Consider the following 72089-nt stretch of genomic DNA (forward strand, 5'->3'; position numbering starts at 1 on the left):
CCCTATTTTGGACCAATGGCCCATGTATCAAGTTGAGTCCATTAGGGACGCGTCCTAGGGTTGGAAGACGACTCTAGCACCCCTTTGGTCGTCCTCCCCTATATTTATTTACATCTAGAGCCGCCATGAACAACTGGGTTTTGATTAGATAAAGTTTAGCCTTCGCTACTTGCTTGTAAGCGCGCGTGCTGATCCAGCCGCCCGTCTTCTTGTTTTCGAAACCCCACTTCATTAGAGATTGAGTTTGAAACCTTCATTTACATCTAGTATTTTAGTACTTGTCCTACTTGTTCTTGCTGGTTCTTCGATTGCTTGCAGGACGAGTGCCCTATTGGCCGGGTGTTGCGCTCCACAAGATCGTGATAGCCATTGGAGGCGGTGTATCGGTGGCTAAGGCGCAGTCTTGAGGGCTGTATTCGGGCCGTGAACGTCATCTCCATTCTCTAATCGAGTTATCCAGCGTCTCCCATCGAGAGATCGGGCGAAAAGCCTAGTGTGTTCACATCAGTCTCGGTGCCAGATATGTGCGTGGATTGCGCCTAATACACCATAGTCTAAGAAACCATTTTGGAAGCACCTGTTGGATCTTTGGTGAAGAGGCTCAAGTGGAAGCTTGGTTTTATCTGTTTGGAGATAGTGCTAATCTTGATGCAAGATAGGTGCATGATTTGCAAGGAACATACCATATGCTTGATGACGTGTGTCATATGGAATCTCTGTTTGGTGTGCTTAGAGACATTATTAGTTTCGGTGCATGATATGTGCACGGTTTACGCCTAATGCACCGAAGTCTAAGAATCCATTTTGGAAGCACCTGTTGGTACTCCTAGGTGAAGAGGCTCAAGTGGAGGCTCGGTTCTGTCTGTTTAGAGATAGTGCTATTCTTGATGCAAGATAGGTGCACGATTTGCATGGAACATACCATATGCTCAGAAATCAATTTGGACGCACCAGATGGAACTCCTAAATGACATGTGTCATATGGAATCTCACTTCGGTCCGTTTAGAGACATTCTTAGTTTCGGTGCAAGATAGGTGCACAGTTTGCACCTAATGCACCATAGGATAAAAAACCATTTTGGACACACCCGATGGTACACCTAGGTCAAGAGGCTCAAGTGAAAGTTCGGTTTGATGCAAGATAGATGCACGGTTTGCATGGAACATACGGTATGCTCAGAAATCAAACAGGTCTCACCTGATATAACTCCTTGATGATGTGTGTCATATGGAATCTTGCTTCGGTTCATTTAGAGACAGTGTTAGTTTTGGTAGAAGATATGTGCACGGTTTACACCTAAAGCACCATAGGCTAAGAAACTATTTTAGACCCACCCGATGGTACTCGTAGTTGAAAAGGCTCAAGTGGAGGCTCGATTTGGTCTACTCGGATATAGTGCTAATCTTGATGCAAGATAGTTGCACAGTTTGCATGGAACGTACCATATGTTATGAAATTAATTTGGACGCACCCAATGGAACTCCTAGATGACGTGTGTCATATGGAATCTCGCTACGGTCTGTTTGGAGACAATGTTAGTTTTGGGGCAAGATAGGTGCATAGTTTGTGCCTAATGCACCATAGTCTAAGAAACTATTTTTGACGCACTTATTTGTACTCCGAGATAAAAGAGGCTCAAGTGGAAGCTCGGTTCGGTCTGTCTGGAGATAGTGCTAATCTTCATGCAAGATAGGTGCACAGTTTGCATGGAACATACCATATGCTTGGAAATCAATATGGATGCACCTGATAGAACTCCTTGATGACATGTGTCATATGGAATCTCGCTTTGGTCTGTTTAGAAACAGTGTTAGTTTCGGTGCAAGATATGTGCATGGTTTGTGCCTAATGCACCATAGTCTAAAAACCATTTTGAAAGCATCTGTTGGTACTTCGATGAAGAGACTCAAGTGGAAGCTCGGTTTGATCTGTTTGGAGATAGTGCTAATCTTGATGCAAGATAGGTGCATGATTTACAAGGAACATACCATATGCTTAGAAATCAATTTGGACGCACCCAATGGAACTCCTAGATGACGTGTGTCATGTGGAATCTTGCTTCGGTCCGTTTGTAGACATTGTAAGTTTTAGTGCAAGATAGGTGCATAGTTTGCACCTAATTCACCAAAGTCTAAGAAACCATTTTGGACACACTATTTGGTACTCCTAGGTAAAGAGGCTCAAGTGGAAGCTTGGTTCGGTCAGTTTGGAGATAGTGCTAATCCTTATCCAAGGTAGGTGCATGGTTTGCATGGAACATACCATATGCTTGGAAATGAATTTGGATGCACCCGATAGAAGTCCTTGATGACGTGTGTCATATGGAATCTCGCTTCTGTCATTTGGAGACATTATTAGTTTCGGTGCAAGATAGGTGCACAGTTTGCACCTAATGCACCATAGTCTAAGAAACCATTTTGGACGCACTTGTTGGTACTCCTAGGTGAAGGGGCTCAAGTGGATGCTCGGTTCGATCTGTTTGGAGATAGTGCTAATCTTCATGCAAGATAGGTGCATGATTTGCATGGAACATACCATATGCTTAGAAATCAATTTGGACGCACCAGATTGAACTCCTAGATGACATGTGTCATATGGAATCTCACTTTGGTCAGTTTAGAGACAGTGTTAGTTTTGGTGCAAGATAAGTGCACGGTTTGCACCTAATGCAGCATATAATAAGAAACCATTTTGGACGCACCCGATGGTACTCCTAGATGAAGAGTCTCAAGTGGAAGCTTGGTTCGGTCTGCTTGGAGATAGTGCTAATCTTGATGCAAAATAGGTGCACGGTTTGCCTGGAACATACCATGTGCTTGGAAATCAATTTGGATGTACACGACGGAACTCTATGATGACATGTGTCATATGGAATCTTGATTTGGTTTGTTTAGAAATAGTGTTCGTTTTGGTGCAACATATGTGCATAGTTTACGCCTAATGCACCATAGGCAAAGAAACCATTTTAGATGTACCCGATGGTACTCATAGCCGATTTAGTCTGTTCGGATATAGTGCTAATCTTGATAAAAGATAGTTGCACAGTTTGCATGGAACATACCATATGTTAAGAAATTAATTTGGACGCACCCAATGGAACTCCTAGATGACGTCTGGAAAAGAATGGGGAATCGATGAAAAACACACAGGACCCCTACCTGGCGCGCCAACTGTCGGTGTTTTCACCACGGGGGGTCACACCAACGAGTGAATTTGTATGCGTGCTCCCCTTTCCAGATGGTGATGCAAAAAGACACAAAGATTTATCCTGGTTCGGGCAAGAGAAGGCCCTACGTCCAGCGGGGGAGGGAGAGTTTGTATTATCTTGCACCTAAGTGCTTGTACAGAGGTGGATACAAGCGTAGTATGGGGTGTAGTGATGTGAGTTGTACTACTACGTATGGCTGGTGAGTTATGTTGTTGTGGTGTATTGCATGGGTTCTCTTATATCTCTTCCCGGGTCTCCCCTTTTATAGTTCCAAGGAGGAGCCCAGGGTACAAGTATAGGCGTCAGAGTAGGGGTCGATAGAGGTATGGCGCGCTGACCTACTCGAGGCCTCCGTACCGGCGTGGTCTCGAGCCGTCTCGTCCGGGTAGCCTGATGATGATTACGCGTGCCCCTTTATCCTGCTCTGCGCGCCGTCTTGGACTGGCTTATCTGCTGCACGCCTGTACGTCATGGCGGTGGTTACGTCGGGGCGGTCGTAGTGTTGTCATTCGACGCCCAACCCTTCCCCAGGAAGGAAACATGTCTGGTCGAGGGTCGGACGCCGTGTAGCACCTTGCTATCCAGAGCGTTGACCTTGGGCGTCTCGAGGGGGTCTTGATTAGACGTTCTGACCCTGCTTCCTGCGTTCTGACAAGCTCTGGATTGTTTGGTGGGGAAGGCTGCAAAAAGAGTGACGGGATGGGTGCCTGTTCCCCATCACGCTTCCCGTGACTGGCGTGTTAGGTGAGAACGCGACAGGCGCATTAAATGCCTTGGTTCCCGTGCGCGCGTCAGGCGGCGGGCGGCGTCCTTGCGCTCGACGCCTTCCGATTCGCTCGAGCCTGTTTCCGTATTCGATGGTAGTCGACGCTCGAGCCCTGATCGATTCGCTCGACGCCCTTTCCGTCTTCAAGGCTGCGGTCGTCGATGATTATACGCATGATTGGGTAGAGCGTCGAGTTGGGGGCCTCGACTTGCGCAAGGGCAATCTCATTATGTACATCAGTTGGGATACCCCTTACTGATACCCTCGACAGTAGCCCCTGAGTCTCCATTCGAGCGCTGGCGCTCGAGTGGAGGCTTTATTTTGCGGTTGAGTTTTCGTGGGGGCGCGCGAGCGACCTCGCGGGGGTAGCTCCCGAGCCCTCGGAGGAGTTTTTGACTCCTTCGAGGGTTATATCGCCTAATTCGCAGAAACGCTGTCGACACCAGTGGTGGAAGGCTCTGTTTGGCTTGTTTTGCGCAGGGGTTTCGACGTACTCTCGATAGAGCGAGCGTCATCTGTAACACCCCAGTGTTATGGTTGCATTAAGCATGTGCATAGCATAAGCATCATCATCTACTCAAAGCATATCATGATCATCATCTATCTTGAGCCATGTCATTTTATGCAGAAATGTGTTTTAAATTGCTTAAATAGGCTTCCTATGCTTATGTTTGAGTGAACCATGATTGTTTTTGTGCTTAATGCCTTGGAAATTAGTTTATCTTTGCTTAACTTGACTTTGGGAATAATGTTCATGTTGGTCACTTCTCCAAAATATGCTTTTAAGTTATACTTATGAAAGTAGGCCCTAGAGACCTCTTTTGCTTAGGCTTTTAAAAAGTGTTTCATAAAATGTTTGCATGTCAAAACTTTCTACAGCAAAGTTGTAGCAAATTTTATAAGGAACAAAAGTTGTTTTATGGCCATCTCATGAAAATGATCACAAATAGCTCAAATTTGACCCACAAGGCAGAATTGGGGCTGTTTCCAACACTTAGAAAATTTTCTAAGTCTGGAATCACTGCAGTTTGCTCGAGGGGGTATTGTTCATCTTCCAGTTTGAATTCTAGGCCGAATCAAGCTTTGATCTAGTTGGCAATGTTGGAGTACTCATGTAGCTCTCCAGCATGGAGCAATTAGCCAGCAAAATCATCGAGTGGATAGGGAGTTAATCGTCGGGCAAAATCGAGTTTCAGTCGGTTTGGGAACTGAATGGAGCCGCCGTCAGACAGGGGGAGCTCGCCGGTGTTGCCACGTGTCTGGACTCGTGGCATCCATACGTCGCCGTTGGCCCCGCTCGTCAGTCCTCCGCGCGTCCTTCAGCTCGCCACGGCGCCCCCGGTCGCGTGGACAGCGCCAGTCCACTCCCGGTTCGCTCTCTCTCGCGTGCGTCGTCGTCTCCGCGTCGCCGCCGTTGCTTCGGCGAGCTCGCGCGCGCGTGTCTCCTTGTCTCCGGTCAAGCAACTCCGTCCAGTGCTCCGCAAGCCTCTCCTCTCCACCGTCGTCAAGTTGGCTGCGACTGCCGAGCCTCGGTGAGCCCGCATTGCCTTCTCCGCCGCGAGCTTGCCTCGTCGGAGTTCCGCCATGGCCACCGGCGTCGTGGCCAGGGCTCTGTAGCCCACCATTCTTTCTCATTCTTGTCCCAAAAGCTTCGCTAGGTCATGCTGATGCTCGTCCGCATCCTCTTCCGCTCTGTCTCCGGCTAGAGACGCCGGCGGTCGGTCGCGCACCACCGCCGCGCCGCCATTCGCGAGGGCGAGGTGCCTAGAGTCCGGTAGAGTTAGGGTTTTGGGTACCGCTCGATGCGGAATGCTGTGGAGAGCACGATGGTGCCCTTGCCCAGCGCCGAGACCTCGCCGTCGACGAGATCTCCGGCGGTCAAGCCGCGCCTCTGCTTCCGAGTCGCTGGCAGGTGGGGTCCGTTGACTCGCGGGTCCCCTCTGTCAGTCTCTCTTTCTCCTTTGTTTAAACTAGGGTTTGAGCTGTTTTTGAAAAAATCATATCTCTAGTTCTGGTGATCCAAAAATGTTGAAATAAATTTTGTGGTATTCCTTGAGATGGCGAGTTTTTAATAAAAATATAAAATGAACTATGTTTTCTGGGAAATTATTTATTAAGGATTTAATCTTGTTATTCATGGATAAATGTATATCTCTTGTTATACTGCTTAGTTTACTCTGAAAATTTTATGGTAGTCTCTGTATGGTATGAGAGTGCTTTGGTAAATATTTCAGTATTTTTGGAGCACTGCAGCTTTGTTATGTAATTTATGATTGAAATTTGGCTTGTTTCCTTGATTAAATTGTATAAAATAACTGGTGCTTATGCTGGTGCTCTACTTTGGTAGTAAATAGGTTTATGGTATTCCTAAGACATAAATAATCTAAAATCTGTTGTTTGGCACCATATGAGTCATGTTTCTGAATTTATGAAATAATTAAATTGGCACATGTTAAATACATATCTTTAATTTAGTATGTGCAATTGCTCTGAAATTTTTGTGGTGATGCTTTGATGCTATACTTGTGTTCCTGTAATTTTTGTAGATTTTTCTGAGCACTTTGACTAGTATCTTGTAATTATGCTCTTATCTAGAATTAATTAATAAATGCCTTGTTAAGTAAATGTTTCAGGGTCTTCATCTGGTGTTCTGGTAACCTTGTAATATGTTTGTGCTCATAAGCCATATGGTTGGCATGGTTTATGTTTTGGTTATGTCATTAAATAATTACTTAAAGGGTTAAAGGCTGTCCTGGACAGCAAGGAAAGGATTTAACTTTGCTTAATGATAACTTGACTTTCTGTGAAACTTGTCTAAATCAAAGTTGTTCTAAACTTGTTGAACTAGCTGTGGTTTAAATTTGAGGTCATTTGGCCAAGTAGTTTAAAAGTTATAGCTGTTCCAAGTTGGGTTCCAGAAATAGGTGCTCTCTGTTTTTCTAGGACAGAACCTGGAACTTTGTTTAAATGACTGGTTTAATATATGAATCTTGCTGTGATGATTAAAGATGAGTAGTAGACAATTTCATAAGCTTTCCAGAATGTCTTCACTCATGATTGTTGGACCTGTCTATCATTAGTTATGATTTATTTACTGGGTATACTTGTTTTGTGTTGCTTGCTGTTTTAGTATCATGATAGGTTTTGAGCTGAGTGGACTTATTTATTTATGTGAGCTTGTATGACTTTGCTCCGTGAATGAGTGTCCAGTGAGTTACTTGTGTTATCAAGCATTCATCTTTAGCATGTGCATCTTCTTATTGTTCGAGCATGCAATAGGTGCATCGGACGCGACAGCCTCCTACGAGCTGCAAGTGAATCCCGAAGGCCAGGAGGGCAGCCAAGAGGTGGAGGTCCAGCAAGCCGGACTCGAGGAGCCCGAAGAAGAAGTTGAGTGCCCGAATCACGAGCCGGCGTCGTTCGTGAAAGGCAAGCCCCGGAGCATTCTAAGTCTCCCTTTATTTTCGAAAGTTCACTTAAATATCTATTGATGCATTACGTATAGGAGATGTGATGAAACTGTTGCTGCATTCTACTCTATCCTTGTCCAGATAACTCACCACACCCTGGTTGTAGAGTTAGGATCGAGTAGCAGCTTAGCCTTGCTTAATCGGTAGAAGTCGGGTGATTTCCTGTCACCTGCGCGATATAGGGTGATGTCGGATCACGAGGGTCTATATGTGCTATCGTGGATGGAACCTGATTAAAATGACTTAAGCCGGGCGGAGTTTTGCAAGTTTGTAGTAACTCCATCTGTGGCAGCTAAGGACCGATCGTTGTACGTCCTCTTGTCATGTTGAACGCATGCCTGACACTTTGTTGACCGGATAACTCGTTCCGACCGCGAAGCCGAGTAGTATGACTCAGGCCGGAAGACCGGCAAGTATAAAGTGCGCACTACCGGAGGAAGTGCGGTGTGCGGGGGACCATTGGCGTAAGCCCAAAGGCAGGTGAGTTAAAATTCCTGACCTCCCTGACAGAGTGGTAGCCCTGGGAGTGCGGCGCTGATCGGAGCCGCGATTCCTGAGTTGTACCAAAGGTGACCCGTTGGCTCTCCGGCAGGGGATGCTTGGGTGAGTGCTAGGAATAACCCTCCAGCTGGATAGGAATTCGATTTGAATTGCCGTCTCTCCCGGTTAGTGAGAACTTGACAGAGCAGCGGCAAACGTAGCATTCACTAATGAACTTGGTTCATGAAAATGATGATAGCAAGAACATATGATGAATTTGATATGGTTATTATTGTTTGTAATAATCAAGTGATGTGTGGTAGTATAGTTGCCAATCTAGTGGTAGGTTGATGATAATTACATATGATGCTCTCAAAGTAACTTAGTTGTGAGTTAAGCTTTTGGCAAAAAGGTGAGTCAACCAGCTCCACTTGATATGTAGCCTTGCATGATCCTTGGTGTCTTTTATGTTTTTCTAGACGGGTAAGTCTAGGTGAGTACACTCTCGTACTCAGGGTTTATTCCCACCTGTTGCAGATGACATCTTCTATGACGGTTTCTGCAAGACCTGTCTCCATCCCGCTGGGGATGAGGATTAACCGTTGGGCACGGTTCTCTAACAACTTCGTACCTGTTGCTTTTGGAAGGATGGTGTAGACCCTGGCAGTAACCCGAACTTATGAACTGAACTTTGGAATGTGTGTGTAATTATTTTGCTTCCGCTACTTCGAACAAGTGTTGTAATAACTTAATACTCCGATGTGGTGCCGCTTCGACGGCAATGTATGGCTATGTAACATTCGTTGTGTTTATGTTGAACTATTACGATCTTGGTTTGTTGCAAGTTGGTTTGAAGTCCTTCGTGATTTCAATTGACTACTGGGATTATATGGGCTCAAGTTTGGAAACTTGATTGCTGGTCGATCGTTTCTGCACTTGAACTCTTATAATTTGGTCGGTTCTGTGACATCATCCACCCTAGATTGAGCTCCTAACGGGTAGTCTGAGTGAGAACCTGTGCCCCTTTCGAGGGGGTCAGCTGTAGCCCGGAGGCGTTCTCATAAAGCAGGGTCGACGTGGTCGGGGATGCTAGTCTCATTCGATAGAGTCCAGTGGCTCAATGCCTCCCGTCGGGGGGATTCCTCTCGACTGTCTCGACCCTACCTCGGACATCCCCAGCGAGTTCTCGAGGCGGGCCTCGATTTTCGACCACTCGCTGGGCATCCCTGACTCTGGTGCTCGAGATCGACTGTCGAACCCTTTCGGCGGGTCAGCCTGCGACCTCTCGAGGCTTTCGCGGGTGCGTACCTTGGCTTACAAGGGAAGGAAGAGGCCGTGGCGGTTCGCCTTTTTCCCCGTTGGGCGTGTCTTTTTACGCGGGAGCTGTTGCGACACTCTATCGGTGCAGAATTCGGAGCGCCCGGCTGTTCGATGTTCCATGCGTTGGTGAAGATTGCCCCTTTTTCGTCCGTGAGCTTGTATGTCCCTGGCTTTAGGACTTCGGCTACCACGTATGGGCCCTCCCAGGGTGCAGTCAACTTGTGGCGTCCTTGGTTGCTTTGCCGTTGTTGTAGGACGAGATCACCCACGTTCAAGTCCCTTCTGCGCACGTGCTTGTCGTGGTAGCGTCGAAGCTTCTGCTGGTATCTGGCGGAGTTGAGGAGGGCCATGTCTCGAGCTTTCTCGAGTTGGTCAACCGCATTTTCTAGAGTCTCCTTATTTGATTGCTCGTTGTACGCTTTGAGTCGAGGGGATCCATACTCGAGGTCTGTCGAGAGCACGGCCTCAGAGCCGTAGACCATGAAGAATGGGGTGTATTTTGTAGCCCTGCTTGGCGTCGTTCTTAAGCTCCATAGACCGAGGAAAGCTCCTCGACCTATTTCTTGCCGAACTTCTTCAAGCGATTGTAGATCCTTGGTTTGAGCCCCTGCAAAATCATGTCGTTGGCACGCTCGACCTGGCCGTTAGTTCGAGGGTGGGCCACCGCGGACCAATTCACACGGATGTGATGCTGATCGCAGAAGTCCAAGAACTTTTTGCCGGTGAACTGAGTGCCGTTGTCGGTGATGATGACATTGGGGATCCCAAACTGGTGGATGATGTCAGTGAAGAAAAGGACGGCCTGCTCGGAGCGGATGTTGGTGATGGGTCGAGCCTCGATCCATTTGGAGAATTTGTCGATGGCCACCAGCAAGTGGGTGTATCCCCCTTTGGCCTTCTGTAGAGGTCCCACTAAGTCAAGGCCCCACACTGCAAATTGCCACGTGATGGCGATCATCTGGAGAGCATGAGCGGGCAGATGCGTCTGCTTGGCGTAGAATTGGCACCCGTGGCATGAGCGCACGAGCTCGATGGCGTCAGCTACGGCCGTTGGCCAGTAGAAGCCTTGTCGAAAAGCGTTCCCTACGAGGGTCCGCGGAGCGGTGTGGTGGCCACAAGCCCCCAAGTGTAGATCCTCGAGGAGTTTTCGGCCTTCTTCTATGGTGATGCAACGCTGCAGGACTCCCATTGGGCTTCGTCAATATAGCTCATTGCTCTCGCCATAGATTACATATGACTTAGCCCGTCGAGCGATACGGCGGGCCTCGGATCGATCCTCTGGTAGCTCATAGCGGATTAGGCAGTCGAGGAACGGCGTGCGCGAATCAAACGGTTGACTAGGTCGCTGTTCCACCTCCATTTCCTTAGCTGCCATTAGTAGCGCTTCGATGGTGTCAGTTTGTTGGGTGGGGGTGGTTTCGACACCAGCCCCCAAGCCCAAGTCGACGGATGGCTCATGCAGATCTCTTGCGAATGCGTTAGGTGGGACCGTGCCCCGGGTCGATGCGATTTTAGTGAGTTCGTCGGCTGCCTCGTTGTAGCGTCGGGCGACGTGGACGAGTTCGAGGCCGTGGAACTTGTCCTCGAGTCGATGGACCTCCTTGCAGTACGCCTCCATTTTCGGGTCGTGGCAGTTAGAGGCCTTCATTACTTGGTCGATGACGAGCTGGGAGTCGCCTCGAACGTCGAGGCATCGGACTCCTAGCTCGATGGCGATCTTCAGACAGTTGACAAGGGCCTCGTACTCCGCGACGTTGTTAGATGCGGCAAAATGAATCCTGATGACGTACCTCATATGGACGCCCAGAGGCGAGATGAATAGCAGGCCCGCCCCAGCTCCCGTTTTCATGAGAGACCCGTCGAAATACATCGTCCATAGCTCCGCCTAGACCTGAGCCGGGGGGAGTTGGGAGTCCGTCCACTCCGCTACGAAATCCACCAGGGCTTGTGACTTGATAGCTTTTCGGGGCGCAAAGGTGACGGTCTCGCTCATGAGCTCGACCGACCACTTGACGATTCGTCCCGTGGCCTCCCGGCTTTGAATGATCTCGCCCAAGGGGAAAGACGAGACCACCATGATAGGGTGGCCGAGGAAGTAGTGCTGCAGTTTGCGTCAGGCGGGGATTACGGCGTAGATTAGCTTCTGGAACTGTAGGTAACGCGCCTTGGTCTCTGAGAGTACTTCGCTGACGAAATAGACCGGCCTCTGGATTGGCAGCGCATGCCCCTCCTCCTGCCTCTCGACCACTACTCTTGCACTGACGACATGGGTCGTCGACGCGACGTATAGAAGTAGAGGTTATGCGGGTTGAGGCGGGACTAGCACTGCTGCAGAGGTCAGAGTTTTCTTCAAGTGATCGAGAGCTTCCTCGGCCGCTGGGGTCCAAGAGAAACGCTCGACTTTCTTCAGAAGTCGATACAGTGGCAATGCCTTTTCTCCCAACCTCGAGATAAAACGACTCAGCGTCGCTAGGTATCCCGTGACTCTCTGCACGCCCTTGACGTCTCTAATTGGCCCCATTCCTGTGATGGCTGAGACTTTCTCGGGGTTGGCCTCGATGCCGCGCTGGGAAACAATGTAACCCAAGAGCATGCCTCGAGGTACACCGAAAACGCACTTCTCGGGGTTGAGCTTGATCTGGTTGATGCGTAAGCAGCTGAAAGTGATCTCGAGGTCCTAGATCAGGTCCCCCCGCCGCTTTGACTTGACGACGATGTCGTCGACATAGGCTTCGACCGTCGACCCTATGTGCTCGCCAAACACGTGGAGCATGTAGCGCTGATATGTGGCTCCCGCGTTTTGAAGCCCGAACGGCATGGTTACATAGCAATACATCCCAAAAGGCGTGATGAAAGATGTCGCGAGCTGGTCGGACTCTTTCATTTTTATTTGATGGTAACCAGAATATGCATCAAGGAAAGAAAGGGTCTCACATCCCGCGGTAGAATCAACAATTTGATCAATACGAGGTAATGGAAAAGGAACTTTCGGACATGCTTTATTTAAACTTGTATAATCGACACACATCCTCATTTTCCCATTCTTTTTCTTAACTAGTACAGGATTTGCTAACCAGTCGGGATGGTGAACCTCCTTGATGAATCCGGCCGTCAAAAGCATTTGGATCTCCTCGCCAATGATCCTGCGCTTCTCCTCGTCGAAGCAGCGCAACCGTTGCTTCACTGGATTGGAACCGGCTCGAATTTACAAGGAGTGCTCGGCGACTTCCCTCGGTATGCCTGGCATGTCCGAGGGACTCCATGCAAACATGTCGGCGTTTGCATGGAGAAAGTCGAGGAGCACGGCTTCCTATTTGGGATCGAGGTCGGCTCCGATCGTCAGCGCCTTGCCGTCAGAGTTGTTGGGATCGAGCGGGATCTTCTTGGTTCCTTCCGCCCGCTCGAAGCTGCCCGCGTGGCGCTTGGGCTCTGGAGCTTCAGCAGTCAGGGCCTCGAGCTTCGAGACGAGCTTGGTGGAACTCTCGACAGCCTCCCCATACTCGACGCATTCGACGTCGCACTCGTACGCGTGCTCGAAGGAGGAGCCGACGGTGATGACGCCTTGGGACCGGGCATCTTCAGCTTCAAGTACGTGTAGTTCGGAATTGCCATGAATTTGGCGTAGCCTGGGCGTCCGATGATGGCGTGGTACGTGCCTCGGAACCCCACCACCTCAAAGGTGAGGGTCTCCTTTCTGAAGTTGGCCGCTGTGCCAAAGCAAACTGGTAGGTCGATTCGACCTACCGGCAACGCCTTCTTCCCAGGAACGACACCATGGAAGCCTCCTGTGCTTGGTTGGAGCTGCGATCTATTGATGCTGAGGAGGTCGAGGGTCTCGAAGTAAATGATGTTCAGGCTGCTGTCGCCATCCATCAGCACCTTCGAGAGTGTGGTGTTGACGATGATGGGGTCGACGACAAGCGGGTAGACGCCAGGGGCAACGACCTTGTCGGGGTGGTCCTCTCGATCGAAGGTGATGGGGGTGCTCGACCAGCTGAGGTACTGGGGCACCGCCATTCTTGCCGCGAAGACCTCACGGCGTTCCCTCTTATGCTGCCTTGCGGTCAACTGTGTTGAGGGCCCGCCATAGATCATGTAGCAATCGTGGACGGCGGGGAAACCGTCGTCATCTTTGTTGTCCTCCTTGTCGCCGCCTTTCTCCTTCTTTGGGTCATCGCGCACGTCCTTCTTGAACCCCATTCCGTCGAAATGCTTTTTCAGCATACGAGAGTCCTCGAGCTTGTGATTTGCCCCCCCTTGTTGTAAGGCCATGGCTCCTTCAGCATCTTGTCGAAGATGCCTGCATCCGGCGGGCCTCGAGGCCTTTTGCATTCCATGGCGGCGACGAGACCGTCGTCGAGGTCTTCCCGCTGGAACGGGCGTGGTTTCTTCTTCTTCTTATTCTTCTTGGGCCCTCGACTGGGGCCCTCGTCCTCGTCAGCGGGCGGCTTGCCTTTCCTTCCTTCACAGCTGAAGAAGGCGCCCACCGCTTCTTCTCCAGCAGCGTAGTTTGCCACTACGTCCATCAACTCGTCGACGGTCTCGACTGGTGGTACTAGAGACAAAGGCCAGGATGACGTCGTGGTCGGGGATGTGCGGTGCTCTCGAAGAGTTTCTCCTGACTTCTGCTCGGTGCGTTGCTTCGAGAAGCGTCGAGCGTACTCTCGAAGAGTTTCTCCTGACTTCTGCTTGCACTTGCTGAGATCCCACGAATTTCCAGGCCGTATGTAGGTCCCTTTGATGTTACCCTCGAATACTTTAACCAAATCGACCCAGTCGTGGATCTGGTTGGCCGGGAGCTCCTCGAGCCATCTGCGGGCGGTGTCAGAGAGGAAGAGCGGTAGCTGTCTGATGATGGCTCGATCGTCCCCTCGAGCGCCTCCTAGCTGACAGGCCAGCCTGAAGTCTGCCAGCCAGAGCTCTAGCTTAGTCTCGCCGTTGTACTTTGCAATGCTGGTCGGTGGTCGGAACGGGCTGGGAGTGGCGTGCGGCGGATTGCCCTGCTGAACACCCTCAGGCCGGGCGGCTCTGGGGCCATCCGATCTTCATCGCTGTCGTACCTCCCACCGAGATGGGCGCTGTAACCGCGCTCCTCTGCGTCCCCATACCGACGGCATCAATTTTCGTCGATGTCGCGTCGCGTGTCGTGTCGACGTTGGTTGTCGATGGGGAGGACGAGTGTGGTCTTTTTCCCTCGAGGGGGTGGCTGCTGATGGACCGACACCTCCTTTTCGTTTTGGGCTGGCTCGTCGCGCTTCTCGGTGGCTGCTCCTTGACGTCGAGAAGCCGAGCTTTCGGCCTGATGAATTGTTGCCACCTAGAGCAGAGTCTGCACCTCGTCTCGGATGCACCGTGCTTGGGAGTTCGACGGCTCTGGCATGTTTCGCAGCAATATTGTTGCCGCCACGACGTTCTGGCCTGGTCGAGGGAAGCAGCTGACGGGTTGCTCAGGCTCTTCGTCTCCGACGATCTGCCTATGGACTTCTCGAGCTCATCTGCGGACACTTCCACCGGGTGGGTAAGGCAGGTCCTGCTCGAGGATTTGCTCAAGCAGGACAAGGCGCTCGCGATCCACGTCAAGCTTTGCCTTGAGCTCTCGTAGCTGCGCAATTTGTGCGGCTCTGTCTTCTTGTGGAGGGGGGGTCGACCGGACCGTCATTCCCAGGTGTCCTGGGGTCTTCTCTTGCTGCAGGGGCTCGCCCACCTGCAACGGCGTCTTGTGTCTCGTCGGTGGTTTCCACCGCTCCGTCGATATGGAAGCACTCCCTAGTAGGGTCGTGGCTGTCGGATTCCGAGACGGAGTCCGGCTCGGCGGGATAGAAGCATCCGCGTCCTTCCTCCAGCAGCCGCTGTCCGAGGGAGGTAATCGTGTATCACCCGGGGCCTAGGCGGCGGAGGCCTCGCACATGGGAGAAATCCGGCATCTCAGACGTCGGTCGCTGTGCTCTAGGGGCGCACGGGAGGACCATTGGTCTTTTCACGTACGTCTGGGCATTTGGACATATTGTCCTAGCGAGCGACGCCGCGGCATTGTCCAAGGCGAACGGCAATGCTCTTCTTGGGGCGAACAACCCGTGTGGCAGTAACCTAGTGGTGGGGGAGAGCGCGCGGGGCGCGTCACCTCCCGTCGTCATGTGATCCTCGCGGTGCCGAGTCGTCGTTCCCGCGGCTTCGGCGTGCGGTGTCGTCGGCTCCTGTGTCACCTCCTGCCTGGCACGAACCGTCGGTCGTGATGAGGCAGAAAGGCGACGATGGTGCTGTCCACGCCTCTTGTTGGGCGGGGAAGCGTGATGGTGAGGGCGTCTCGGGGCCCCCGTCCGTGCTGGCGCAACGCGGGCTCCTCCCGGTCCTTTGACTGAGAGCAAGATCATGTCGTAGCCGGAGCCAGTAGACATGAACTCGAGACTCCTAAACCAAATCACCGTGGAGCGCGGAATCAGTGAAGAAAGAGTGGACATCTGGAAAAGAATGGGGAATCGATGAAAAACACGCAGGACCCCTACCTGGCGTGCCAACTGTCGGTGTTTTCCCCACGGGGGGTCACACCAACGAGTGAATTTGTATGCGTGCTCCCCTTTCCAGATGGTGATGCAAAATGACACAAAGATTTATCCTGGTTCGGGCAAGAGAAGGCCCTACGTCCAGCGGGGGAGGGAGAGTTTGTATTATCTTGCACCTAAGTGCTTGTACAGGGGTGGATACAAGCATAGTATGGGGTGTAGCGATGTGAGTAGCACTACTACGTATGGCTGGTGAGTTGTGTTGTTGTGGTGTATTGCATGGGTTCTCTTATATCTCTTCCCAGGTCTCCCCTTTTATAGTTCCAAGGAGGAGCCCAGGGTACAAGAATAGGCGTCAGAGTAGGGGTCGATAGAGGTATGGCGCGCGGACCTACTCGAGGCCTCCGTACCGGCGTGGTCTCGAGCCGTCTCGTCCGGGTAGCCTGATGATGATTACGCGTGCCCCTTTATCCTGCTCTACGCGCCGTCTTGGACTGGCTTATCTGCTGCACGCCTGTACGTCATTGCGGCGGTTACGTCGGGGCGGTCGTAGTGTTGTCATTCGACGCCCAACCCTTCCCCAGGAAGGAAACATGTTTGGTCGAGGGTCGGACGCCGTGTAGCGCCTTGCTATCCAGAGCATTGACCTTGGGCCTCTCAAGGGGGTCTTGATTAGACGTTCCGACCCTGCTTCCTGCGTTCTGACAAGCTCTGGATCGTTTGGTGGGGAAGGCTGCAAAGAGAGTGACGGGATGGGTGTCTGTTCCCCATCACGCTTCCCGTGACTGGCGTGTTAGGTGAGAACGCGACATGCGCATTAAATGCCCTGGTTCCCGTGCGTGCGTCAGGCGGCGGGCGGCGTCTTTGCGCTCGACGCCTTCCGATTCGCTCGAGCCTGTTTCCGTATTCGATGGTAGTCGGCGCTCGAGCCCTGATCGATTCACTCGACGCCCTTTCCGTCTTCGAGGCTGTGGTCGTCGATGATTATACGCGTGATTGGGTAGAGCGTCGAGTTGGGGGCCTCGACTTGCGTACGGGAAATCTCATTATGTACATCAGTTGGGATACACCTTACTGATACCCTCGACAATACCATATGCTCAAAAATCAATTTGGATGCACCAGATGGAACTCCTAGATGACATGTGTCATATGGAATCTCACTTCGGTCCGTTTAGAGATAGTGTTAGTTTCAGTGCAAGATAGGTGCACAATTTGCACCTAATGCACCATAGGATAAAAAACCATTTTGGACACACCCGATGGTACTCCTAGGTCAAGGGGCTCAAGTGAAAGCTCGATTTGGTCTATTTGGAGATAGTACTAATCTTGATGCAAGATAGATGCACAGTTTGCATGGAACATACGGTATGCTCAGAAATCAATTAGGACTCACCTGATATAGCTCCTTGATGATGTGTGTCATATGGATTCTTGCTTCGGTTCGTTTAGAGACAGTGTAGTTTTGGTAGAAGATATGTACACGGTTTACGCCTAATGCACCATAGGCTAAGAAACTATTTTAGACGCACTCGATGGTACTCGTCGTTGAAGAGGCTAAGTGGAGGCTCAATTTGGTCTGCTTGGATATAGTGCTAATCTTGATGTAAGATAGTTGCAAAGTTTGCATGGAACGTACCATATGTTATGAAATTAATTTGGACGCACACAATAGAACTCCTAGATGACGTGTGTCATATGGAATCTCGCTTCGGTCTGTTTGGAGACAATGTTAGTTTCGGGGCAAGATAGGTGCATAGTTTGTGCCTAATGCACCATAGTCTAAGAAACCATTTTTGATGCACCTGTTTGTACTCCTAGATGAAGAGGCTCAAGTGGTGCTCGGTTCGGTCTGTTTGGAGATAGTGCTAATCTTGATGCAAGATAGGTGCACGGTTTGCATGGAACATAACATATGCTTGGAAATCAATTTGGATGCAACCGATGGAACTCCTTGATGACATGTGTCATATGGAATCTCACTTTGGTGTGTCTAGAAACAGTGTTTGTTTCGGTGCAAGATATGTGCATGGTTTGCGCCTAATGCACCATTGTCCAAGAAACCATTTTGGAAGCACCTGTTGGATCTTTGGTGAAAAGGCTCAAGTGGAAGCTCGGTTTTATCTATTTGGAGATAGTGCTAATCTTGATACAAGATAGGTGCATGATTTGCAAAGAACATACCATATGCTTGATGACGTGTGTCATATGGAATCTCTCTTTGGTGTGATTAGAGACATTATTTGATTCAGTGCAAGATATTTGCACGGTTTGCGCCTAATGCACCAAAGTCTAAGAAACCATTTTGGAAGCACCTGTTGATACTCCTAGGTGAAGAGGCTCAAGTGGAGGCTCGGTTCGGTCTGTTTAGAGATAGTGCTATTCTTGATGCAAGATAGGTGCACGATTTGCATGGAACATACCATATGCTAAGAAATCAATTTGGACACACCAGATGGAACACCTAGATGACATGTGTCATATGGAATCTCACTTCGGTCCGTTTAGAGACAGTGTTAGTTTTGGTGCAAGATAGGTGCACGGTTTGCACCTAATGCACCATAGGATAAGAAACCATTTTGGACGCACCCGATGGTACTCCTAGGTCAAGAGGCTCAAGTGAAAGCTCAGTTTGGTCTGTTTGGAGATAGTGCTAATCTTGGTGCAAGATAGATACACGGTTTGCAGGGAACATACGATATGCTCAGAAATCAATTAGGACGCACCTAAGATAACTCCTTGATGATGTGTGTCATATGGAATCTTGCTTCGGTTCGTTTAGAGACAGTGTTAGTTTTGGCAGAAGATATATGTACGGTTTACGCCTAATGCACCATAGGCTAAGAAACCATTTTAGACGCACCCGATGGTACTCGTAGTTGAAGAGGCTGAATTGGATACCTGATTTGGTCTGTTTGGAAATAGTGCTAATCTTGATGCAAGATAGTTGCACAGTTTGCATGGAACATACCATATGTTAAGAAATCAATTTGGACGCACCTAATGGAACTCCTAGATGATGTGTGTCATATTGAATCTTGCTTCGGTCTGTTTGGAGACAATGTTAGTTTTGGTGCAAGATAGGTGCATAGTTTGTGCCTAATTCACCATAGTCTAAGAAACCATTTTTGACTCACCTGTTTGTACTCCTAGATGAAGAGGCTCAAGTGGAAGCTCTGTTTGATCTGTTTTTAGATAGTGCTAATCTTGATGCAAGATAGGTGCATGTTTTGTAAGGAACATACCATATGCTTTGAAATCAATTTTACACACCCAGTGAAACTCCTAGATGATGTGTGTCATATGAAATCTTGCTTCAATCCGTTTGTAGACATTGTAAGTTTTAGTGCAAGATAGGTGCACAGTTTGCACCTAATTCACCATAGTCTAAGAAACCATTTTGGACGCACTATTTGGTGCACCTGGGTGAAGAGGCTCAAGTGGAAGCTTGGTTCGGTCAGTTTGGAGATAGTGCTAATCCTTATGCAAGGTAGGTGCATGGTTTGCATGGAACATACCATATGCTTGGAACTAAATTTGGATGCACCGGATAGAAGTCCTTGATGACGTGTGTTATATGGAATCTTGCTTCGGTCCATTTGGAGACATTGTTAGTTTCGGTGCAAGATAGGTGCACAGTTTGCACCTAATGCACCGTAGTCTAAGAAACCATTTTGGACGCACTTGTTGGTACTCCAAGGTGAAGGGGCTCAAGTGGATGCTCGGTTCGGTCTGTTTGGAGATAGTGCTAATCTTGATGCAAGATAGGTGCACGGTTTGCATGGAACATACCATATGCTCAGAAATCAATTTGCACGCACCAGATGGAACTCCAAGATGACATGTGTCATATGGAATCTCGCTTCGGTCCGTTTAGAGACAGTGTTAGTTTTGGTGCAAGATAGGTGCACGGTTTGCACCTAATGCACCATAGGATAAGAAACCATTTTGGATGCACCCGATGGTACTCCTAGGTCAAGGGGCTCAAGTGAAAGCTCGGTTTGGTCTGTTTGGAGATAGTGCTAATCTTGATGCAAGATAGATACACGGTTTGCATGGAACATACGATATGCTCAGAAATCAATTAGTACACACCTAGTATAACTCCTTGATGATGTGTGTCATATGGAATCTTACTTCGGTTCGTTTAGAGACAGTGTTAGATTTGGTAGAAAATATGTGCATGGTTTACGCCTAATGCACCATAGGCTAAGAAATCATTTTAGACGCACCCGATGGTACTCGTAGTTGAAGAGGCTCAATTGGAGGCACAATTTGGTCTGTTTGGATATAGTGCTAAACTTGATGCAAGATAGTTGCACAGTTTGCATGAAACATACCATATGTTAAGAAATCAATTTGGACACACTCAATGGAACTCCTAGATGATGTGTGTCGTATGGAATCTCGCTTCGGTCTGTTTGGAGACAATGTTAGTTTTGGTGCAAGATAGGTGCATAGTTTGTGCCTAATGCACCATAGTCTAAGAAACCATTTTTGACGCACCTGTTTGTACTCCTAGATGAAGAGGCTCAAGTGGAAGCCCTTTTTGATCTGTTTGGAGATAGTGCTAATCTTGATGCAAGATAGATGTATGATTTGCAAGGAACATACCATATGCTTAGAAATCAATTTGGATGCACCCAATGGAACTCCTAGATAATGTGTGTCATATGGAATCTCGCTTCGGTTTGTATGGAGACAATGTTAGTTTCGGTGCAAGATAGGTGCATAGTTTGTGCCTAATGCACCATAGTCTAAGAAACCATTTTTGATGCACCTGTTTGTACTCCTAGATGAAGAGCCTCAAGTGGAAGCTCGGTTTGAAGTGTTTGGAGATAGTGCTAATCTTGATGCAAGATAGGTGCATGTTTTGCAAGGAACATACCATATGCTAATCAATTTTACGCACCCACTGGAACTCCTAGATGACGTGTGTGAGATGGAATCTTGCTTCGATCTGTTTGTAGATATTGTAAGTTTAAGTGCAAGATAGGTGCACAGTTTGCGCCTAATGCAGCATAGTCTAAGAAACCATTTTTGACGCACTATTTGGTACTCCTGGCTGAAGAGGATCAAGTGGAAGCTTGGTTTGGTCAGTTTGGAGATAGTGCTAATCCTTATGCAAGGTAGGTGCATGGTTTGCATGGAGCATACCATATACTCAGAAATGAATTTGGATGCACCCGATGGAACTCCTTGATGACGTGTGTCATATGGAATCTTGCTTCGGTCCATTTAGAGACATTGTTAGTTTTGGTGCAAGATAAGTGCACGGTTTGCACCTAATGCACCATAGGATAAGAAACCATTTTGGACGCACCCGATGGTACTCCTAGGTTAAGGGGCTCAAGTGAAAGCTTGGTTTTTTTTGTTTGGAGATAGTGCTAATCTTGATGCTAGATAGGTGCTCGGTTTGCATGGAACATACCAAATGCTTGGAAATCAATCTCGACATGCATGATGGAACTGCTAGATGACGTGTGTCATACGAAATCTTGCTTCGGTCTATTTGGAGACAGTGTTAGTTTCGGTGCAAGATAGGTGCAAAGTTTGCACAAAATGTAGCATAGGCTAAGAAACCATTTTGGATGCACCCAATGGTACTCCTAGGTAAAAGGCTCAAGTGAAAGCTCGATTTGGTCTATTTGGAGATAGTGCTAATCTTGATGCAAGATAGATGCACGGTTTGCATAGAACATACCATATGCTTAGAAATTAATTTGGACACACCCGATAGAACTCCTTGATGATGTGTGTCATATGGAATCTCGAGTTAGTGTGCTTAGAGACAGTATTAGTTTCGGTGCAAGATATGTGCACGGTTTGCGCCTAATGCACTAAAGTCTAAGAAAACATTTTGGAAGCACCTGTTGGTGCTCCTAGTGAAGAGGCTGTAGTGGAGGCTCGGTTCAGCCTGTTTAGAGATAGTGCTAATCTTGATGCAAGATAGGTGCACGATTTCCATGGAACATACCATAAGCATAGAAATCAATTTGGACGCACCAGATGGAACTCTTAGATGACATGTGTCATATGGAATCTCACTTTGGTCTGTTTAGAGACATTTTTAGTTTCGGTGCAAGATAGTTGCACGGTTTGCACCTAATGCACCATAGGATAAGAAACCTTTTTGGACGCACCCGATGGTACTTCTAGGTCAAGGGGCTCAAGTGAAAGCTCATTTTGGTCTGTTTGGAGATAGTGCTAATTTTGATGCAAGATAGATACACGGTTTGCAAGGAACATACGATATGCTCAAAAATCAATTAGGACGCACCTAATATAACTCCTTGATGATGTGTGTCATATGGAATCTTGCTTCGGTTCATTTAGAGACATTGTTAGTTTTGGTAGAAGATATGTGCACGGTTTACGCCAAATGCACCATAAGCTAAGAAACCATTTTAGACGCATCCGATGGTACTCGTAGTTGAAGAGGCTCAAGTGGAGGCTCGATTTAGTCTGTTTGGATATAGTGCTAATCTTGATGCAAGATAGTTGCACAGTTTGCATGGAATGTACCATATGTTAAGAAATCAATTTGGACGCACCCAATGGAACTCCTAGATGATGTGTGTCGTATGGAATCTCGCTTCGGTCTGTTTGGAGACAATGTTGGTTTTGGTGCAAGATAGGTGCATAGGTTGTGCCTAATGCACCATAGTCTAAGAAACCATTTTGACGCACCTGTTTGTACTCCTAGATGAAGAGGCTCAAGTGGAAGCTCTTTTTGATCTATTTGGAGATAGTGCTAATCTTGATGCAAGATAGGTGTATGATTTGCAAGGAACATACCATATGCTTAGAAATCAATTTGGATGCACCCAATGGAACTCCTAGATAACGTGTGTCATATGGAATCTCGCTTCGGTCTGTATGGAGACAATGTTAGTTTCGGTGCAAGATAGGTGCATAGTTTGTGCCTAATGCACCATAGTCTAAGAAACCATTTTTGACGCACCTATTTGTACTCCTAGATGAAGAGCCTCAAGTGGAAGCTCGGTTTGAAGTGTTTGGAGATAGTGCTAATCTTGATGCAAGATAGGTGCATGTTTTGCAAGGAGCATCCATATGCCTAGAAATCAATTTTACGCACCCACTGGAACTCCTAGATGACGTGTGTGAGATGGAATCTTGCTTCGATCCGTTTGTAGATATTGTAAGTTTTAGTGCAAGATAGGTGCACAGTTTGCGCCTAATGCAGCATAGTCTAAGAAACCATTTTTGACGCACTATTTGGTACTCCTGGCTGAAGAGGATCAAGTGGAAGCTTGGTTTGGTCAGTTTGGAGATAGTGCTAATCCTTATGCAAGGTAGGTGCATGGTTTGCATGGAACATACCATATACTCAGAAATCAATTTGGATGCACCTGATGGAACTCCTTGATGACGTGTGTCATATGGAATCTTGCTTCGGTCCGTTTAGAGACATTGTTAGTTTCGGTGCAAGATAGGTGCACGGTTTGCACCTAATGCACCATAGGATAAGAAACCATTTTGGACGCACTCGATGGTACTCCTATGTTAAGGGGCTCAAGTGAAAGCTTGGTTTGGTCTGTTTGGAGATAGTTCTAATCTGGATGCAAGATAGGTGCTCGGTTTGCATGGAACATACCAAATGCTTGGAAATCAATCTCGACACGCATGATGGAACTCCTAGATGACGTGTGTCATACGAAATCCTGCTTCGGTCTATTTGGAGACAGTGTTAGTTTTGGTGCAAGATAGGTGCAAGGTTTGCACAGAATGCAGCATAGGCTAAGAAACCATTTTGGACGCGCCCGATGGTACTCCAAGGTAGAAGGCTAAAGTGAAAGCTCGATTTGGTCTATTTGGAGATAGTGCTAATCTTAATGCAACATAGATGCACGGTCTGCATGGAACATACCATATGCTTAGAAATTAATTTAGACACACCCGATAGAACTCCTTGATGACGTGTGTTATATGGAATCTCGATTTGGTGTGCTTAGAGACAGTATTAGTTTCGGTGCAAGATATGTGCACGGTTTGCGCCTAATGCACCGAAGTCTAAGAAACCATTTTAGAAGCACCTGTTGGTACTCCTAGATGAAGAGGCTTAAGTGGAAGCTCTGTTTGATCTGTTTGGAGATAGTGCTAATCTTGATGCAAGATAGGTGCATGATTTGCAAAGAACATACCATATGCTTAGAAATCAATTTGGACGCACCTAATGGAACTCCTAGATGACGTGTGTCATATGGAATCTTGCTTCGGTCCATTTGTAGACATTGTAAGTTTTAGTGCAAAATAGGTGCATAGTTTGCGCCTAATGCACCATAGTGTAAGAAACCATTTTTGACGCAACTATTTGTACTCCTAGATGAAGAGGCTCAAGTGGAAGCTCGGTTCGGTCTGTTTGGAGATAGTGCTAATCTTGATGCAAGATAGGTGCACGGTTTGCATGGAACATACCGTATGCTTGGAAATCAATTTGGATGCACCTGATGGAACTCCTTGATGACGTGTATGATATGGAATCTCGCTTTAGTCTGTTTAGAAATAGTGTTAGTTCCGGTGCAAGATATGTGCATGGTTTGTGCCTAATGCACCATAGTCTAAGAAACCATTTTGGAAGCACTTGTTGGTACTTAAGTGAAGAGGCTCAAGTGGAAGCTCGGTTAGATCTGTTTGGAGATAGTGCTAATCTTGATGCAAGATAGGTGCATGATTTGCAAGGAACATACCATATGCTTAGAAATCAATTTGGACGCACGCAATGGAACTCCTAGATGACGTGTCTCATATTAAATCTTTCTTCGGTCCGTTTGTAGACATTGTAAGTTTTAATGCAAGATAGGTGCACAGTTTGCGCCTAATGCACCATAGTCTAATAAACCATTTCGGACGCACTATTTGGTACTCCTGGGTGAAGAGGCTCCATTGGAAGCTTGGTTTGGTCAGTTTGGAGATAGTGCTAATCCTTATGCAAGGTAGTGTTGGGTATTCTTAACATCATTACCAAAAGTGGACTAAGTTCTCTAAATCTAGTAACGGTGCCAAAAATGCCAAACCTATCCCTCACACCACTTAAGCCAAGTTGTCATCCCAGCATGATATGAGAGACGCGGTATTGAAATATGCAATTGCTCTTCTAAATAAATAATGAATGGGATCTGCAAGCGCACAGATTAATACTGATGTAGCATTTTAACCGGGAAATATTCCAGGTATCGTTATTAATATTTTTACCACTGGGAAGGGATTAGCTATCATCACTATTGATTACAGAATAGAATATGAGATTGAGCATCTACCATTGCATGTATAATTGAGAACATTATATCTAACTCTTCATACAGGGATAAGTGTCACATAAAAGATATATGAAATAATAATAGTGACAAGGATAACTAATCTGATCTAGCCACATAATAAATATGATAAGCACCTCAATTAGATACTCTAGAAAGTCATTAGCATGGTATTAGGAGATAGTGCTAATCCTTATGCAAGGTAGTGTTGGGTATTCTTAACATCATTACCAAAAGTGGACTAAGTTCTCTAAATCTAGTAACGGTGCCAAAAATGCCAAACCTATCCCTCACACCACTTAAGCCAAGTTGTCATCCCAGCATGATATGAGAGACGCGGTATTGAAATATGCAATTGCTCTTCTAAATAAATAATGAATGGGATCTGCAAGCGCACAGATTAATACTGATGTAGCATTTTAACCGGGAAATATTCCAGGTATCGTTATTAATATTTTTACCACTGGGAAGGGATTAGCTATCATCACTATTGATTACAGAATAGAATATGAGATTGAGCATCTACCATTGCATGTATAATTGAGAACATTATATCTAACTCTTCATACAGGGATAAGTGTCACATAAAAGATATATGAAATAATAATAGTGACAAGGATAACTAATCTGATCTAGCCACATAATAAATATGATAAGCACCTCAATTAGATACTCTAGAAAGTCATTAGCATGGTATTAGAACGAACTACAAGAATATTCCCTAAGTTATTCTCAACTATATAGTCTAGCATTATCATAGTAGTGCAAGCATACTTAGCAATCATTGCAAGACAAGACTACGCCCATGCATAGTGATATTAGCAAGGAATATGAGAAACATAGCAATCACTCCCCTGTAATAATGTTGCTCTGCCAGCCCAATACACGAGAGGGGGACTATATAAGAATCAATGAAGCTGTCACTATCACGAACCACCCCACGATCTGGCATATTGGGTACAATCGCAGATAAATACGGTATAAGCACCACGCCTACACAATATCTATCATTTACCCATGGATCCGATGGATAAACGCTATACGATCCTAAGCATGTATATAGATCCAATCTAACTAAGCCAAGTACATAACTATGAGAAACTAAGAACAATATAATCTTGAATATAAGCAAGTAGAGCAAAGTCATAAGCAATATATTGAAGTAGAACAAAGTCATATTCATAATATTGAAGAACAAAGATAATTAGAAAGTAATTAGAAGCACAATTAGAGAATTACCAAGAATCCTCTTGACAGATCCGGAAACCAATCGAAGATTGACTCCTTCTAGTTCTAATCCTATGTAGCTATGCTAATCTAGATGTCTAATTGACGTGGTGGCTCTAATCTTGATCAGAGGCTTCTTCTCCCTTGATGCAACAATAAATTAGGGTTGAGAGGCTCTCTCCTCCAGGGGCCAGGGGGTCTGGTTTTATAGTCCCTTCAAGTGAATATGGGCCGTTGGATCAAACCGACATAGATTGTATGGTTTAGATTCATCCTTTAGGTCGGTGGAGATCTCCCACAAAGCAGAGTCCTGATTGGACTCCTGGAGAGGGCGGGCGCCCAGTAGGACAGGGCGGGTGCCCTGCCTCTGGCCCCGTTTCGCCTCCGCTTCGGTCTCGTGGCTTCTGGAGTCTTCTAGATGTAAGATAATTGCGCAGCACGTTAATATCTTTACGTAATCCCGACGTGTGGGCATTTCTTCCATATTTCCTGATAACCCCCTGCAGAAATAGACAAACACCAAAACTCGTGGAATTCTGTCAGATAAAACCCTAAGTCTAGATCTTGATTTCATTTGGACCCTTTTCTTTATTTATTTGATAATTAAATTTGATACTTAAGGACTGTCAACAGGTAGGTGTATGGTTTGCATGGAACATACCATATGCTTCGAAATCAAGTTGGATGCACCCGATGGAACTCCTTGATGACGTGTGTCATATGGAATCTCGCTTTGGTCCATTTGGAGACATTGTTAGTTTCGGTGCAAGATAGGTGCACAGTTTGCACGTAACGCACCATAGTCTAAGAAACAATTTTGGACGCACTTGTTGGTACTCCTAGGTGAAGGGGCTCAAGTGGATGCTCGGTTTGGTATGTTTGGAGATAGTGCTAATCTTGATGCAAGATAGATGCACGGTCTGCATGGAACGTACCATATGCTTAGAAATTAATTTGGACACACCTAATAGAACACCTTGATGACGTGTGTCATATGGAATCTCGCTTTGGGGTGCTTAGAGACAATATTAGTTTTGGTGCAAGATATGTGCACGGTTTACGCCTAATGCACCAAAGTCTAAGAAACCATTTTGGAAGCACCTGTTGGTACTCCTAGGTGAAGAGGCTCAAGTGGAGGCTCGGTTCGGTCTGTTTAGAGAAAGTGTTAATCTTGATGCAAGATAGTTGCACAGTTTGCATGGAACGTGCCATATGTTAAGAAATCAATTTGGACACACCCAATGGAACTCCTAGATGACGTGTGTCATATGGAATCTCGCTTCGGTCTATTTGGAGACAATGTTAGTTTCGGTGCAAGATAGGTGCACGATTTGCACCTAATGCACCATAGGATAAGAAACCATTTTGGACACACCCGATGATACTCCTAGGTCAAGGGGCTTAAGTGAAAGCTCGGTTTGGTCTGTTTGGAGATAGTGCTAATCTTGATGCAAGATATATGCACAGTTTGCATGGAACATACGATATGCTTAGAAATCAATTAGGACGCACCTGATATAACTCCTTGATGATGTGTGTCATATGGAATCTTGCTTCGGTTCGTTTAGAGACAGTGTTAGTTTTGGTAGAAGATATGTGCACGGTTTATGCCTAATGCAGCATAGGCTAAGAAACCATTTTAGACGCACCCGATGGTACTCGTAGTTGAAGAGGCTCAAGTGGAGGCTCGATTTGGTCTGTTCGGATATAGTGCTAATCTTGATGCAAGATAGTTGCATAGTTTGCATGGAACGTACCATATGTTAAGAAATCAATTTGAATGCACCCAATGGAACTTCTAGATGACGTGTGTCATATGGAATCTCGCTTCGGTCTGTTTGGAGACAATGTTAGTTTCGATGCAAGATAGGTGCACAGTTTGCGCCTAATGCACCATCGTCTAGGAAACCATTTTGGATGCACCCGATGTTACTCCTAGATGAAGAGGCTCAAGTGAAAGCTCATTTTGGTCTATTTGGAGATAGTGCTAATCTTGATGCAAGATAGATGCACGGTCTGCATGGAACGTACCATTTGCTTAGAAATTAATTTAGACACACCCGATAGAATTCCTTGATGACGTGTGTTATATGGAATCTCGATTTGGTGTGCTTAGAGACAGTATTAGTTTCGGTGCAAGATATGTGCACGGTTTGCGCCTAATGCACCGAAGTCTAAGAAACCATTTTAGAAGCACCTGTTGGTACTCCTAGATGAAGAGGCTTAAGTGGAAGCTCTGTTTGATCTGTTTGGAGATAGTGCTAATCTTGATGCAAGATAGGTGCATGATTTGCAAAGAACATACCATATGCTTAGAAATCAATTTGGACGCACCTAATGGAACTCCTAGATGACGTGTGTCATATGGAATCTTGCTTCGGTCCATTTGTAGACATTGTAAGTTTTAGTGCAAAATAGGTGCATAGTTTGCGCCTAATGCACCATAGTGTAAGAAACCATTTTTGACGCAACTATTTGTACTCCTAGATGAAGAGGCTCAAGTGGAAGCTCGGTTCGGTCTGTTTGGAGATAGTGCTAATCTTGATGCAAGATAGGTGCACGGTTTGCATGGAACATACCGTATGCTTGGAAATCAATTTGGATGCACCTGATGGAACTCCTTGATGACGTGTATGATATGGAATCTCGCTTTAGTCTGTTTAGAAATAGTGTTAGTTCCGGTGCAAGATATGTGCATGGTTTGTGCCTAATGCACCATAGTCTAAGAAACCATTTTGGAAGCACTTGTTGGTACTTAAGTGAAGAGGCTCAAGTGGAAGCTCGGTTAGATCTGTTTGGAGATAGTGCTAATCTTGATGCAAGATAGGTGCATGATTTGCAAGGAACATACCATATGCTTAGAAATCAATTTGGACGCACGCAATGGAACTCCTAGATGACGTGTCTCATATTAAATCTTTCTTCGGTCCGTTTGTAGACATTGTAAGTTTTAATGCAAGATAGGTGCACAGTTTGCGCCTAATGCACCATAGTCTAATAAACCATTTCGGACGCACTATTTGGTACTCCTGGGTGAAGAGGCTCCATTGGAAGCTTGGTTTGGTCAGTTTGGAGATAGTGCTAATCCTTATGCAAGGTAGTGTTGGGTATTCTTAACATCATTACCAAAAGTGGACTAAGTTCTCTAAATCTAGTAACGGTGCCAAAAATGCCAAACCTATCCCTCACACCACTTAAGCCAAGTTGTCATCCCAGCATGATATGAGAGACGCGGTATTGAAATATGCAATTGCTCTTCTAAATAAATAATGAATGGGATCTGCAAGCGCACAGATTAATACTGATGTAGCATTTTAACCGGGAAATATTCCAGGTATCGTTATTAATATTTTTACCACTGGGAAGGGATTAGCTATCATCACTATTGATTACAGAATAGAATATGAGATTGAGCATCTACCATTGCATGTATAATTGAGAACATTATATCTAACTCTTCATACCGGGATAAGTGTCACATAAAAGATATCTGACCTAATAATAGTGACAAGGATAACTAATCTGATCTAGCCACATAATCAATATGATAAGCACCTCAATTAGATACTCTAGAAAGTCATTAGCATGGTATTAGAACGAACTACAAGAATATTCCCTAAGTTATTCTCAACTATATAGTCTAGCATTATCATAGTTAGTGCAAGCATACTTAGCAATCATTGCAAGACAAGACTACGCCCATGCATAGTGATATTAGCAAGGAATATGAGAAACATAGCAATCACTCCCCTGTAATAATGTTGCTCTGCCAGCCCAATACACGAGAGGGGGACTATATAAGAATCAATGAAGCTGTCACTATCACGAACCACCCCACGATCTGGCATATTGGGTACAATCGCAGATAAATACGGTATAAGCACCACGCCTACACAATATCTATCATTTACCCATGGATCCGATGGATAAACGCTATACGATCCTAAGCATGTATATAGATCCAATCTAACTAAGCCAAGTACATAACTATGAGAAACTAAGAACAATATAATCTTGAATATAAGCAAGTAGAGCAAAGTCATAAGCAATATATTGAAGTAGAACAAAGTCATATTCATAATATTGAAGAACAAAGATAATTAGAAAGTAATTAGAAGCACAATTAGAGAATTACCAAGAATCCTCTTGACAGATCCGGAAACCAATCGAAGATTGACTCCTTCTAGTTCTAATCCTATGTAGCTATGCTAATCTAGATGTCTAATTGACGTGGTGGCTCTAATCTTGATCAGAGGCTTCTTCTCCCTTGATGCAACAATAAATTAGGGTTGAGAGGCTCTCTCCTCCAGGGGCCAGGGGGTCTGGTTTTATAGTCCCTTCAAGTGAATATGGGCCGTTGGATCAAACCGACATAGATTGTATGGTTTAGATTCATCCTTTAGGTCGGTGGAGATCTCCCACAAAGCAGAGTCCTGATTGGACTCCTGGAGAGGGCGGGCGCCCAGTAGGACAGGGCGGGTGCCCTGCCTCTGGCCCCGTTTCGCCTCCGCTTCGGTCTCGTGGCTTCTGGAGTCTTCTAGATGTAAGATAATTGCGCAGCACGTTAATATCTTTACGTAATCCCGACGTGTGGGCATTTCTTCCATATTTCCTGATAACCCCCTGCAGAAATAGACAAACACCAAAACTCGTGGAATTCTGTCAGATAAAACCCTAAGTCTAGATCTTGATTTCATTTGGACCCTTTTCTTTATTTATTTGATAATTAAATTTGATACTTAAGGACTGTCAACAGGTAGGTGTATGGTTTGCATGGAACATACCATATGCTTCGAAATCAAGTTGGATGCACCCGATGGAACTCCTTGATGACGTGTGTCATATGGAATCTCGCTTTGGTCCATTTGGAGACATTGTTAGTTTCGGTGCAAGATAGGTGCACAGTTTGCACGTAACGCACCATAGTCTAAGAAACAATTTTGGACGCACTTGTTGGTACTCCTAGGTGAAGGGGCTCAAGTGGATGCTCGGTTTGGTATGTTTGGAGATAGTGCTAATCTTGATGCAAGATAGATGCACGGTCTGCATGGAACGTACCATATGCTTAGAAATTAATTTGGACACACCTAATAGAACACCTTGATGACGTGTGTCATATGGAATCTCGCTTTGGGGTGCTTAGAGACAATATTAGTTTTGGTGCAAGATATGTGCACGGTTTACGCCTAATGCACCAAAGTCTAAGAAACCATTTTGGAAGCACCTGTTGGTACTCCTAGGTGAAGAGGCTCAAGTGGAGGCTCGGTTCGGTCTGTTTAGAGAAAGTGTTAATCTTGATGCAAGATAGTTGCACAGTTTGCATGGAACGTGCCATATGTTAAGAAATCAATTTGGACACACCCAATGGAACTCCTAGATGACGTGTGTCATATGGAATCTCGCTTCGGTCTATTTGGAGACAATGTTAGTTTCGGTGCAAGATAGGTGCACGATTTGCACCTAATGCACCATAGGATAAGAAACCATTTTGGACACACCCGATGATACTCCTAGGTCAAGGGGCTTAAGTGAAAGCTCGGTTTGGTCTGTTTGGAGATAGTGCTAATCTTGATGCAAGATATATGCACAGTTTGCATGGAACATACGATATGCTTAGAAATCAATTAGGACGCACCTGATATAACTCCTTGATGATGTGTGTCATATGGAATCTTGCTTCGGTTCGTTTAGAGACAGTGTTAGTTTTGGTAGAAGATATGTGCACGGTTTATGCCTAATGCAGCATAGGCTAAGAAACCATTTTAGACGCACCCGATGGTACTCGTAGTTGAAGAGGCTCAAGTGGAGGCTCGATTTGGTCTGTTCGGATATAGTGCTAATCTTGATGCAAGATAGTTGCATAGTTTGCATGGAACGTACCATATGTTAAGAAATCAATTTGAATGCACCCAATGGAACTTCTAGATGACGTGTGTCATATGGAATCTCGCTTCGGTCTGTTTGGAGACAATGTTAGTTTCGATGCAAGATAGGTGCACAGTTTGCGCCTAATGCACCATCGTCTAGGAAACCATTTTGGATGCACCCGATGTTACTCCTAGATGAAGAGGCTCAAGTGAAAGCTCATTTTGGTCTATTTGGAGATAGTGCTAATCTTGATGCAAGATAGATGCACGGTCTGCATGGAACGTACCATTTGCTTAGAAATTAATTTGGACACACCCGATAGAATTCCTTGATGACGTGTGTCATATGGAATCTCGCTTTGGTGTGCTTAGAGACAGTATTAGTTTCGGTGCAAGATATATACACGGTTTGTGCCTAATGCACCAAAGTCTAAGAAACCATTTTGGAAGCACCTGTTGGTACTCCTAGGTGAAGAGGATCAAGTGGAGGCTCGGTTCGGTCTGTTTAGAGATAGTGCTAATCTTGATGCAAGATAGGTGCACGATTTGCATGGAACATACCTTATGCTCAGAAATCAATTTGGACGCACCAGATGGAACTCATAGATGACATGTGTCATATGGAATCTCACTTCGGTCTGTTTAGAGACAGTGTTAGTTTCGGTGCAAGATAGGTAACCGGTTTGCACCTAATGCGCCATAGGATAAGAAACCATTTTGGACGCACCCGATGGTACTCCTGTTTGGAGATAGGGCTAAGCTTGATGCAAGATAGATGCACAGTTTGCATGGAACGTACCTTATGTTAAGAAATCAATTTGGACGCACCGAATGGAACTCCTAGATGACGTGTGTCATATGGAATCTCGCTTCGGTCTGTTTGGAGACAATGTTAGTTTCGGTGCAAGATAGGTGCATAGTTTGTGCCTAATGCACCATAGTCTAAGAAACCATTTTTGACGCACCTTTTTGTACTCCTGGGTGAAGAGGCTCAAGTGGAAGCTTGGTTCAGTCAGTTTGGAGATAGTGCTAATCCTTATGCAAGGTAGGTGCATGGTTTGCATGAAATGTACCATATGCTTGGAAATCAATTTGGATGCACTCGATGGAACTCCTTGTTGACGTGTGTCATATGGAATCTCGCTTCAGTCCATTTATTGACAGTGTTAGTTTCGGTGCAAGATAGGTGCACAGTTTGCACCTAATGCACCATAGTCTAAGAAACCATTTTGGACGCACTTGTTGGTACACCTAGCTGAAGGGGCTCAAGTGGATGCTCGGTTCGGTCTGTTTGGAGATAGTGCTAATCTTGATGCAAGATAGGTGCACGGTTTGCATGGAACATACCAAATGCTTGGAAATCAATCTCGACGCACATGATGGAACTCCTAGATGATGTGTTTCATACGAAATCTTGCTTTGGTCTGTTTGGAGACAGTGTTAATTTCCGTGCAAGATAGGTGCAAGGTTTGCACATAATGCAGCATAGGCTAAGAAAGCTTGGTTTGGTCTATTTGGAGATAGTGCTAATCTTGATGCAGGATAGATGCACGGTCTGCATGGAACGTACCATATGCTTAGAAATTAATTTGGACACACCCGATAGAACTCCTTGATGACGTGTGTCATATGGAATCTCACTTTGGTGTGCCGAGAGACAGTATTAGTTTCGGTGCAAGGAACCATAGTCTAAGAAACCATTTTTGATGCACCTCTTTGTACTCCTAGATGAAGAGGCTCAAGTGGAAGCTTGGTTCAGTCTATTGGAGATAGTGCTAATCTTGATGCAAGATAGGTGCACGGTTTGCATGGAACATACCATATGCTTGGAAATCAGTTTGTATGCATCCAATGGAACTCCTTGATGACCTGTGTCATATGGAATCTCGCTTTGCTCTGTTTAGAAGCAGTGTTAGTTTCGGTGCAAGATATGTGCATGGTTTGCGCCTAATGCACCATAGTCTAAGAATCCATTTTGGAAGCACCTATTGGTAGTTCCGTGAAGAGGCTCAAGTGGAAGCTCGGTTTGATCTGTTTGGAGATAGTGCTAGACTTGATGCAAGATAGATGCACGGTCTGCTTGGAACATACCGTATGCTTAGAAATTAATTTGGACACACCCGATAGACCTCCTTGATGACGTGTGTCATATGGAATCTTGCTTCTGTTCGTTTGTAGACATTGTAAGTTTTAGTGCAAGATAGGTGCACAGTTTGTGCCTAATGCACCATAGTCCAAGAAACCATTTTGGACGCACTATTTGGTACTCCTGGATGAAGATGCTCAAGTGGAAGCTTGCTTTGGTCAGTTTGGAGATAGTGCTAATCCTTATGCAAGGTAGGTGCATGGTTTGCATGGAACATACCATATGCTTGGAAATCAATTTCGATGCACCCGATGGAACTCCTTGTTGACGTGTGTCATATGGAATCTTGCTTCGGTCCATTTGGAGACATTCTTAGTTTCGGTGCAAGATAGGTGTACAATTTGCACCTAATGCACCATAGTCTAAGAAACCATTTTTGACGCACTTGTTGGTACTCCTAGGTGAAGGGGCTCAAGTGGATGCTCGGTTCGATCTGTTTGGAGATAGTGCTAATCTTGATGCAAGGTAGGTGCATGAAACATACCAAATGCTTGGAAAACAATCTGGATGTACATGATGGAACTCCTGGATGAAGTGTGTCATACGGAATCTTGCTTCGGTCTGTTTGGAGACAGTGTTAGTTTCGGTGCAAGATAGGTGCAAGGTTTTCACATAATGCAGCATAGGCTAAGAAACCATTTCGGACGCACCCGATGGTACTCCTAGGTAAAAGGCTCAAGTGCAAGCTCGGTTTGGTCTATTTGTAGATAGTGCTAATCTTGATGTAAGATAGATGCACGGTCTGCATGGAACGTACCATATTCAACTTGAATATTCGTTGACCTGGCAACAATCGGCAAAGAGAACTCATACTTCTTTCCTCGAGGAGAAACTCATACTGTCGATGAAAGCTAGTCGGCAGTTTACCTTGGGGTATATCCACGATAGTAGTTTATCAGCAGACAGGTGCGTAAGCTACGAACTTGATGGTGACGCAAGACACAGGCAAGGTTTTTATCCAGGTTTGGCCACCGTGTGGGCATAATACCTACATCCTGCGTCTGATTGTATTGGATTGTGTTGAGTTGAGTTCTCTAGGGGGGTCACTTGCCTCTCCTTATATAGTCCAGAGGGCAGGGTTACAGATCTGGAAGCTAATCCTAGTCGGTTACAATTACCATAGATAGCACGATATCAATTCCTATTCCAACCAACTAGAATCCTGCTTGATCTCCATGTCTTGCTTCCTTACGCGAAACTCCGAGCAGTTGGATCAAGCCTCAAACTGCCTTCGTGATGGGCCAAGCCTCCTGGCCCAAGTCTAGCCATAAGGGTATAGGGGTTTATACCGCCACAGCTAGTCCCCGAGCTCCATGTATTATGATGTAACACACTGTCTTGAGCTTCTTCGACCAGCAAGACTTGACATCTTTGGCAACTAGAAAAGTAGCTCAAATGATTGTAACGGTATCTTGACCAATTTTGAATACCAGTTGACCATCATCAACATCGAAGAAACTGGTTGTTTGAAGAATGCATCCTCTTGAGAAAAAATATTTCTTTCCTGGTGAAGTGTGCCCACTTTACTTTTCTGCACAGTAAAGTCTGCTAAAAACAAGCAAGTTCACCGCAAGGTGAAGTGTCCCCACTTAGTCCTCGAGCCTGGTAGTAGGTGACGTAGACACGTGGTGCCAGGATCAAAAAAGAAAAAGTCTTCATAAAAAAACTGATGCTGAGATGCATCGCTAGATGCATCGTACCGATGTACTCCCCGAGCTTGCTGGAAGGCGTAGTATGAGCCTTGTAGCAAGGTCTAAATAGTTAAAATTACCCAATTAGACGTTATGCAATTGGATTTTCCAAGCCAAAGGCGCGTCACATTTGTTTGTGACTGAATGGAAACAGCCAAGCAGTCCCCGAGCACGTCATGCATTTCTTAGACTTTGGTGCATTAGGCGCAAACTGTGCACATATCTTGCACCGAAACTAATACTGTCTCTAAGCACACCAAAGCGAGATTCCATACGACACACGTCATCAAGGAGTTCTATCGGGTGTGTCCAAATTAATTTCTAAGCATATGGTACGTTCCATGCAGACCGTGCATCTATCTTGCATCCAGATTAGCACTATCTTGCACCGAAACCTATCTTGCATCAAGATTAGCACTATCTCCAAACAGACCGAACCGAGCATCCACTTGTGCCTGTTCACCTTGGAGTACCAACAAGTGCGTCCAAAATGGTTTCTTAGACTATGGTGCAATAGGTGCAAACTGTACACCTATCTTGCACCGAAACTAACAATGTCTCCAAATGGACCGAAGCGAGATTCCATATGACACACGTCATCAAGGAGTTCCATCGGGTGCATCCAAATTGATTTCCAAGCATATGGTATGTTCCATACAAACCATGCACCTACATTGCATAAGGATTAGCACCATCTCCAAACTGACCGAACCAAGCTTCCACCTAAGCCTCTTCACCCAAGAGTACCAAATAGTGCGTCCAAACTGGTTTCTTAGACTATGGTGCATTATGCGCAAACTGTGCACCTATCTTGCAATAAAACTTATAATGTCTACAAACAGACCGAAGCAAGATTCCATATGACACATGTCATCTACGAGTTCCATTGGGTGGGTCCAAATTGATTTCTAAGCATATGATATGTTCCTTGCAAGTCAAGCACCTATCTTGCGTCAAGATTAGCACTATCTCTAAACAGATCAAACCGAGCTTCCACTTGAGCCTCTTCACCGAAGTACCAACAGGTGCTTCCAAAATGATTTCTTATACTATGGTGCATTAGGCGCAAACCAAGCACATATCTTGCACCGTAACTAACACTATTTCTAAATAGACCAAAGTGAGATTCCATATGACACAAGTCATCAAGGAGTTCCATCGGGTGCATCCAAATTTATTTCCAAGCATATGGTATGTACCATGCAAACTATGCACCTATCTTGCATCAAGATTAGCACTATCTACAATAGACCGAACTGAGCTTCCACTTGAGCCTCTTCATCTACGAGTACAAACAGGTGTGTCAAAAATGGTTTCTTAGACTATGGTGCATTAGGCACAAACTATGCACCTATCTTGCACAGAAACTAACATTGTCTCCAAACAGACCGAAGCGAGATTCCATATGACACACATCATCTAGGAGTTCCATTGGGTGCGTTCAAATTGATTTCATAACATATGTTATGTTCCATGCAAACTATGCAACTATCATGCATCAAGATTTGCACTATATCCAAATAGACCAAATCGAGCCTCCACTTGAGCCTCTTCAACTACGAGTACCATCGGGTGCGTCTAAAATGGTTTCATAGCCTATGGTGCATTAGGCGTAAACCGTGCACATATCTTCTACCAAAACTAACACCGTCTCTAAACGAACCGAAGCAAGATTCCATATGACACACATCATGAAGGAGTTATATCAGGTGCGTCCTAATTGATTTCTGAGGATATCGTATGTTCCATACAAACCGTGCATCTATCTTGCATCAAGATTAGCACTATCTCCAAACAGACCAAATCGAGCTTTCACTTGAGCCCCTTGACCTAGGAGTACCATCGGGTGCGTCCAAAATGGTTTCTTATCCTATGGTGCATTAGGTGCAAACCGTGCACCTATCTTGCACCGAAACTAACACTGTCTCTAAACTAACCGAAGTGAGATTCCATATGACACATGTCATCTAGGAGTTCCATCTGGTGCGTCAAAATTGATTTCTGAGCATATGGTATGTTCCATGCGAATCGTGCACCTATCTCGCATCAAGATTTGCACTGTCTCTAAACAGACCGAACTGAGCCTCCACTTGAGCCTCTTCACCTAGGAGTACCAACAGGTGCTTCCAAAATGGTTTCTTAGACTTTGGTGCATTAGGCGCAAACCGTGCACATATCTTGCACCGAAACTAATACTGTCTCTAAGCAAACCAAATTGAGATTCCATATGACACACGTCATCAAGGAGTTCTGTCGAGTGTGTCCAAATTAATTTCTATACAGGTACGTTCCATGCAGACCGTGCATCTATCTTGCATCAAGATTAGCACTATCTCCAAATAGACCAAACCGAGCTTTCACTTGAGCCATTTACCAAGGACTACCATCAAGTGCGTCCAAAATGGTTTCTTAGACTATGGTGCAATAGGTGCAAACTGTACACCTATCTTGCACCGAAACTAACAATGTCTCCAAATGGACCGAAGCGAGATTCCATATGACACACGTCATCAAGGAGTTCCATCGGGTGCATCCAAATTGATTTCCAAGCATATGGTATGTTCCATACAAACCATGCACCTACATTGCATAAGGATTAGCACCATCTCCAAACTGACCGAACCAAGCTTCCACCTAAGCCTCTTCACCCAAGAGTACCAAATAGTGCGTCCAAACTGGTTTCTTAGACTATGGTGCATTATGCGCAAACTGTGCACCTATCTTGCAATAAAACTTATAATGTCTACAAACAGAACGAAGCAAGATTCCATATGACACATGTCATCTACGAGTTCCATTGGGTGGGTCCAAATTGATTTCTAAGCATATGATATGTTCCTTGCAAGTCATGCACCTATCTTGCGTCAAGATTAGCACTATCTCTAAACAGATCAAACCGAGCTTCCACTTGAGCCTCTTCACCGAAGTACCAACAGGTGCTTCCAAAATGATTTCTTATACTATGGTGCATTAGGCGCAAACCAAGCACATATCTTGCACCGTAACTAACACTATTTCTAAATAGACCAAAGTGAGATTCCATATGACACAAGTCATCAAGGAGTTCCATCGGGTGCATCCAAATTTATTTCCAAGCATATGGTATGTACCATGCAAACTATGCACCTATCTTGCATCAAGATTAGCACTATCTACAATAGACCGAACTGAGCTTCCACTTGAGCCTCTTCATCTACGAGTACAAACAGTTGTGTCAAAAATGGTTTCTTAGACTATGGTGCATTAGGCACAAACTATGCACCTATCTTGCACAGAAACTAACATTGTCTCGAAACAGACCGAAGCGAGATTCCATATGACACACATCATCTAGGAGTTCCATTGGGTGCGTCCAAATTGATTTCTTAACATATGTTATGTTCCATGCAAACTATGCAACTATCATGCATCAAGATTTGCACTATATCCAAACAGACCAAATCGAGCCTCCACTTGAGCCTCTTCAACTACGAGTACCATCGGGTGCGTCTAAAATGGTTTCATAGCCTATGGTGCATTAGGCGTAAACCGTGCACATATCTTCTACCAAAACGTAACACCGTCTCTAAACGAACCGAAGGAAGATTCCATATGATACACATCATGAAGGAGTTATATCCGGTGCGTCCTAATTGATTTCTGAGGATATCGTATGTTCCATACAAACCGTGCATCTATCTTGCATCAAGATTAGCACTATCTCCAAACAGACCAAATCGAGCTTTCACTTGAGCCCCTTGACCTAGGAGTACCATCGGGTGCGTCCAAAATGGTTTCTTATCCTATGGTGCATTAGGTGCAAACCGTGCACCTATCTTGCACCGAAACTAACACTGTCTCTAAACTAACCGAAGTGAGATTCCATATGACACATGTCATCTAGGAGTTCCATCTGGTGCGTCCAAATTGATTTCTGAGCATATGGTATGTTCCATGCGAATCGTGCACCTATCTCGCATCAAGATTTGCACTATCTCTAAACAGACCGAACCGAGCCTCCACTTGAGCCTCTTCACCTAGGAGTACCAACAGGTGCTTCCAAAATGGTTTCTTAGACTTTGGTGCATTAGGCGCAAACCGTGCACATATCTTGCACCGAAACTAATACTGTCTCTAGGCAAACCAAATTGAGATTCCATATGACACACGTCATCAAGGAGTTCTGTCGAGTGTGTCCAAATTAATTTCTATACAGGTACGTTCCATGCAGACCGTGCATCTATCTTGCATCAAGATTAGCACTATCTCCAAATAGACCAAACCGAGCTTTCACTTGAGCCATTTACCTAGGACTACCATCAAGTGCGTCCAAAATGGTTTCTTAGACTATGGTGCAATAGGTGCAAACTGTACACCTATCTTGCACCGAAACTAACAATGTCTCCAAATGGACCGAAGCGAGATTCCATATGACACACGTCATCAAGGAGTTCCATCGGGTGCATCCAAATTGATTTCCAAGCATATGGTATGTTCCATACAAACCATGCACCTACATTGCATAAGGATTAGCACCATCTCCAAACTGACCGAACCAAGCTTCCACCTAAGCCTCTTCACCCAAGAGTACCAAATAGTGCGTCCAAACTGGTTTCTTAGACTATGGTGCATTATGCGCAAACTGTGCACCTATCTTGCAATAAAACTTATAATATCTACAAACAGACCGAAGCAAGATTCCATATGACACACGTCATCTACGAGTTCCATTGGGTGGGTCCAAATTGATTTCTAAGCACATGATATGTTCCTTGCAAGTCATGCACCTATCTTGCGTCAAGATTAGCACTATCTCTAAACAGATCAAACCGAGCTTCCACTTGAGCCTCTTCACCGAAGTACCAACAGGTGCTTCCAAAATGGTTTCTTATACTATGGTGCATTAGGCGCAAACCAAGCACATATCTTGCACCGTAACTAACACTATTTCTAAATAGACCAAAGTGAGATTCCATATGACACAAGTCATCAAGGAGTTCCATCGGGTGCATCCAAATTTATTTCCAAGCATATGGTATGTACCATGCAAACTATGCACCTATCTTGCATCAAGATTAGCACTATCTACAATAGACCGAACTGAGCTTCCACTTGAGCCTCTTCATCTACGAGTACAAACAGTTGTGTCAAAAATGGTTTCTTAGACTATGGTGCATTAGGCACAAACTATGCACCTATCTTGCACAGAAACTAACATTGTCTCGAAACAGACCGAAGCGAGATTCCATATGACACACATCATCTAGGAGTTCCATTGGGTGCGTCCAAATTGATTTCTTAACATATGTTATGTTCCATGCAAACTATGCAACTATCATGCATCAAGATTTGCACTATATCCAAACAGACCAAATCGAGCCTCCACTTGAGCCTCTTCAACTACGAGTACCATCGGGTGCGTCTAAAATGGTTTCATAGCCTATGGTGCATTAGGCGTAAACCGTGCACATATCTTCTACCAAAACTAACACCGTCTCTAAACGAACCGAAGCAAGATTCCATATGATACACATCATGAAGGAGTTATATCCGGTGCGTCCTAATTGATTTCTGAGGATATCGTATGTTCCATACAAACCGTGCATCTATCTTGCATCAAGATTAGCACTATCTCCAAACAGACCAAATCGAGCTTTCACTTGAGCCCCTTGACCTAGGAGTACCATCGGGTGCGTCCAAAATGGTTTCTTATCCTATGGTGCATTAGGTGCAAACCGTGCACCTATCTTGCACCGAAACTAACACTGTCTCTAAACTAACCGAAGTGAGATTCCATATGACACATGTCATCTAGGAGTTCCATCTGGTGCGTCCAAATTGATTTCTGAGCATATGGTATGTTCCATGCGAATCGTGCACCTATCTCGCATCAAGATTTGCACTATCTCTAAACAGACCGAACCGAGCCTCCACTTGAGCCTCTTCACCTAGGAGTACCAACAGGTGCTTCCAAAATGGTTTCTTAGACTTTGGTGCATTAGGCGCAAACCGTGCACATATCTTGCACCGAAACTAATACTGTCTCTAAGCAAACAAAATTGAGATTCCATATGACACACGTCATCAAGGAGTTCTGTCGAGTGTGTCCAAATTAATTTCTATACAGGTACGTTCCATGCAGACCGTGCATCTATCTTGCATCAAGATTAGCACTATCTCCAAATAGACCAAACCGAGCTTTCACTTGAGCCATTTACCTAGGACTACCATCAAGTGCGTCCAAAATGGTTTCTTAGACTATGGTGCAATAGGTGCAAACTGTACACCTATCTTGCACCGAAACTAACAATGTCTCCAAATGGACCGAAGCGAGATTCCATATGACACACGTCATCAAGGAGTTCCATCGGGTGCATCCAAATTGATTTCCAAGCATATGGTATGTTCCATACAAACCATGCACCTACATTGCATAAGGATTAGCACCATCTCCAAACTGACCGAACCAAGCTTCCACCTAAGCCTCTTCACCCAAGAGTACCAAATAGTGCGTCCAAACTGGTTTCTTAGACTATGGTGCATTATGCGCAAACTGTGCACCTATCTTGCAATAAAACTTATAATGTCTACAAACAGAACGAAGCAAGATTCCATATGACACATGTCATCTACGAGTTCCATTGGGTGGGTCCAAATTGATTTCTAAGCATATGATATGTTCCTTGCAAGTCATGCACCTATCTTGCGTCAAGATTAGCACTATCTCTAAACAGATCAAACCGAGCTTCCACTTGAGCCTCTTCACCGAAGTACCAACAGGTGCTTCCAAAATGGTTTCTTATACTATGGTGCATTAGGCGCAAACCAAGCACATATCTTGCACCGTAACTAACACTATTTCTAAATAGACCAAAGTGAGATTCCATATGACACAAGTCATCAAGGAGTTCCGTCGGGTGAATCCAAATTTATTTCCAAGCATATGGTATGTACCATGCAAACTATGCACCTATCTTGCATCAAGATTAGCACTATCTACAATAGACCGAACTGAGCTTCCACTTGAGCCTCTTCATCTACGAGTACAAACAGGTGTGTCAAAAATGGTTTCTTAGACTATGGTGCATTAGGCACAAACTATGCACCTATCTTGCACAGAAACTAACATTGTCTCCAAACAGACCGAAGCGAGATTCCATATGACACACATCATCTAGGAGTTCAATTGGGTGCGTCCAAATTGATTTCTTAACATATGTTATGTTCCATGCAAACTATGCAACTATCATGCATCAAGATTTGCACTATATCCAAACAGACCAAATCGAGCCTCCACTTGAGCCTCTTCAACTACGAGTACCATCGGGTGCGTCTAAAATGGTTTCATAGCCTATGGTGCATTAGGCGTAAACCGTGCACATATCTTCTACCAAAACTAACACCGTCTCTAAACGAACCGAAGCAAGATTCCATATGATACACATCATGAAGGAGTTATATCCGGTGCGTCCTAATTGATTTCTGAGGATATCGTATGTTCCATACAAACCGTGCATCTATCTTGCATCAAGATTAGCACTATCTCCATACAGACCAAATCGAGCTTTCACTTGAGCCCCTTGACCTAGGAGTACCATCGGGTGCGTGCAAAATGGTTTCTTATCCTATGGTGCATTAGGTGCAAACCGTGCACCTATCTTGCACCGAAACTAACACTGTCTCTAAACTAACCGAAGTGAGATTCCATATGACACATGTCATCTAGGAGTTCCATCTGGTGCGTCCAAATTGATTTCTGAGCATATGGTATGTTCCATGCGAATCGTGCACCTATCTCGCATCAAGATTTGCACTATCTCTAAACAGACCGAACCGAGCCTCCACTTGAGCCTCTTCACCTAGGAGTACCAACAGGTGCTTCCAAAATGGTTTCTTAGACTTTGGTGCATTAGGCGCAAACCGTGCACATATCTTGCACCGAAACTAATACTGTCTCTAAGCAAACAAAATTGAGATTCCATATGACACACGTCATCAAGGAGTTCTGTCGAGTGTGTCCAAATTAATTTCTATACAGGTACGTTCCATGCAGACCGTGCATCTATCTTGCATCAAGATTAGCACTATCTCCAAATAGACCAAACCGAGCTTTCACTTGAGCCATTTACCAAGGACTACCATCAAGTGTGTCCAAAATGGTTTCTTAGACTATGGTGCAATAGGTGCAAACTGTACACCTATCTTGCACCGAAACTAACAATGTCTCCAAATGGACCGAAGCGAGATTCCATATGACACACGTCATCAAGGAGTTCCATCGGGTGCATCCAAATTGATTTCCAAGCATATGGTATGTTCCATACAAACCATGCACCTACATTGCATAAGGATTAGCACCATCTCCAAACTGACCGAACCAAGCTTCCACCTAAGCCTCTTCACCCAAGAGTACCAAATAGTGCGTCCAAACTGGTTTCTTAGACTATGGTGCATTATGCGCAAACTGTGCACCTATCTTGCAATAAAACTTATAATGTCTACAAACAGAACGAAGCAAGATTCCATATGACACATGTCATCTACGAGTTCCATTGGGTGGGTCCAAATTGATTTCTAAGCATATGATATGTTCCTTGCAAGTCATGCACCTATCTTGCGTCAAGATTAGCACTATCTCTAAACAGATCAAACCGAGCTTCCACTTGAGCCTCTTCACCGAAGTACCAACAGGTGCTTCCAAAATGGTTTCTTATACTATGGTGCATTAGGCGCAAACCAAGCACATATCTTGCACCGTAACTAACACTATTTCTAAATAGACCAAAGTGAGATTCCATATGACACAAGTCATCAAGGAGTTCCGTCGGGTGCATCCAAATTTATTTCCAAGCATATGGTATGTACCATGCAAACTATGCACCTATCTTGCATCAAGATTAGCACTATCTACAATAGACCGAACTGAGCTTCCACTTGAGCCTCTTCATCTACGAGTACAAACAGGTGTGTCAAAAATGGTTTCTTAGACTATGGTGCATTAGGCACAAACTATGCACCTATCTTGCACAGAAACTAACATTGTCTCCAAACAGACCGAAGCGAGATTCCATATGACACACATCATCTAGGAGTTCAATTGGGTGCGTCCAAATTGATTTCTTAACAAATGTTATGTTCCATGCAAACTATGCAACTATCATGCATCAAGATTTGCACTATATCCAAACAGACCAAATCGAGCCTCCACTTGAGCCTCTTCAACTACGAGTACCATCGGGTGCGTCTAGAATGGTTTCATAGCCTATGGTGCATTAGGCGTAAACCGTGCACATATCTTCTACCAAAACTAACACCGTCTCTAAACGAACCGAAGCAAGATTCCATATGATACACATCATGAAGGAGTTATATCCGGTGCGTCCTAATTGATTTCTGAGGATATCGTATGTTCCATACAAATCGTGCATCTATCTTGCATCAAGATTAGCACTATCTCCATACAGACCAAATCGAGCTTTCACTTGAGCCCCTTGACCTAGGAGTACCATCGGGTGCGTCCAAAATGGTTTCTTATCCTATGGTGCATTAGGTGCAAACCGTGCACCTATCATGCACCGAAACTAACACTGTCTCTAAACTAACCGAAGTGAGATTCCATATGACACATGTCATCTAGGAGTTCCATCTGGTGCGTCCAAATTGATTTCTGAGCATACGGTATGTTCCATGCGAATCGTGCACCTATCTCGCATCAAGATTTGCACTATCTCTAAACAGACCGAACCGAGCCTCCACTTGAGCCTCTTCACCTAGGAGTACCAACAGGTGCTTCCAAAATGGTTTCTTAGACTTTGGTGCATTAGGCGCAAACCGTGCACATATCTTGCACCGAAACTAATACTGTCTCTAAGCAAACAAAATTGAGATTCCATATGACACACGTCATCAAGGAGTTCTGTCGAGTGTGTCCAAATTAATTTCTATACAGGTACGTTCCATGCAGACCGTGCATCTATCTTGCATCAAGATTAGCACTATCTCCAAATAGACCAAACCGAGCTTTCACTTGAGCCATTTACCAAGGACTACCATCAAGTGCGTCCAAAATGGTTTCTTAGACTATGGTGCAATAGGTGCAAACTGTACACCTATCTTGCACCGAAACTAACAATGTCTCCAAATGGACCGAAGCGAGATTCCATATGACACACGTCATCAAGGAGTTCCATCGGGTGCATCCAAATTGATTTCCAAGCATATGGTATGTTCCATACAAACCATGCACCTACATTGCATAAGGATTAGCACCATCTCCAAACTGACCGAACCAAGCTTCCACCTAAGCCTCTTCACCCAAGAGTACCAAATAGTGCGTCCAAACTGGTTTCTTAGACTATGGTGCATTATGCGCAAACTGTGCACCTATCTTGCAATAAAACTTATAATATCTACAAACAGACCGAAGCAAGATTCCATATGACACACGTCATCTACGAGTTCCATTGGGTGGGTCCAAATTGATTTCTAAGCATATGATATGTTCCTTGCAAGTCATGCACCTATCTTGCGTCAAGATTAGCACTATCTCTAAACAGATCAAACCGAGCTTCCACTTGAGCCTCTTCACCGAAGTACCAACAGGTGCTTCCAAAATGGTTTCTTATACTATGGTGCATTAGGCGCAAACCAAGCACATATCTTGCACCGTAACTAACACTATTTCTAAATAGACCAAAGTGAGATTCCATATGACACAAGTCATCAAGGAGTTCCGTCGGGTGCATCCAAATTTATTTCCAAGCATATGGTATGTACCATGCAAACTATGCACCTATCTTGCATCAAGATTAGCACTATCTACAATAGACCGAACTGAGCTTCCACTTGAGCCTCTTCATCTACGAGTACAAACAGGTGTGTCAAAAATGGTTTCTTAGACTATGGTGCATTAGGCACAAACTATGCACCTATCTTGCACAGAAACTAACATTGTCTCCAAACAGACCGAAGCGAGATTCCATATGACACACATCATCTAGGAGTTCCATTGGGTGCGTCCAAATTGATTTCTTAACATATGTTATGTTCCATGCAAACTATGCAACTATCATGCATCAAGATTTGCACTATATCCAAACAGACCAAATCGAGCCTCCACTTGAGCCTCTTCAACTACGAGTACCATCGGGTGCGTCTAGAATGGTTTCATAGCCTATGGTGCATTAGGCGTAAACCGTGCACATATCTTCTACCAAAACTAACACCGTCTCTAAACGAACCGAAGCAAGATTCCATATGATACACATCATGAAGGAGTTATATCCGGTGCGTCCTAATTGATTTCTGAGGATATCGTATGTTCCATACAAATCGTGCATCTATCTTGCATCAAGATTAGCACTATCTCCATACAGACCAAATCGAGCTTTCACTTGAGCCCCTTGACCTAGGAGTACCATCGGGTGCGTCCAAAATGGTTTCTTATCCTATGGTGCATTAGGTGCAAACCGTGCACCTATCATGCACCGAAACTAACACTGTCTCTAAACTAACCGAAGTGAGATTCCATATGACACATGTCATCTAGGAGTTCCATCTGGTGCGTCCAAATTGATTTCTGAGCATATGGTATGTTCCATGCGAATCGTGCACCTATCTCGCATCAAGATTTGCACTATCTCTAAACAGACCGAACCGAGCCTCCACTTGAGCCTCTTCACCTAGGAGTACCAACAGGTGCTTCCAAAATGGTTTCTTAGACTTTGGTGCATTAGGCGCAAACCGTGCACATATCTTGCACCGAAACTAATACAGTCTCTAAGCAAACCAAATTGAGATTCCATATGACACACGTCATCAAGGAGTTCTGTCGAGTGTGTCCAAATTAATTTCTATACAGGTACGTTCCATGCAGACCGTGCATCTATCTTGCATCAAGATTAGCACTATCTCCAAATAGACCAAACCGAGCTTTCACTTGAGCCATTTACCTAGGACTACCATCAAGTGCGTCCAAAATGGTTTCTTAGACTATGGTGCAATAGGTGCAAACTGTACACCTATCTTGCACCGAAACTAACAATGTCTCCAAATGGACCGAAGCGAGATTCCATATGACACACGTCATCAAGGAGTTCCATCGGGTGCATCCAAATTGATTTCCAAGCATATGGTATGTTCCATACAAACCATGCACCTACATTGCATAAGGATTAGCACCATCTCCAAACTGACCGAACCAAGCTTCCACCTAAGCCTCTTCACCCAAGAGTACCAAATAGTGCGTCCAAACTGGTTTCTTAGACTATGGTGCATTATGCGCAAACTGTGCACCTATCTTGCAATAAAACTTATAATATCTACAAACAGACCGAAGCAAGATTCCATATGACACACGTCATCTACGAGTTCCATTGGGTGGGTCCAAATTGATTTCTAAGCATATGATATGTTCCTTGCAAGTCATGCACCTATCTTGCGTCAAGATTAGCACTATCTCTAAACAGATCAAACCGAGCTTCCACTTGAGCCTCTTCACCGAAGTACCAACAGGTGCTTCCAAAATGGTTTCTTATACTATGGTGCATTAGGCGCAAACCAAGCACATATCTTGCACCGTAACTAACACTATTTCTAAATAGACCAAAGTGAGATTCCATATGACACAAGTCATCAAGGAGTTCCGTCGGGTGCATCCAAATTTATTTCCAAGCATATGGTATGTACCATGCAAACTATGCACCTATGTTGCATCAAGATTAGCACTATCTACAATAGACCGAACTGAGCTTCCACTTGAGCCTCTTCATCTACGAGTACAAACAGGTGTGTCAAAAATGGTTTCTTAGACTATGGTGCATTAGGCACAAACTATGCACCTATCTTGCACAGAAACTAACATTGTCTCCAAACAGACCGAAGCGAGATTCCATATGACACACATCATCTAGGAGTTCAATTGGGTGCGTCCAAATTGATTTCTTAACATATGTTATGTTCCATGCAAACTATGCAACTATCATGCATCAAGATTTGCACTATATCCAAACAGACCAAATCGAGCCTCCACTTGAGCCTCTTCAACTACGAGTACCATCGGGTGCGTCTAAAATGGTTTCATAGCCTATGGTGCATTAGGCGTAAACCGTGCACATATCTTCTACCAAAACTAACACCGTCTCTAAACGAACCGAAGCAAGATTCCATATGATACACATCATGAAGGAGTTATATCCGGTGCGTCCTAATTGATTTCTGAGGATATCGTATGTTCCATACAAACCGTGCATCTATCTTGCATCAAGATTAGCACTATCTCCATACAGACCAAATCGAGCTTTCACTTGAGCCCCTTGACCTAGGAGTACCATCGGGTGCGTCCAAAATGGTTTCTTATCCTATGGTGCATTAGGTGCAAACCGTGCACCTATCTTGCACCGAAACTAACACTGTCTCTAAACGTACCGAAGTGAGATTCCATATGACACATGTCATCTAGGAGTTCCATCTGGTGCGTCCAAATTGATTTCTGAGCATATGGTATATTCCATGCAAACCGTGCACCTATCTTGCATCAAGATTAGCACTATCTCCAAACAGACCGAACCGAGCATCCACTTGAGCCTGTTCACCTTGGAGTACCAACAAGTGCGTCCAAAATGGTTTCTTAGACTATGGTGCAATAGGTGCAAACTGTGCACCTATCTTGCACCGAAACTAACAATGTCTCCAAATGGACCGAAGCGAGATTCCATATGACACATGTCATCAAGGAGTTCCATCGGGTGCATCCAAATTGATTTCCAAGCATATGGTATGTTCCATACAAACCATGCACCTACATTGCATAAGGATTAGCACCATCTCCAAACTGACCGAACCAAGCTTCCACCTAAGCCTCTTCACCCAAGAGTACCAAATAGTGCGTCTAAACTGGTTTCTTAGACTATGGTGCATTATGCGCAAACTGTGCACCTATCTTGCAATAAAACTTATAATGTCTACAAACAGACCGAAGCAAGATTCCATATGACACACGTCATCTACGAGTTTCATTGGGTGCGTCCAAATTGATTTCTAAGCATATGGTATGTTCCTTGCAAATCATGCACCTATCTTGCATCAAGATTAGCACTATCTCTAAACAGATCAAACCGAGCTTCCACTTGAGCCTCTTCACCGAAGTACCAACAGGTGCTTCCAAAATGGTTTCTTATACTATGGTGCATTAGGCGCAAACCATGCACATATCTTGCACCAAAACTAACACTATTTCTAAATAGACCAAAGTGAGATTCAATATGACACAAGTCATCAAGGAGTTCCATCGGGTGCATCAAAATTTATTTCCAAGCATATGGTATGTACCATGCAAACTATCACCTATCTTGCATCAAGATTAGCACCATCTACAATAGACCGAACTGAGCTTCCACTTGAGCCTCTTCATCTAGGAGTACAAACAGGTGTGTCTAAAATGGTTTCTTATACTATGGTGTATTAGGCACAAACTATGCACCTATCTTGCACCGAAACTAACATTGTCACCAAACAGACTCAAGCAAGATTCCATATGACACACTTCATCTAGGAGTTCCATTGGGTGCTTCCAATATGATTTCTTAACATATGGTACGTTGCATGCAAACTGTGCAACTATCTTGCATCAAGATTAGCACTATATCCGAACAGACCAAATCGAGCCTCCACTTGAGCCTCTTCAACTACGAGTACCATCGGGTGCGTCTAAAATGGTTTCTTAGCCTATGGTGCATTAGGCGTAATCCGTGCACATATCTTCTACCAAAACTAACACTGTCTCTAAACGAACTGAAGCAAGATTCCAAATGACTCACATCATCAAGGACATATATCAGGTGCGTCCTAATTGATTTCTGAGCATAGCATATGTTGCATGCATACCGTGCATCTATCTTGCATCAAGATTAGCACTGTCTCCAAACAGATCAAACCGAGCTTTCACTTGAGCCCCTTGACCTAGGAGTACCATCAGGTGCGTCCAAAATGGTTTCTTATCCTATGTTGCATTAGGTGCAAACCGTGCACCTATCTTGCACCAAAACTAACATTGTCTCTAAATGGACCAAAGTGAGATTCCATATGACACATGTCATCTAAGAGTTCCATCTGGTGCGTCCAAATTGATTTCTAAGCATATGGTATGTTCCATGCAAATCATGCACCTATCTTGCATCAAGATTAGCACTATCTCTAAACAGACCGAACCGAGCCTCCACTTGAGCCTCTTCACCTAGGAGTACCAATAGGTGCTTCCAATATGGTTTCTTAGACTTTGGTACATTAGGCGCAAACCGTGCACATATCTTGCACCAAAACTAATATTGTCTCTAAGCACACCAAAGCGAGATTCCATATGACACACGTCTTCAAGGAGTTCTATCGGGTGTGTCCAAATTAATTTCTAAACATATGGTACCTTCCATGCAGACCGTGCCTCTATCTTGCATGCAGACCGTGCCTCTATCTTGCATCAAGATTAGCACTATCTCCAAATAGACCAAACCGAGCTTTCACTTGAGCCTTTTACCTAAGACTACCATCGGGTGTGCCTAAAATGGTTTCTTACCCTATGCTGCATTATGTGCAAACCTTGCACCTATCTTGCACCGAAACTAACACTGTCTCCAAATAGACCGAAACAAGATTTCATATGACACACATCATCTAGGAGTTCCATCATGTGTGTCCAGATTGATTTCCGAGCATTTGGTATGTTCCATGCAAACTGTGCTCCTATCTTGCATCAAAATTAGCACTATCTCCATAAAGACCGAACTGAGCATCCACTTGAGCCCCTTCACCTAGGAGTACCAACAAGTGCGTCCAAAATAGTTTCTTAGACTATGGTGCATTAGGTTCAAATTGTGCACCTATCTTGCACCAAAACTAACAACGTCTCCAAATGGACCGAAGCGAGATTCCATATGACACACGTCATCAAGGAGTTTCATCGGGTGCATTCAAATTGATTTCCAAGCATATGGTATGTTCCATACAAACCATGCACCTACGTTGCATAAGGATTAGCACCATCTCCAAATTGACCAAACCAAGGTTCCACTTGAGCCTCTTCACCCAAGAGTACCAAATAGTGCGTCTAAATTGGTTTCTTAGACAATGTTGCATTATGCGCAAACTGTGCACCTATCTTGCAATAAAACTTGCAATGTCTACAAACAGACAGAAGCAAGATTCTATATGACACACGTCATCATGGAGTTCCATCGGGTGTGTCCAAATTGATTTCTAAGCATATGGTATGTTCCTTGCAAATCATGCACCTATCTTGCATCAAGATTAGCACTATCTCCAAACAGATCAAACCGAGCTTCCACTTGAGCCTCTTCACCAAAGTACCAACAGGTGCTGCCAAAATGGTTTCTTAGACTATGGTGCATTAGGCGCAAACCATGCACATATCTTGCACCGAACCTAACACTATTTCTAAATAGACCAAAGAGATTTCATATGACACAAGTCATCAAGGAGATCCATCAGGTGCATCCAAATTGATTTCCAAGCATATGGTATGTTTCATGCAAACCGTGCACTTATCTTGCATCAAGATTAGCACTATCGCTAATAGACCGAACCGAGCTTCCACTTGAGCCTCTTCATCTAGGAGTAAAGACAGGTGCATCAAAAATGGTTTCTTAGACTATGGTGCATTAGGCACAAACTATGCACCTATCTTGCATCGAAACTAACATTGTCTCCAAACAAACCGAAGCAAGATTCCATACGACACACATCATCTAGGAGTTCCGTTGGGTGCGTCCAAATTGATTTCTTAACATATGGTACGATCCATGCAAACTGTGCAACTATCTTGCGTCAAAATTAGCACTGTATCTGAACAGACCAAATCGAGCCTCCAGCCTCTTCAACTACGAGTACCATCGGATGCGTCTAAAATGGTTTCTTAGCCTATGGTGCATTAGGCGTAAACCGTGCACATATCTTCTACCAAAACTAACATAGTCTCTAAACAAACCAAAGCAAGATTCCATATGACACACATCATCAAGGAGTTATATCAGGTGCGTCCTAATTGATTTTTGACCATATCGTATGTGAAAGGTCCTTGTTTGGTTTTGGTAATTGAGTGACAACTTAGGTGGACTAATAGTGTTTATGTGAGATACACAGGAGATTAGTCCACATGTGATGATATGATGATGGTGGAGCTCATTGCATGTGAGACACGACATGGAGTCATGTGACCAAGGTGGAGAAGATCAAGATGAGGCTTGGCTCGATGGACCGGTTGCAAGAGTGAAGGGCAAGTCGGAGGCTTTGAAGCGAGGGACCGCGTGTGACGGTGAAGCTTGAGCAAGACTTGGCGCCGATAGACCGAGGCAACGGTGAAGAGCAAGTGAGGTCAAGATCGATGAACCAATACGATCACATGATGATATGAAGTGGATCATATCATTTGGTGATTGGTTGGTACATGTGTTGCCTCAACATTGGAGGAGATGGAATGGAAAGTGCAAGGCAAAGGTATAACCTAGGGCTTTTCCATTTCACCGGTTATAGGTGTGTAGAGAAGTTTATGACTGGATTTAGGATAGATGGCCGTACTATCAAGAGGGGCAAACTTGTTTGCATATCGGTCATCTAGTGCCACTTGAGCGATCTAACCTTGCATACGTGTGAGGATCGAGTGGCGTGGCAAGTTTGAGAGGCTAACTCCTTTGGGAAATTGTTTGTGAAAAAGCTAACACACTTGCACTGTCAGCCGCTGGCGTAGGCGTAGAGTGAGCACTGGACGCGGACAGGACACTGTTCGCACATCCGGTGGTACGTGACGTCAGTGAGTGTTTCTGCTGACTGGAGAGCACCGGACGCTCCGGGTGCGTCCGGTGGCTCGCGTCCGGTGACCGTGCGACTTTGCGGAGCTCTCTGCGCAAGGGTCCGGAGTGCACCGGACGCGTCCGGTGTGACGCAGTAGAGCGTCTGGTGGTGCTGTGCAGGCGCACGTGCGCAGTAGCCGTTGGCGGCAACAGTCGTTTTCAAATGGCTAGTGACACGTGGCTGTCACGTTAGCACCGGACGTTGGGAGTTGAGCGTTCGGTGGTTCCTGCATTGCGTCCGGTGCCCCCGACTTTTGCCCAGTGACGGGGCAATGACTAGTTTAGCCTTTGGGGCTTTAAATAGAAGTGGTGGCTGGCCTTGGCTGGTGCTGAGCACCCTTGGGACTTGGTGTCCATGCTTGGGGAGTGCTAGTAAAGCCTCCAACTCACATATGCTTGATAGTGATCATCCGATTGTGTGAGTGAGCGATTTTAGTGCGTTGCATTGAGAGATTGCATCGAGTGGCACTAGGTGTTCGTGTTGCAAGCTGGTGGTGCTTGTTACTCTTGGAGGTTGCCACCTCCTAGACGGCTTGGTGGCTTGTGACTCCGTCGAAGCACGCAAGGAGATTGTGCGGTGCTCTAGAGAAGAGATTGTGAGGGGTACGGTGCTCACCCTGCGGGGATCGCGAAGAGCAACTCTAGTGGATTGCTTGTGGCTTGGAGGATCCCCATCTTGAGAGTGGATGTGCAGCACCCGCTGAGGGTTTGGCTTTGGAATGCCAATTAGCTCGTGATCCATCAAGTGGGTGTATCGCTACAACGAGGACGTAGCTTGGTGGCAACCAAGTGAACCTCGGTAAACATCACCGTGTCAACATTGTCTACTCTTCTCGGTGGTTTGCATTCGCCTCACACAAGCTTGTATTTACATTCTATATACTTATGCTTGTGTAGTTGCTCTTGTAACTAGTCTTGCTTGTGTAGCTTGATAGTTACCTTCTTGCTTGTGTAGCTAGAAGTAGTTCCCTTGCGTGGCTAATTTGGTTTGTGTAACCTTGTTAGTCACATTGCTTAGTTTGTGTAGCTAAGTAATTTACGCTCTCTAATTTGGCATTGGTTGGCTTGTTTTTGAGCTTGCTTGTGACCTGCTTTGTGCGCTTTGCCTCACTAGTTTGTGTAGGAGCTCCCCCGGTTTGCAAAGTACTAGTTGCATAGGTTTGTGTGACCTTGCTCCTCGAATTGATTAGGTGAGCTCTTACTAAGGTAGCACCTTGCTTGCTTGGTTAGGATCTTTTCAAGGTGCTAGAGAACTTAGATAGAGGGGTGTAGTCTAGGCTAGACCGATAGTTTTAATTCCGCATTTGTTTTCGGTTAGCCGATGCGATAGTTTTTAGAAAGGACTATTCACCCCCCTCTAGTCCGCCATCTCGACCCTTCAGTATGTTCCATGTAAACCGTGCATCTATCTTGCATAAAGATTAGCACTATCTCCAAACACACCAAACTGAGCTTTCACTTGAGTCCCTTGACCTAGGAGTACCATCGGGTGTGACCAAAACGGTTTCTTATCCTATGGTGCATTACGTGCAAACCATACACCTATCTTGCACCGAAACTAACACTGTCTCTAAACGGACCAAAGTGAGATTCCATATGACACATGTCATCTAGGAGTTCCATCTGGTGCATCCAAATTGATTTCTGAGCATATGGTATGTTCGATGCAAATCATGCACCTATCTTGCATCAAGATTATCACTATCTCTAAACAGACCGAACCGAGCCTCCACTTGAGCCTCTACACCTCGAGTAACAACAGGTGCTTCCAAAATGGTTTCTTAGACTTTGGTGCATTAAGCGCAAACCGTGCACATATCTTGCACCGAAACTAATACTATCTCTAAGCACACCAAAGCGAGATTCCATATGACACACGTCATCTAGGAGTTCTATCGGGTGTGTCCAAATTACTTTCTAAGCATATGGTACGTTCCATGCACACCATGCATCTATCTTGCATCAAGATTAGCACTATCTCCAAACAGATCAAACCGAGCTTCCACCTGAGCCTCTTCACCGAAGTACCAACAGGTGCTTCCAAAATGGTTTCTTAGACTATGGTGCATTAGGCACAAACCATGCACATATCTTGCACCGAAACTAACACTGTTTCTTAACAGACCAAAGAGAGATTCCATATGACACACATCATCAAGGAGATCAAGGAGTTCCATCGGGTGCATCCAAATTGATTTCCAAGCATATGGTATGTTCCATGCAAACCGTGCACCTATCTCCAAACAGACCGAACGAGCTTCCAAGTTTATGGTTTAGCACTATCTCCAAACAGACCGAACCGAGCTTCCACTTTAGCCTCTACATCTAGGAGTACAAACAGGTGCATCAAAAATGGTTTCTTAGACTATGGTGCATTAGGCACAAACGATGCACCTATCTTGCACCGAAACTAACATTGTCTCCAAACACACTGAAGCGAGATTCCATATGACACACGTCATCTAGGAGTTCCATTGGGTGCGTCCAAATTGATTTCTTAACATATGGTATGTTCCATGCAAACTGTGCAACTATCTTGCATCAAGATTAGCACTATATCCGAACAGACCAAAGCGAGCTTTCACTTGAGCCCCTTGACCTAGGAGTACCATCGGGTGTGTCCAAAATGGTTTCTTATCCTATGGTGCATTAGGTGCAAACCATGTACCTATCTTGCACTGAAACTAACATTGTCTCCAAATAGACCGAAGCGAGATGCCATATAACACACGTCATCTAGGAGTTCCATTGGGTGCGTCTAAATTGATTTCTTAACATATGGTACGTTCCACGCAAACTGTGCAACTATCTTGCATCAAGATTAGAACTATCTCTAAACAGACCAAACCGAGCCTCCACTTGAGCCTCTTCACCCAGGAGTACCAACAGGTGCTTCCAAAATGGTTTCTTAGACTTTGGTGCATTAGGCGCAAACCGTGCACATATCTTCTACCAAAACTAATACTGTCTCTAAGCACCCCAAAGCGAGATTCCATATGACACACGTCATCAAGGAGTTCTATCAGGTGTGTCCAAATTAATTTCTAAGCATATGGTACGTTCCATGCAGACCGTGCATCTATCTTGCATCAAGATTAGCACTATCTCTAAATAGACCAAACCGAGCTTTCACTTGAGCCTTTTACCTAGGAATACCATTGGGTGCGTCCAAAATGGTTTCTTAGCCTATGCTGCATTACGTGCAAACCTTGCACCTATCTTGCACTGAAACTAAAACTGTCTCCAAACATACCAAATCAAGATTTCGTATGACACGCGTCATCTAGGAGTTCCATCATGTGCGTCGAGATTGATTTCTAAGCATTTCGTATGTTCCATGCAAACCGTGCTCCTATCGACTTGAGCCCCTTCACCAAGGAGTACCAACAAGTGTGTCCAAAAGGTTTATCAGAAAATGGTGCATTAGGTGCAAATTGTGCACCTATCTTGCACCGAAACTAATACTGTCTCTAAGCACACCAAAGTGAGATTCCATATGACACATGTCATCAAGGAGTTCTATCGGATGTGTCCAAATTAATTTCTAAACATATGCTACGTTCCATGCAGACCGTGCATCTATCTTGCATCAGGATTAGCACTATGTCCAAAATAGACCAAACCAATCTTTCACTTGAGCCTTTTACCTAGGAGTACCATCGGGTGCGTCCAAAATGGTTTCTTAGCCTATGTTGCATTATGTGCAAACCATGCACCTATCTTGCACCGAAACTAATACTATCTCCAAACAGACCGAAGCAAGATTTCATATGACACACGTCATCTAGGAGTTCCATCATGTGCGTCCAGATTGATTTCCAGGCATTTGGTATGTTCCATGCAAACCGTGCACCTATCTTGCATCAAGATTAACATTATCTCCAAACAGACCGAACCGAGCATCCACTTGAGCCCCTTCACCTAAGAGTACCAACAGTGCGTCCAAAATGGTTTCGTAGACTATGGTGCATTAGGTGCAAACTGTGCACCAATCTTGCACCGAAACTAACAATGTCTCCAAATAGACCGAAGCGAGATTCCATATGACACACGTCATCAAAGAGTTCCATCGGGTGCATCCAAATTGATTTCCAAGCATATGGTATGTTCCATGCAAACCATGCACCTACCTTGCATAAGGATTAGCACTATCTCCAAATTGACCGAACCAAGCTTCCACTTGAGCCTCTTCACCTAGGAGTACCAAATAGTGCGTTAAAAATGGTTTCTTAGACTATGGAGCATTAGGCGTAAACTGTGCACCTATCTTGCATTAAAACATACAATGTCTACAAACGGACCGAAGCAAGATTCCATATGACACGTCATCTAGGAGTTCCATTGGGTGCGTCCAAATTGATTTCTAAGCATATGGTATGTTCCTTGCAAATCATGCACCTATTTTGCATCAAGATTAGCACTATCTCCAAACAGATCAAACTGAGCTTCCACTTGAGCCTCTTCACCGAAGTATCAACAGGTGCTTCCAAAATGATTTCTTAGACTATGGTGCATTAGGCGCAAACCATGCACATATCTTACACCAAAACTAACACTATTTCTAAACGTACCAAAGCGAGATTCCATATGACACACATCATCAAGGAGTTCCATTGGGTCCATCCAAATTGATTTCCAAGCATATGGTATGTTCCATGCAAACCGTGCACCTATCTTGCATCAAGATTAGCACTATCTCCAAACAGACCGAACCGAGCTTCCACTTGAGCCTCTTCATCTAGGAGTACAAATAGGTGCGTCAAAAATGGTTTCTTAGACTATGGTGCATTAGTCACAAACTATGCACCTATCTTGCACCGACACTAACATTGTCACCAAACAGACCGAAGCGAGATTCCATATGACACACGTCATCTAGGAGTTCCATTGGGTGCGTCCAAATTGATTTCTTAACATATGGTACGTTCTATGCAAACTGTGCTACTATCTTGCATCAAGATTAGCACTATATCCGAACAGACCAAATCGAGCCTCCACTTGAGCCTCTTCAACTATGAGTACCATCGGGTGCGTCTAAAATGGTTTCTTAGCCTATGGTGCATTAGGCGTAAACCGTGCACATATCTTCTACCAAAACTAACACTGTCTCTAAACGAACCGAAGCAAGATTCCATATGACACACATCATCAAGGAGTTATATCAGGTGTGTCCTAATTGATTTCTAGGCATATCATATGTTCCATGCAAACCGTGCATCTATCTTGCATCAAGATTTGCACTATCTTCAATCACACTAAACTGAGCTTTCACTTGAGCCCCTTGACCTAGGAGTACCATCGGGTGCGTCCAAAATGGTTTCTTATCCTAAGGTGCATTAGGTGCAAACCGGTTACCTATCTTGCACTGAAACTAACATTGTCTCTAAACGGACCGAAGTGAGATTCCATATGACACATGTCATCTAGAAGTTCCATCTGGTGCGTCCAAATTGATTTCTGAGCATATGGTATGTTCCATGTAAATCGTGCACCTATCTTGCATCAAGATTAGCACTATCTCTAAGCAGACCAAACCGAGCCTCCACTTGAGCCTCTTCACCTAGGAGTACCAACAGGTGCTTCCAAAATGGTTTCTTAGACTTTGGTGCATTAGGCACAAACCGTGCACATATCTTGCACCAAAACTAATACTGTCTCTAAGCACACCAAAGCGAGATTCCATATGACACATGTGAGGGTATAAATCCCTATACCCTTACGGCTAGACTTGGGCCAGGAGGCTTGGCCCATCACGAAGGCAGTTCGAGGCTTGATCCAACTGCTCGGAGTTTCGCGTAAGGAAGCAAGACGCGGAGATCAAGCATGATTCTAGTCGGTTGGAATAGGAATTGATATCGTGCTTCCAGATCTGTAACCCAACCCTCTGGACTATATAAGGAGAGGCAAGGGACCCCCCTAGAGAACTCAACTCAACACAATCCAATACAATTAGACGCAGGACGTAGGTATTACGCCCACACGGTGGCCAAACCTAGATTAAAACCTTGTCTGTGTCTTGTGTCACCATCCAGTTCGTAGCTTGCGCACCTGTCTACCGATAAACTACTACCATGGGTATACCCCAAGGTAGACCACCGACTAGCTTTCGTTGACAGTGGCGCGCCAGGTAGGAGGTGTGCGTACAGCTTCCCAGACAAACAAGATGGTCATCGTCCCAGCTTCCGCAGCCATGGCAGAAGGTCTCACGTTCAACGTCGGGCAGATCACTTGGACAACTCGTGGCGACGGCCTTACGACCACGACTTTGGAAAAAACCCAGATCCAATCTGGGATAACAGAGGCGTCGACTCCGGTCACGCCGACTCTGAGCGCTCGAGCTCCGCTTCCTCGCTACAGGGCAAAGCGAGTCGACAACTCGGATCTTCTTCAAGCCCTTGATCGCGCCGACCACAAGCTTCTCGAAGCCTTCAACGTGGTGGATTCGATATCACGCAAGCCTTATCAGGCGGCCACATCAGATTTTTTCGACTCCCGTCGACCAACTCGTGTCACCACGCACGAACGACTGGGGACATCCCTGACGATAACATCGACCACCGCAGGACGGTCTGTCAAGTTCAAGTTAGCCTCGCCAGACTAGAATTTCCCTCACGGTCTGAGCAACGCAGCCGATCAGTTTTCGAGGCATACTGATTCTCTGTTCGAGAAGATGGGATTGTCGCCAAGACAAACCCACAGACCAGCTCGTCACTTCGTCAACATGGTATCCATCCGACTTCTACCAGACGGTAAGGCCACCAGCACAAACTCTAGCACAGGATCTGTCCCCACCGAGGTTTTACACCCCGAGGACGAAGACTATGACCTAGATCTACCACCTTACCCCCTGAGTTTTTCTCGCTTCCTAATCTTTCCACCTCGACGAGGAGATCTGGTTTTTAACGTCAGCAATGACGAACCAGTTGTTGATGGCGAAACCGACGAACAAAGACAACAGCGCGAACAACACAACGCTAATCGCGCTCAGCGGTGAGCAGATGAGGATCGGCAATTAACTCCAAACAGCCTTGACGATGCTTTTGACATGGTTGGAAATCAGCAAGTGTTCAAGACACTAAGTGCCAACGTGGCTGTCGCCATGGCAAATCTTGATCGGCTTCCGGATACCCCAGAATATCAGGACGTTCGTACCAACATACGGGCGCATCTGATTTTGGCCATGGGGCAGATCGCTACTCTGCTCAAAAGGGTCCAAGCCGTCTCCTACATGGAGGTCACCTCCGACCAGACTCATCGCAGCCGCACTTCACCGCGAACAGGTGGACACCGTCGTAGCCGTTCGCCTAACAACAATCGGAGGAAGGACACCCATCGTGACAATCGTGGTTGGGACGCTGGCAGTTACCACGAACAAAGACGTGGACGCGGTCAGGAGGTGAACCAAGATCGAGACCTGCGGCACAACATACCACCTAAAGATGTCCACGAACGCATCAACAGGCGCATTACGGAACGAGCAGTACATGAAAATGTGCGACGCATCGAGTACGACGCAGCATAAGGCCCTCCCGGCCTAAGACAGTTCTCCTCACACCTTCGCCAAGTCGTATGACCTCGCAACTTCAAGCTTGAGAAGCTTAAAAAGTAAGATGGCCAGGAGAATCCTGAGAACTGGATCACTCTTTATGAGATCGCAGTCCGATCAGCTGCAGGGGACGAGCACGTCATGGCAAACTACTTCCCGGTCGTCCTCGACCAAGCTGGCCACCAATGGCTCCTCGGTCTACCCGAGGACTCTTTCGATTCTTAGGAAGAATTGCGCCAGGCGTTTATCGATAATTTCATTGCTACCTGTGAGCAGCCTAGAAACAAATACGACCTCGAAAGGATAAGGGACAGGAGGAATGAGCCCTTGCGCGATTACATCCGATGCTTCTCGGATATGCGCCTCAAGATCCCGAAGATTTCCCACGACGAGGCTATATCAGCCTTCATCAAGGGCCTACGCTTCCACAAAGCATTAAGAAGCAAGCTACTACGCAAAAGGCCGACCACGGTCGCTGAGCTCCTCGCCATGGCCAAAAGCTACGCCGATGCCGACGACGCAGAAAAGCTCATCCGTGAAGATGTAAGAGGGGCCGAGCAGCTTCCCCCGCGCGACGACAGCCGTCGGCGTTTTGACAACCGAAATCCTCGCCGTGGCGACAACCGCGACCACCGAGAGGGGTGGGACAGGCGTCGTGACAATCGCGACGATTTCAGAGGCAAGCGACCTCGCGACAACGATCGCGATGTGAACACAGTCAAGCGTCCCAATGGACGGTGAGACTACCAGGAAGACTATAACAAGACGCTCAAAGGACCATGCCAACTACATCCCAAGTCCAACCACACGATGGAAGAATTCCGTGTCCTCAAAAGCATTTACACACAGCGGGCTGCTCAGGAGGATACCGCCAAGAAAAACGGGAAACAGGAGAGACGCGGTCAGGAAGACGAAGACGATGACCAGGATAGGGACCCACGTCACCAATATGTCAGTCCCACTGACGTGATACACTCCATCTTTGGAGGCAAAGTCTCCATCGAGTCAAAACGAGAAAGAAAGCTCTTAAAGAGGGCTTGCCTCAATGTGGACAGCACCGATGGCCTGATCGCTGATCCGAAATTCCCCCCTGGTCGCACCGAGAGATCTCCTTCAACAGGCAGGACCAGTGGGCCGCCATTCCAGAACCAGGGTGCTTCCCATTGATCCTGGACCCATGCATCAATAGCATTAGGTTTGAGCGCGTGCTCGTTGACGGGGGTAGTTCCATCGATATCCTTTTCCGCAACAGCTTGCCCGCTCTCAAGCTAACTCCGGCGCAGCTGAAACTGTATGACGCTCAGTTCTTGGGTGTCCTCCCGGGTCAAATTTCAGTACCCCTTGGCCAGATAACACTGCCCGTCCAGTTCGGAACGCCAGACCACTTCCGCACGGAGTTCGTCAACTTTGTGGTCGCCGACTTCGACGGAACTTACCATGCAATCCTAGGCCGACCTTCACTTACCAAGTTCATGGCAGTTCTGCACTACTCATACCTGGTCCTCAAGATGCCGACCGAGAAGGGCGTCTTAATCGTCAGAGGCAACGTCTACACCGCGTACACCTGCGAAGAAGAAAGCTTCAAGATCACCGAGGCAATCGACCTGTCGATTCGCATGGCAGAAACTGTAGCACAAGCCATGCAAGTTCCACCCGACCAGCTCCAATTACCCGAGCAGGAGACCCCAAGGAAAAGGTCTAAGTCCAAAGAGCACAAGGAAGTACAACTGGTCGACGGCAGCCCAGAGAAGACGGCTCTCATCGGGGCCAACCTGGATCACAAATAGGAAAACACGCTCGTTAGGTTTCTTTGGGACAACGTAAGCGTTTTCGCATGGAAACCCGCAGACATGCCCGGCGTCCACCGAAACCTAATCGAGCACTCCTTAAACGTCTCGAAAACCGCAAGACCTATCAAGCAGAAACTACGACGGTTCGCTCGCGACAAAAAGGAGGCTATTAGGACAGAGATTACACGGCTTTTAGCAGCCATATTTATTAAAGAAGTGTATCACCCTGATTGGCTTGCCAATCCAGTCCTTGTAAGAAAAAAGAATAATGAATGGAGAATGTGCGTTGATTACACTGATCTCAACAAACACTGTCCTAAAGATCCTTTTGGTCTCTCTCGTACAGACGAGGTGGTCGATTCAACGGCCGGATGCGAACTACTCTATTTTCTCGACTGTTACTTTGGTTACCACCGGATCTCGTTAAAGGAAGACGACTAGATCAAAACTTCCTTCATCACTCCTTTCGGTGCGTATTGCTACACCACCATGTCCTTCGGACTCAAAAATGCCGGAGCCACCTATCAACGCGCTATTGAGCAATGCCTCCACGACGAGATACGTGATGACCTCATTGAGGCTTACGTCGACGACATTGTCGTCAAAACTAGGGATGCGAGCACCCTGATCGACAACTTAGACCGCACTTTTAAAGCGCTAAATAAATACAAGTGGAAGCTTAACCCCAAAAAATGCATTTTTGGGGTTCCCTCTGGTTTACTGCTCGGTAACGTCGTCAGCTGCGACGGCATACGACCAAACCCCTCAAAAGTCAAGGTGGTGCTCGATATGCGACCACCCAGGAACGTCAAAGACGTTCAAAAGCTCACGGGGTGCATGGCTGCTCTCAGCCGGTTTATCTCTAGGCTGGGGGAAAAAGGGCTGCCTTTCTTCACACTTCTAAAAGCATCGGAAAAATTCTCTTGGATAGAGGAGGCCAACGCTGCGTTCACCCAGCTCAAAACTTTTCTCACCTCACCACCCATCCTCACTGCACCTCAACCCAACAAGGACATGCTCCTTTATATAGCAGCAACTGATCGGGTCGTTTCCACGATGCTCGTGGTCGAGCGGGATGAACCAGGCCACGTCTACAAAGTCCAGAGGCCAGTATACTTCATAAGCGAAGTCCTAAACGAATCCAAGACCAGGTATCCTTAGATACAAAAGCTAATCTACGCTACCTTAATCACCTCAAGAAAGCTGAAGCACTATTTCAACGACCATCGAGTTTTAGTTACTACCAGTTTTCTGTTGGGGGACATTTTGCGCAACAAGGACGCCAACGACAATATTGTAAAATGGGTAATGGAGTTATGCCCATTTTCTTTGGATTTCCAGAGTCACACTACCGTCAAGTCTCAAGCCCTGGTCGACTTCATCGCGGAATGGACAGATCTTAATGAACCACCTTCTCCAGATGTATCCGATCACTGGTCAATGTTCTTCGATGGGTCCTTAAACATCAATGGAGCCGGTGCCGAAATACTTTTTATTTCGCCAAACAAGGACAAACTCTGCTACGACCTTAGGATCCTCTTTCTAGCATCCAACAACGTCGCCGAATATGAAGCATGCCTGCATGGCATCCGATCGGCTGTCGAATTGGGAGTCAAACGCCTTTACGTCTACGGTGACTCTGCACTGGTCATCAACCAGCTAAATAAGGAGTGCGACATGACTCACGAGAAGATGGACCTCTACTGCAAAGAAATCCGAAGGTGGGAATCAAATTTTTATGGCATAGAGTACATCCACGTGGTCCAGGACAGGAATCAAGGAGCAGATGCGCTGTCAAAGATAGGATCATCCTGGGCCCAGATTCCGCAAGGTGTTTTTGTTCAGGACATTCACACGCCAAGCGTCAGGACGGACCTGGTCAACAAGCCACCGACGAGACACTGCTCGTAGGGGACGGCACTCGGACAACCAACGGCCATGACTGGCGCACTCCTTTCGTCAAGTATCTCTCGAACGGTTCGGGATTTCAAGACAAAACGGAGAACGAGCGCCTTATACGGCGCTCCAAAAATTATATACTGGTCGATCCAGACTTATGCGTAAGAACGCAAACTCAGAAGTCTTGTTGAAATGCATACCTCAAGATGATGGCATCTAGTTACTAGATGACATACATGCTGGATCCTGCGGCATCCGCGCCGCCTCTAGAACACTGGTCGAAAAGGCTTTCCGAGCAGGTTTCTACTGGCCAACCGCAGTCTTCGACGCCGAGAAGCTGCTTCGGCATTGCGAAGGATGCAAGTTCTTCGTCAAATGGACCCATGTACCTACTCATGAGATCCAGACGATTCCATCATCTTGGCCATTTGCCTGCTGGGGCCTTGACATCATCGGGCCATTCAAACCGGCTCCCGGCAATTTCAAATTCGTGTTCGTGCTAATCGACAAGTTCTTGAAGTGGTTCGAGTACATGCCACTGGTTAAAGCGACTTCCGAGAAGGCTGTGGAATTCCTCAATCAAATCCTACATAGATTTGGGGTTCCCAACAGCATAATCACCGACCTGGGCACTCAGTTTACCGGCACTACATTCAGGGACTTCTGTGATGACAGAGGCATAGTCATAAAGTACGTGTCGGTAGCCCATCCGCGAGCCAACGGTCAAGTCGAGCGAGCAAATGGAATGATTATTGATGCTTTAAAGAAAAGACTGTACACGGAAAACAACAGGGCACCAGGGCAGTGGATGAAAGAGTTACCGGCTGTGGTCTGGGGCCTTCGAACACAGCCTAGTCGGAACACGGGTGTATCCCCCTACTTTATGATTTATGGGGCCGAGGCAGTGCTCCCCACGGATGTAGCCTTTGGATCTTCAAGAGTCGAACATTTTGACCAGTCTTCAGTAGACCTCGCCAGAGACCTCGAAATCAACTGCACAGAAGAAAGACGCCTGACTTCCTACCTTCGAACAGCAAAGTATCTCGAGGCCATTAGACAATACCACAATAGGAACGTTAAAGACCGCTCCTTCGTGGTCGGTGATCTGGTACTCAAATGGAAGACAAGTCAGGAGGGAATGCACAAGTTATCCGCACCCTGGGAGGGACACTTTGTGGTCGCCGAAGTTACACGCCCTACATCTTATAGACTTGCGTACCCAGACGGAACACGCCTGCCCAACTCCTGGCACATAGACAGACTACGACGCTTCTATCCCTAAGTTTCAGTACATTTTACTTGTAAATCTTTTTTGATGAATAATAATAAAGTTTGCCTTTTTGCTACATACTTTTACATATGCAGAATACTCGACAAGTGCCACAATAACTTTCCTTGACAAGCTCCTCAAGGGCAATCAACATGGCTCAGTGACACATCACTCAAGCAAATTCATTCACAGCGCTCAAAACCATGGTTCTCAAAAATCAAACTTTATTACAAACTTTATATACAAAGTTTACAATAAACACCCCTCTGGGCGGCTTCTAGTCTACTCCTACAAACTACTCTACGGACCTACTGCTCGGGCCGATCACCGGCACGGCTCTCTTATCCCGCCGAAGGGGTCGGGTCCACCGGCGCCTAGCTGGTCGAGACCGCAGGCGTCGACCACCCATCTCCTGCAATCGACGCCTCCGACAACTCCCTGGCCGACCTGTCTGATCCTGACTGATCGAGGGAGTTGACGTCCCGCAGAGATTTATATCGCTGATCACCGTCGACGATAGGTCGAGCAGGCCGACGCGAAGGTCATCTGCCTCCTTCGGACCAACCTCCTTGGGATATCCCCTCTCTAGCCGGGACAGATCGACCAGGGGGTAGTGAGCGCATACCATGCTGAGGACGTGCGCTCCGGCAAACTCTCCGACATCCTTGACGAACTGTTGAAGCCAGCCCCACGCTTGTTGCGCCTTCTCGACTGGGGCTGGTCCTCGGGGAGCTCGGGGCTGATCAGGTCAAGTACCGGGGCAACTCCTTTCCAGAGCTTGATGCAGTTCGTCTTCCAGGAGTCGCGTTCCTTGACCAGCTCAACAAGATGTGTCTTAGTGTTCGCTTTAAGCACTGTGGCAAAGATTTCAAGAAAAACCAAGAACACAGTCAGCAACACGCTACGGCAATATAAAAAGAAAAGAGAACTGCATGGTCAAAAAAGACAAAACAGCTCTTACCAGCCAGCTCCCGACTCCTGGTCTTTAGCTCCTCGCCAACCTTGCGCTCGGTCTCCAGCGCACTGGCACGTTCCTGGTCGAGCTGGTCTCTCTCTTTTCGGAGACGCTCGACCTCCTCCTCCAGACGTAAAGAAACAATTGTTGGTCACCAAAACCGACCACGCGGTTAACTGCAACTGGTCGGGTCACTTGACTTACCTCTCTTCTCACGGTCCTTATCGGCTAGTCGTCGATTCAGGTCCAGCAGGCGCTCCTCCTGAGCCGCCTTCTCGGCCGCCTCCCTTTCGGCCTCCAGCTGAAGGCGGTCCACCTCTGCGATCAAGGCCTTGTTCTCGGTGACTACACCTTCAATTTGGTCAAAGCACCTTTTTCGGTACTTCGCTGTTTTCATTGCACCCTACGAAAAATATACATATCACACAGTGAACAAGCAACAGTATATACATACTCTAGCAAAATGTAAGACCACTCACCTTAACTTCATCAACAAGCCGCTTAGCAGCGCGCTCTACCCTTGCCGCCTCCTCAGTCTCGGCGATCTCCTCGTGGCCGGCCCAGTGGTCCCCTCACTGGCGCCACACGTAGACATGTTGGCGGCCATCGTCGGGACGCCCCTGGATTTCCTCCACTTCGTCATCGGAGGCCACCTGGGCCTCCTCGCCTTTCGTGCTACCCCCAGTCACGGTAACAGGTATCATAGGACCCTTACCCCGGCTAGGGGAGCCCTCTGGCGTGGGAGCCTCTGCTGGGGCTAGAGTTGGGGCCCTCTCTTCTTCAGTTGGAGGAGGGGTTGGGACCTTGTCTCCCCCCTCCGCAACACTGCTCGGGGGAGGCGTTCCTGCTGTCTCATCACCTCTTGCGGGGCACTCGCCCCGGCCTTATCTTGAGCCGGGTCCTCCTCGGCGGTATCCGCCACGGCCACAACTGCGGGCTACTCCACAGGTTGCTCGCGGGCGGTCTGCTCGGTGGTATCCTTGTCGGCAACTGTCGGCTCAGTTGTCCTCAAGCCGGCAACGTTGCTCAGATCAACATCCGAGGCCACACTTACAAAGAAGAGTCAATGCAAATTACCATAACAACATTAAACATCGTTAAAAACAAAGAGAGCGCATAAGACATGTTTTTGAACTTACAGGTCGGAGCTCTGGTGCGTCGCCGTGAAGAACCTTCTCCTGGTCCTACCAGCCTGCGCTGCCGCTTCTACTCCTCCAAGACGTATCTGCTCGACATGCGCAACAGGCGGATCACTAGTTACCCAACCAGGGTCGATTGGCGCGACGTCAGGGCGGCTGCGTGGTCTCTGGACCAAGGACGGAGCAGTCTCGTCCTCTTTGTTGTTGTCGTCAACGATCTTCACAAGCCGGCGATGCTTGGGGGCATGGCTGGTCGAGCCTTGGCCCATCGAAGGGTCTGCAGCCGTCCACGCTGGAATTGCTTCCATTGGGGATGGCTCCACAGCCATTGGCCTCTTCCCCGCCACCCTGTCTTCTGTGGTCGGTGCTGGATGGCTCTGGTCCTCGTCGCTGCTGGTGTATTGGAGACACCGAGCACCTGTCAATATCTCCTATCTATAATACAACAGCGACAAGTCATCAGTCAAAAGGCTACCGTACTCACATAGCAATACAAATAAACAAAGGCATTCATTTACCTGAGGAGCTGGTCGGCCTAGCTTGAAGGCATGCATCCAGTCATCACTTCAAACGAAGTTATTATCAGCCAGGTAGAATAACTCGTTCATCAATCGCTGGATCTCTGATTTTTCCAAGCTGTCTCGATGCATCCAGGTCGGGTCTTGGCTTCCCGCGTACTCGTATGCCGAGTGCACCCTCCTCTGGCAAGGCATCACTCGTCGGGCGAGGAAATTCCTGACCACTCCTGGTCCGTCCAGGCGGGACCAGTCGATCAGGCTCATCAGCTCTGACACTTGACCAATATACTCTGGACGATCTGTCCAGCTAACCCTCTTCTCGGGAACGTAGCCGACGTCGCAGAACATAACACTGCCTGGCTCCTCACTGATGTAGAACCACCTCTTGTACCACTCGGTGAGGGAGGTGTTCCATGGACAACTGAGGTAGCGGTTCTTCATCCCGTCGCAAGATTGAGGTATACTCCACCTGCAATCTTGGAGCCTCCAACTGCTCCCTTCTTCCTCAAACAGAAAAGATAGCGAAAGAGATCGAAATGCGGCTCTATCCCAACATAGGCCTCGCATAAATGGATGAAAGTAGAGATAAGGAGAATAGAGTTCGGGTGCAGATTGCAAACCCCGATCTCATAGTAAAGGATAAGACCTTGAAGAAAAGGATGAACGGGAACTCCAAATCCCCTTTTGAAGTAATCCTCAAAAACTACAATCTCACCGGCGCGGGGGTCGGGGTAACTCTCTCCCTCTGGTGCCCTCTAGCCGCCGAGCTCCTGGTTGTGTAGAAGCCCCATTCTGACGAGGTCGTTGAGGGACCTCGTGGTGCCCCAAGACTTCTTCCACTCTTTGGCCATCATCTCGGCCCTTTTCTTTGAATCGCTCTTCACCATTGTCGTAGCAGCAAGGGTTTTGAACTAGGTATTGAGGATGCAAAGGATGGCAAAGGCAGGAGGCTGTAATGGCAAAGGCAGGAGGCTGCTATGCAACTGCTGGGTAAAAAATATAGACACAACACCAAGCCTTTTTATAACAGCAAACCCACCATTTCCACTTCCTGCATTTTGGGGAAGTGGGTGGATCTAGCGGCAGTTGTGGCGTTTTGGTTTTCAAGAATTATCGCAGTTAATTTTGTGGCCTTTCCGAATGATTGCTGGTTTCCTTTTCTTGGTCCGCGCAAAGAGCGGTTGTACAGTTAGCACGCGCCCCTTTTTACACAACAGACTGACAATATGGTTGGATGCTCCGTCAGATCGCACATTAATACGGTGATACATTTTTTCAAAAGATAAGCACGATATTTGGTCAGACAAACAGGATATGCTTGGGGACTGCACCGACTAGTTCGCCCAATCGACAAACTGGGGACAGTACCGACCACCGAGCACGATACGCTCGGGGACTGGTTGACTAGTTCGCACAATCGACAAGCTGAGGACTGTACCGACCACTGAGCACGATACGCTCGGGGACTGTTCGACCAGTTCGCTCAATTGACAAGCTGGGGACTGTACCGACCACCGAGCATGATATGCTCGGGGACTGGTCGACCAGTTCGTCAATTTGACTAGTCTGATCTTTCAAAAGTATGGGCGATGTACCAATCGTCGACCATATTGGAAGCACCTATTGGTACTCCTAGGTAAAGAGGCTCAAGTGGAGGCTCGGTTCGGTCTGTTTAGAGATAGTGCTAATCTTGATGCAAGATAGGTGCACGATTTGCATGGAACATACCATATGCTCAGAAATCAATTTGGACACACCAGATGGAACTCCTAGATGACATGTGTCATATGGAATCTCACTTCGGTCTGTTTAGAGACAGTATTAGTTTCTGTGCAAGATAGGTGCACAGTTTGCACCTAATGCACCAAAGGATAAGAAAGCATTTTGGACGCATCCGATGGTACTCCTAGGTCAATGGGCTCAAGTGAAAGCTTGGTTTGGTCTGTTTGGAGATAGTGCTAATCTTGATGCAAGATAGGTGCACGATTTGCATGGAACATACCAAATGCTCAGAAATCAATTTGGACGCACCCGATGGAACTCCTAGATGACATGTGTCATATGGAATCTCACTTCGGTCCGTTTGGAGACTGTGTTAGTTTCGGTGCAAGATAGGTGCACGGTTTGCACCTAATTCACCATAGGATAAGAAACCATTTTGGACGCACCCGATGGTACTCCTAGGTGAAGGGGCTCAAGTGAAAGCTCGGTTTGGTCTGTTTGGAGATAGTGCTAATCTTGATGCAAGGTAGATGCACGGTTTCCATGGAACATACGATATGCTCAGAAATCAATTAGGACGCACCTGATATAACTCCTTGATGATGTGTGTCATATGGAATCTTTCTTCGGTTCGTTTACAGAGAGTGTTAGTTTTGGTACAAGATATGTGTACGGTTTACGCCCAATGCACCATATGCTAAGAAACCATTTTAGACGCATCTGATGGTACTCGTAGTTGAAGAGGCTCAAGTGGAGGCTTGATTTGGTCTGTTCGGATATAGTGCTAATCTTGATGCAAGATAGTTGCACAGTTTGCATGGAACGTACCATATGTTAAGAAATCAATTTGGACGCACCCAATGGAACTCTTAGATGATGTGTGTCATATGGAATCTCACTTCCGTCTGTTTGGAGACAATGTTAGTTTCAGTGCAAGATAGGTTTCTTAGCCTATGGTGCATTAGGCGTAAACCGTGCACATATCTTCTACCAAAACTAACAGTCTCTAAACGAACCAAAGCAAGATTCCATATGACACATATCATCAAGGAGTTATATCAGGTGCGTTCTAATTGATTTCTGAGCATATCGTATGTTCCATGCAAACCGTGGATCTATCTTGCATCAAGATTAGCGCTATCTTGCCCCAAAACGAACACTGTCTTCAAACAGACCGAAGCAAGATTTCGTATGACACACGTCATCTAGGAGTTCCATCATGTGTGTCTCGATTGATTTCCAAGCATTTGGAATGTTTCATGCAAACCGTGCACCTATCTTGCATCAAGATTAGCACTATCTCCAAACAGATCGAACCGAGCATCCACTTGAGCCCCTTCACCTAGGAGTACCAACAAGTGCGTCCAAAATGGTTTCTTAGACTATGTTGCATTAGGTGCAAACTGTGCACCTATCTTGCACCGAAACTAACAATGTCTCCAAATGGACCGAAGGGAGA

The sequence above is a fragment of the Sorghum bicolor genome, chromosome 3, assembly GCF_000003195.3.
Source record: "Sorghum bicolor cultivar BTx623 chromosome 3, Sorghum_bicolor_NCBIv3, whole genome shotgun sequence".
Taxonomy (NCBI): domain Eukaryota; kingdom Viridiplantae; phylum Streptophyta; class Magnoliopsida; order Poales; family Poaceae; genus Sorghum; species Sorghum bicolor.